A 71,161-nucleotide genomic window follows, 5' to 3' on the forward strand; every position below is an offset into this window, starting at 1 on the left:
TGAGAACCAATAGTGAGTCACCAATAATCAGTTTTTGACTCACAATCAGTTCTCAAAATCCAAAACAAACAGGGACTAACAATTAACAAAGAAAAATGTTATCTGCACTACTATATTTTCTTGATCACACTCCTCACTTTATTAAAGTACGGTATAGCCCGCACAATAGGATTATCCAAACCGTCCATTGTCAACTGTGGAGACTATTTCAATGTTTTTTTTTAAAAGATAAAATAGTTAAAATGAAGCCTCATAGTTAAATTAATTTCCAAACTATTGCATATAAATTTAGGGAACTTTTACAATTTACATGCATGCAAAATTAGGGAAATGATATTTCCACCCCCTTTATTTCTCTTTATTACAAAACTTCTTCAAATGGAACCCAAATTCGGGTTTAGGGTCGGGTTGGGGGTCGGGTCGGGTTGCCCGACACCCCAACCCGACCCAATCCGATTTCCAATTCGGGTTGATTTTTCCCAACCCAACCTAACCCGATTTGCAAAAAAGCTTCACCCGACCCAACCCAAATTCGGGTTGAACCTGACCCTAGTTGCACCCATAATTTGGTCCCTCTTCCAACACACCATTAAGAGAGAGAGAGAGAGAGAGAGAGAGAGAGAGAGAGAGAGAGAGAGAGAGAGAGAGAGAGAGAGATGTTTCCCATAGACCGATTAGTGTGAAGGCAAGAAAAGAATCAAAGGGCATTTCTGAGCCTTTCGCCGTGTTTGGAAAAGCTACGAGAATCATCGGATTACAGGCCTTCAAGGACAAGCCATGACACAAGGTACTTCTAACCCACTTTTCTTGTTTTTGGTTTTTCTTGGATTTTCATTGCCAAAGATTCGAAGGGATCGTTAAGTAATGTTTTACAATAACAATTGTGAGCGAATTATCCATATCCGTGGGGAATTTAGATGCTCTGATTAACGCTCTATTGCTGTGATGGAAGGATGGTTATAATGGTGTGTTATGTTCTCTCACCGGGGCCTTGCGTGCTTGTACGATTTACTTTGCAGGCATGTGGCGCCTATTGCGCCTTTGGGTCAGGGGTGTGACAGATCTAGGTGTCCAATTAGATTGTGGCTATGTCTTGATCACAGTCCGAAATAAGTTTAGAACTTAGGATATGGATCCAACGGACAATGTCAGCTCGAGATGCTATGCCCAAATCCTGTCCGTTGACTTACCGATCATTTAGGATCCATGGACTCGTGCTAGATGTTTGAGAATTATTACAGCAACTAATTACAGGTTAAAAAATGATAAATATGGAGATGATTGCCATTATAAAAACATGAGAGTCTAGTCATCATTTTCCAAAAGAAAATGTAGACAGATGAATATATGATTAACTTCATGAAAGCACCTTATTCCAGGAAACCAATACATGCATCATTTATTCCCACTTCTCAATTCTACATAAAAAGTAGTAGCAGTGCATCTTCCATAGCTCCTTCAACCATTGAATGGGAGAGGCCAAAAAGCGAACTTTTGACCCTTGCTGCAGTGAGTAGGCATTCCACAAGCGAAGAAGTAAGGGTTGGCCTCCTTCAACAGGAACTTGAAGCCTTCCCCGCCTCCTTGTGACTCGTTAGCTAACAACTTCCCTGTCTTCAAGTCACATGCCCTGAAGGTCCAAAAGTCCTTTAGCAAGTAGACGCTATGAGTGAAATTTGTGACGCCCGGCGGTTCATACATGAACACTGCAAAATCCACGTAAAGACCATTTGAATGATTAAATAATATAATTTTTCACTTAAGTGCATATCCCATAGTAAGATTGGAAATTACTTAGATCGGTGTTTAAAAACGTGGATGCGATGCTAATAGTAACGGATTCAGGTCCATAACCATGGGTTCTTGCACGAGATCTTGTAGCAGTTACCAATGACGCCTTATCAATTAGTATTACACAGAAGAAATCAATTATAGAAACTAATATAATTAGATCAGCTCTTCATGGACAGACTTGGGATTTGGCCGGAGAAAATCCTAGTCAACCCGGCATGACACGGTCTGACGGTCGAGTACTTGTTGACGCAGCTGAGTACTCAGTTGACGCCGTCATTTAAAAAAAAAGGGATATTTGCTGATTAGTCCCTCCATTGAAAAATAATTGCTTATTAGTCTCTAAGAAAAGAATATTAGCTGAACAGTCCTACTTTTAGAAAATATTTGCTAAAAGGTCCCTAAAACTCACAAACTTAAATTTTCTCCGTTAAAAATTTTAAAATGGCAGATTTACCCCCTAACCCATTTAATCAGTTTTAGCATTTTTTTATTTCCCTTCTAATATTTTTGGAAAAAAACTAGGAAATAAGCAACAATATTATCTCTTCCAATATTCTCGTCAAAAAACCTTCAACCAAAAAAACATTTTAGGAATTAAATAAATTGAAAATCCCTCTAAAATAAATCTTCTCTCTAGGATTATGATTAGAATTTTAAATTTTCTATTTATTTTTTATTTTTTTTTGAGCTGGGGGGGGGGGGGGTATTTTCTTCTGCACAAGTATCGGATGACGTCGTTTGATTGAATTAGGATTATGAAACTTGTAGCACATTAGTATTTGATTGAATTAGGATTCTGAAACGTGTAGCACATTAGTAGTTGATTTAGATTAAAACTCAAACCGACCTATTCAATTTATTTTAAAGGGATTTTCAATTGATTTAATTTCTAAAATTATTTTTTTGTTGAAGGTTTTTTGACGAGAATATTGGAAGAGATAATATTGTTGCTTATTTCCTAATTTTTTTCCATAAATATTGGAAGGGAAATAAAAAAAATGCTAAAACTGATTAAGGCGGTAAATTTGCCATTTTAAAATTTTTAATGGAGAAAATTGAAGTTCTGTGAGTTTTAGGGACCTTTTAGCAAATATTTTAAAGTAGGACTATTCAGCTGATATGAGTTTCTTATGCACTAATAAGCAATTATTTTTCCATGTAGGGACTAATCAGCAAAAATCCGCCCCCCCCCCCCCCCCCCCCCCCAAAAAAAAAAAAAATGAAGGATTCTCCTCTTGGAAATTATGAAAGGGGAACAATATTGTCATAAGTAAATGATATTTCCATTCTTTATTGTTTCTCCGTAATAGTATTATTTTCATTCTATGGCATACTTACCCAAAGTGTCATTCACGTAGAAGGGACCGGCCTTAGAAACCCAATCTATGTAGTTGAAGCCCAAGCGCCAGTGTTCAGACCCTCCGACGGTAATTTCCCTGGATGTAGTCGTCTTAGAAGCTTGACTAGTCTCAAGAACGGTACCCAGGACAAACAGAACGACTACTAGGGCAACCCCAGCAGTCCTGCATTGCAGAACCATCTTCATGGAAAACTCTATAGAAGAATACTAAAAGAGAAAATAAAGTAGAATGAGAATGCAAGCATAGGCGTGGTGGTTTATATAGGCTGAGGGCCGAAATGGGATCATGCCAAAATCTACCGAATATGTTTCGCCACGCTAAAATCTACAAAATATGTTTCCTATTATGACAGAATATAACATACATAAATGGCCAGGGCAGTGATAAATCGACCCCCCAAAATGATAAATCGACTCCCCATGTGTCTATCTCTCTCCTCTTTCTCTCTCTAACCCAGAGGAGAGAGAAAGACACATGAGGAGTCGATTTATCATATTTGGGAGTCGATTTATCACTCCCCAAATGGCCATGGTTTATATAGAATGAGGGCTGAAATGGGGCCACGCCAAAATCTACAAAATATCTTTTTGATTATGACATAATATCTTTCTGATTATGACATAATATAACATGTGATTTCCTAGCATCCATCGCAGAAGGCAACTTCGCGGATGGGCTATTGCACGAATAAAGACAAACATGCAATAGCCCGTCTGCAAAGTGCCTTCCGCGATGGACACTAGCAAATCCCATATAACATAAATGGCCTGAGAAAAACTATCAAAAGTGTATTATGAAAATTTAAAAAAATTACTCAATTTAACCTAGAAAAATGGAATTATGAAAATTTTGGGAAAAAATACATTCTAGTGGAAATGAATTAGCCAGATCGATTATATTGAAAAGTTTTGAGGTTCTAGTAGGAATACAATTTTCATAGAAGTTTTACTATTTTGGAAAATTTTCAATGAAAATTAATTATCCAAGTGTTGGGAAACACATTTTTCATGAAATAAATGTGTTGGTGCTCAAATTTGTCTGAGCGAACGAACGGTTGTGATTGTATCGATCCTGTAGTTGTCCGATGCTGGTGGCTAGAAGGAAAGTAGCCCTAAGGAGTCAGTTTTCATGCTTATCTGGACATCCTCGAGTTTCCTCGATTTCTATATTTATGCCAAGCTTTTCGCAAGGTTGCTGTGGGAGGTTCTGACTTCCTTCTAGGGCACTTTCCTATTTGCTCGGGGCGCTAATACTGGAGGGTGCGGAAAGACTTTTTTGCTCTTCCTCCACAACTGACAAGTTCAGCTTCCACAAAGGTCGGTGCAAGCCCACTTTCCAACCCGAAGAGGTGCAACTCGAGTCTGGTTGGGTCGGGTTGGGGCCAACCCGACCTGACCCGATTTCCAACCCGAAGAGGTTCAACTTGACCTGAGGAAACCTTTTTCCAACCTGAACCAACCCGACCCAACCCGAGTTTTTAAGCTTAAAAAATAAAAAATTTCATACAAATGCCGGGTTTCCCTCGGGTCAGGTTGCCCAAACCCCTCAACCCGAACCCGAACTCAACCCGGGTTCGGGTTACTCACGGTTCGCTAAAAACGTGGTTAGGGAGATAAGTGAAAGAAGGCAGGCCAATATTTCCTTTCATTTGTTGCATTACTGCCTATGGAAAAAGAACAAAGACATACACTGAAAAATATAAGAGCTGATTTGGTTATGCACCATAGAGGGGAAGGTTTCTCGAATTACCAAGTCATCACAAGTAGAAATAAGAGGCAATCTGAAAAAAAATTTGGAAAAGAAAAAACATAGGAAGAAGAAGAAAAAAACTTACAGAATTCTTTAAAAATAGTCAGAAAACTAGATTCTAGTAAACCATGTAAAGCAAAAATCTCATTCCTCTACTTCTACGTAAACTCAACACAGAACAAAACATATAAACAAAATCAGGCTCTATTTTTCTTTCTCTAGTTCTACTAATGTCTCACACAATGTCATCCCCATTCTCCACAGCATCCATTTTCATCCCCCACTCGTGGACCCGAAGATGTAATTCTGCAGCAGCGATCAGGTAATGAGCGGCCTGGAGTGGCCTAAGTATCACGATCACCCCTCTAAGCGTCCTCAACCGTAGATCATCGGCCCTCTCCAAAACCTCCTCAAGACCCTCCTTCTTGGGCTTCAACTTTGACTCAACCAAATCCTCCACAACATCCTGACCCTCCCTCCTCATCTCCGTCACCACATGAGCCAACTCCACCATTTCTGAATCCGCCACAGTCTCTTGCTGCTTCGCCATCTTCTCCGTTATGTCCCTCTCCTCACTGATCATCCGCCTCTGCAACTCGTCCACCTTGTTGATACATTACACAAAAAGTAATGCTCTTGAGACTTGAACTCATGACCTTTAATATTGAAATCTAACATAATTTTTTTTATTAATAAGCTGGGAACCTGCGACCTCAAGAGTTACAAAGCCTCAACCATTTTAAGCTTAGGGGTGCAACTCGGGTAGGGTGCAACTTGAAAAAAATCGGGTCGGGTGAGTTGAGTTCAGTTGGGCTTGGGTTGAGTTTTCCAACCCAGGTTGAGTTCGGGTCGGTTTTGGTTGAGCGTTTGGGCAACTCGACCCAAACATTTTTTGTGTGAGCTTGAAAACTCAGGTTGGATGCTCAAATGAGAAGAAGTGACTCATGCTAAGTTGATCTATGTAGATGAACCCAACTAGTGTCAAAGCGGGTAGATTCTTTCACCGAAAATTTTCTAAAGAATTCGTCAGCCGACCCGACTACTTTGGGACAGAGGCTTAGTTGAGTTGAAAACTGGGGTTGGGTCTGGTTGAACTCGGGCCAGTTTGGGTTGGAAAAAAGGGTTCCTTGGGTCGGGTTGAACCTCGTCGGATTGGAAATCGGGTCGAGTTCGGGTTGAAAAAAAGGATTCCTCGGGTCGGATCCGGTTGGCCTCAACCCGAACAAACTCGAGTTGGACCTCTAGTGAAGCTACAGACCTAACCAAAATCCAAAATACTTACCAATACACTCAAATACTTTTCAAGAAAAATCAAGCAATATTATTAATTTTAAAATATTTAAAAAAAAATAGCCTAACACACCTGGCTGAGTTGACTCGCTGACAAATCCCCCAAATCCGCAGTAATCATCCCGTTTAGCAGATTTTTGAGTTGGGACTCTAACTGTATCCCAGCTTTGGAGTAAAGAAGATGAAAAGCCAGGCTGGGTCTCCACCCACCAATCCAAAGGAAAGCGTCTTCAAGAGTGCTAGTCCAGTGGGGAGATAACATAGAGACGATGTTGAGATTTGCAGCTCTAGATTTGTTCTCATAGTAAGACTCATAGTGCTTCAAAACCCTGCTTATTAAGGGTTGGAATTGCTCATCTTCGTAGTCTTCTCTTGAAGCAGTTAAGAGTTCTTGGAGATATCGATCTTGCTCTACAATCCACTGCTCAAAGAAGAACTTAAAGTTCACAAGGTGTTGCTCTCCGTTTATGTCTTCGTTTGGGAGGGGAGACATATTGGAAGATGAAATGCTTGAATTGGGTCCACTGAATCTAAATATAATGAAGTATTTGTTGGATAAAGATCGGTGTAGATCAGACCCAGAATTGTTTTTTATCTCTTGTCGGCATAGTAAATGTAAAACAGCTGCGCCACTATTTCGAAATTGGCGAAATGTTTTTTTGGCATTATTGGCAGAAGGCTCTGATTGTCCTTGGTATTATCGGAATCTAACTGTGATTCCTCCTCTTTAGCTTTGTCCGGGGAAAATTCAATGTTACTGTCACTGAATACCAGAAAATAAGATGTTTTGGCAAAGTCTACATTACTTTAATAATATTTATTCAAAAATATCTCACTGAATGCACCAGAGTAAGATGCTACGGCAAAATCTTCAATTCATTAATGCTCTGTTTGGTTGCCGGGTTTTTTTTGTTCCTTGGGAGTTTTGTGGGAGAGTAAGTTAAATTTTGGTCCCATCCCATGTTTGGTTGCCTTTTAGTACTAGGTTTATTTTAATCCCACTCTTGTAATGATTACTTGTGGGGTGAATTTTTTAATCCCACTTTTGTAATGATTGCCTTTTCATCCCATCCCAAGATAACCCCAGGAACAAAAATAAACTCAAGAACCAAAAATATGCTTGAGAAGAATTTTTTTCTACCCAACAGTTCAAGCAACCAAATAAAGGTTTTTTTCTAACCGATTGCCCAGTATGAGCAGACACCGATTTTTGTGACTAATTGAGAAAATCTACTATTCAATTAGAAAAAGTGCAAGATTTGGTATGCGGGTCTATTTGTGTTCTAACCACATCTAGAAAGTGTTTCTGCTCGAATCTGGCCAAGTGTGCTAACAGTTTGTATATGTGGGTGCCGCTAACAATTTGGGGGTGCAACTCGGGTCGAGTTCAACCCCCCCAAAAAAAAATGTCGGGTTGGGTTGAGTTCGGGTTTGGGTCGGGTACGGGTTGAGGGTTTCGGCAACCCGACCTGAGTGAAACCCATCATTTTTTATGAAATAGGTTTTTTTTTTTTTTTTGTTTTGTTTTGGTAAGCATAAAAACTTGTGTCGGGTCGGATTCGGGTTGGAAAAAAGGGTTCCTCGGGTCGGGTCGGGTCAGGTCAGTTTGACCTCAACCCGACCCCACCTGACCCGAGTTGCACCCCTAACTAACATCTCACACTCCATTAATACACCTAGAGAATATCATGAATGGAACTTTAATAATTGATCGATGTGTTCAATACATCAAAGACGTACAAGCTTTTAGGCCACTAATAACACCTATCACCCACGAACTATTTGATCTGTCAACATCAGGGATTGTATAGGGTCCCATCGCCAACCAACTCACCAGTTTGTTGTCATTAGGGTTTGTACCACGTCCTGTCACTCATCATGCCATTGACCAACATAACTTGGCCAACTACATCGCGCCAGTGCAATTGCCCATACCGACAGTTGTCTAGACGCCACGCCGACATCCCATCCATGGCTTGTGTGACATGGAACCCCCTGTATAAAAGGTAACCTTCCACTCCATTTTCAAGGTAATGCCATCTTGCCTAGGTATGCATACCCGACACCCCTCCCGGATTCCTGAGAATAGCTCTTTCCTTTATGATCAGCTCTCATTTTGTTGCCTCGTCTAACTTGAGTGCCATAGGGTTTCCCTAGAGTTCAACTCTTGGCATCTCTAACCTTTGTCTGTGAGTGCAGAACGCACGATGTGCCGACTACGGTTCTGTTCTGACAAGGCAAAGGGTGGGGCCCAGGGTGGGGCCCATTTGAGTCCAAGAGTCGGATTGGAGTTTAAAAAAGGAGAATGACTAAAAACGTTATTATTATCGTACAGAGGCGGGAAGCTTTTTTGTGAATAACCAAGGGAAGCAAATAAGAGTCCTTATGCTGACAAATATGTCCTTGGCTAATGATGGCTTCAAACAAAGGGTGAAAATGGTGAAAAAAGAGGGTGGAGATAATTTCCCTTGTGCTTTGTTTACAGAAATTCAAACAATTGCGTCCTGCATTATTAGACTTGTTCGGCCGTCCTTTTCTTAAAAAGTTTGTAGCTGTTATGATCTTGAGTGGGGTTCTCCCTAGGTATGGGACTAGGTGAGACCCAGCCTCCAATGGGACAGTTCCAGCCTAACGTGCTACATCAGGTTTGGAGATTTTGGCTTATTGGTTAAACACCTAACATTTGGTATCAGAGCAGCCACCATGTCCTGTGTTTGAGTCACAGAATGGGCTACCTGTGAAGAGGACTCCCTAAAAAGGGCTACCTAGTAAAATGCCAGAGTGAAAGTTGCTAGAGTGAATTTACCACAGAGTAAGCTGTTGCAAAAGGGATGAACTTTGGAAAGGGTTACCTTGAAAAAAGATCAGAGTGAAAGTCAGCACATAGTGGGCTGCCAAAAACGATAGATGTAGAATTGTGGTGGAATTTTACATTCCTAGGTAGCGGCCTGCCTAGGTATGGGACTAGGTGGGACCCAGCTTGGTAAGGGACAGGTTTAGAGGCCCAACCTGACATGTTCATAGATTTTGGCATATTGGTTAGATACCTAACATTTGGTGAGATGTGCATGTTAGTAGCGATGATGGGGTACTTACAAACTACAATGTAAATGTTACGTGGTTCTAGTTATATATTTTAGACTTGTGGGAGTTAGTTATAGAGTATGTGTCTTGTAAGTGTATACATGAGTTTAAGACAAAGCATTAGCTTTGTACCTGTAATAGTACTTGTACTTACACAGTTCTATATTATGAAGATTGCTCAAACCAAGGAGATCATCGGCGTTTGAAACGCCAATGATCTTCTACTAATATGCCCAAAGCATGTTTGGTTGCCATTTTGCAATGAAACTCCCTTTGACTCACAGACATCTTCCAGACTTCATAATTACCTTTTTTCCTACTTGGCGCCTACGCAGCGGTAATGTTCCCTCCTCTAATCTTCTCCCCATCTTTCACCCTTTTGGTGAAATTTGGGTGGAAGAAGACGAGAAGATCTTGTCTTATTCTATTTTCTCTCTTTCTTTCTCTCTCTTCCACCCTCTATTTTGTTAATGACACTAAGTACATCTTCCACTAGTCTTCTGGTGGATTGTCGCTCTATCAAACACTATTTACCACCCTTCTGCTATTCATTCCCTTAGGCTTTCCTTCTACTAATCTCTGAGCCACCCTTTGAGTATTGACCAACGAAACAGAATCATGTCCAATTGTGGACCCCGATCCGAGAGAGAGGTGGGGGACGAGCCCCCGGCGGCCTCTGGATCATCCACACGTGAAGGAGAGCTCTACCAAGGAACTCTCGAAAATGGATGCCACCCTCATAGCATAGCACGAGTGGCGATATAAAAGATATACCTCTCGATTCGGGAACAAGTCCGGATTTGAAACGTACCTAAACAAACTCAGAGTCGCCATCCATGGTATACGGCCATGGATCCTTAAACAAAATATGCTCTGTATACCATGGATAACCAGAAATGAATGAGTTCGTGCCTGATTACGAATGGAGAAGGTCTGAAGAGCACCCCCAATTCGTCCGAGTGCAAGCACTTGGTCTTTTATGTCATTTATTATTAACCTCGAAGAGTTTCGGGCGAAAATCATATTAAATAGGAACAATTCTCAGGAATCGTCTACCTAAGCATGCAATTTCCTGAGGATAACCCTGGCTGCGCTACGTATCCCGGCCTCAAGAAGAATCGGAGTCAACGTAGTTCGATGACCTATTCTAAACTAAGATGCCAAACCATCTAGAACCGCTATTCTAGACTCGATCCACTAGACTCGACTGATTTTTAAAGCTTTTTGTACGATTGTTTATATTCAAGTGAATTGTAATTTTTAGGAGTCTCTATATGCCCTAACTAATGCAAGTTGGTTAGCCTTAAGCTAATGCAGGTGGGCCCTACATCCTATGTGTAACTAGGCTGTGCATCCTAAAGAAAACCACAGGCTAACTATATGCTTCCAAGTCTAGCCATCAGTTCGACTAAGTGTCTAACCGACCAACTCGAGGCCTCCTAACTCTAGGGGCACCCACACGACAGGACACACCATATCAAAACAAACAGGACAGACTCCTAACTCTAAAACACCCCAAATATCTAGGACTGACTCCTAACTCTAGGGAAAGATCTTTTTTAAAAGGTTTTGAAGAATTTTTGAAAGGTTTAAAATATTTATTTTAAAGGTTTGGCTAGACCTGGGATGTGGATCCCCAGCTGCACTCGTACCCCGTGGAAAGGGATCAAGCCAACGTAGTTCGAAAACAAATTCTCCTACCTAAAACCTAACACTTCAAATGATTTAACGGTTTTAATGTTTTCAAATATTTTTGATGTTTTTAAAGTTTTCAAATGTTTTTGAGTTTCAAATTTTTGATGTTTTTGGATTTTAAAGCTTTTCCAATGTTTTTGTAAATTCAAATGATCTCAATGTTCTTGTGATTGTAAATGATTTCAAAGTTTATGGATTTTAAAATTTTAAATACTCTCACCCCTTTTGGTCAAAGGTCAAAGGGAACACACAAAGCAACACCCTAGGGTAAAACCCTTAGGGTAAAGGGGAAACCCCAAATTAACAAACTAGTATTCCAGAATAAAATGCAACAATCCACAAACAAGTAGACGAGTGCTGCAAGAACAGAGAAAACATCCTAAAATCCCAAGCGATCACAGCTCTAATAAGACTGAGCTAGTCTTTAACAAAGAAAAAAGACTACAACTCTAAAGGAGAAACTCCCAGCTATCAAAACCAAAGAAGGGGTGCAAGTGAGTCAATGACTCTCTAATAGCGCCACTAAGAATGGGGGTAAAAAAATAGTCAAAGACTCGCTAGAAGAAAGGGGGGATTCTAACATGAGGCTGGGTAAGCCTCCTAAAAGGAAAACTCCCTATATGAGAAAAAGGTTTGTCTCTAAATAGAGACTCTAAAAATGAGGCAAGGCATGCCTCATACGAGAAAACTCCCTACCAAACTAAGGTAACCCTCCTATGGGATAGACTCTAAACAACACGGCTTGTATCTGAAAGAGAACTGCCTTTCGAGACGAAACACGTCTCCTAATAGGGGAATCAAATATCTAAAGGTAACTAAAAGGACCTGGAAAGCTCACCTAAGGAAAGAGGGGAGTGCTATTAAGATTAGGCAAGTCCCCTAATGATGGGCTTGGGCTAGCGCCTTCATCGCCCACGCAATGAATAGGACTAAGGTAACCAAAAGATTAAGTGAATCTTCTAACTTAAAAGGGAAATTACTCTTACAGGAGGTTGGACAAACCTCCTAAGGGAATAAACTCTACGAATAATATAAAGCTTGTCTCCTAAAGGTGAAAAGTAAACTAAGATATTACTAAGAATAAGTAAGCTCCATATAACAGCTACATTATGTATTTATATAACCTTGCTTAAAGAAATAAATTTCATCAAATTCTATATTGCCACTGTCATCCTAAGCCACACAATTTATCATAGATAAAATCATATCATTTCTAAACAAATGCAGGAGAATTGTATCTTAATCAAGACGGAGTACATGACAAAGCAAAATAAAGAAGGGCTAGCTAGAATTTCAGATTTTTAATATATAAAAAAAATGAGATTCCTTAAACCAAGAATAAAAGAAGTGTCCTTATTAGATGAATGAAAAACAAAACTACAACCTAATTATGGTAAAAGGGTTTTTATTGGAATAATACAGATAAATCACATCTATCTTAAATTTATTGTACTAAAAAAAATAATCTCTTATAAATACCCTAATAGAAAGAAACGAATGCAAATATTTGAATATGACAAAATTAACATATAGTCTTTGAAAGAAATAATCTCCACATAACCTTATTTCTATGATTACACAAATGAACCTTACTCTTTTATCATCACAATCATTTACTTGAGTCCTTATAATTTTCAAAAACTAAATATTTAAAACAAAATTTTCAGGTTAGCTTGTTACTTTTCTGTGAAAGTACTTCAGGCAACTATGAAATTTGAATGCTCAGAATCAGAGAAGTTTCTTCTCATACATTGATGGAAGTCAATTATGTTTCAACAGAAATTAAAATATCTCACAGAATCCTCAAAAACCTTTTTAAAAAAAAGAAAAAAAAGAAGAAAAAAAAACTGATTTGTGATCTAAAACTATTCCCCATTCCACAACTGGTTTAAATTTCAAAACCTAAAATTTGATAAACTCGGTTTTAGTACTAAAAAAAAAATGACTTGTGCACTTGTAAAATTCCTAATAGATTATAAGCCTTGCAACTATACTCCATGTTAGATAAAGTAAGCTTCCCTACATCATTATTGATAAAACCCTTAAAACTATCACACTAGTCTACTATATGATCATACATAGCCAGTCACATTCAAGCGATTAGTCAAAATATTAACATATGAGGAGGTAGAGCATATGAGGACAATGAGTCAAAGACAAGGGATATCAATATAAGTCATACACACAACCAAAAGTTATCATTATTTTATTCCAAAAAGAATAAAGAAAGAGATACAATCAATATATACACTACTTCAATTAACTTATAAAACAAGTCAGCTACAATAAGACTTTGAAATCTAAAATCAAGAATGAAGGCTGAACCCTGCCTTACATAATTGTTCTTCATTGATAAGAAATCCTTCCTGAATAAGTTGACTCTATATTACACAAAACATGAACCAAATCATGGACTGAATATCAAAGGAATAAACTGTCTCTGTATTATACCAAACGGGGGGGGTGAACTATTGGCTGAAATATGAGCTGAACTTGTACTGAATAGGGGCTGAAACATAAACTCATACTTGTGTAAAACATGGGCTGAATCTTGGGCAGAATTATCTAAAAAAACTAAGGCTGAATCATGAGCAAAAATGTGTAAAAACTGGGAGTGAATTGTGAGTAGAAATGTACAGTGCCAAAAAATAAGGCAGATTTGCGGGCTAAAACTGTGCTAAAAACTGGGTAGCAACATGGTTGAATCTGTGCTGAACATGGGGCAACAACGGGGCTGAATCTGTGCTAAACACAGGGGCAGCAACATGGATGAATCTGTGTGCGAAACTGGGCAGCAACATGGATTGGTACCGTGCTGAAACAGGGGCAGAAATGTACTTAAAATGGGGCTGAATATGGGCTTAAAAACAGGGAGCATATGCGCTAAAACAGGGACTGAACTGTGCTCAAAACAAGGGGTGAAATGAGCTGAAATAGGGGGGAAATGTGCTTAAGATAGGGGCTGAAATGCTTAGGAATGTGCATAAAACCGGGGCTAAACTATGGACAAATTTGCGCCTCAAACAGGGGCTGAAATGTGCTGTATTTGGCACTAAATAGAGGGCAAATCACGAACATATTATGCTAAAATAGTGAGCTGAACTATGGGTTGAACAGGGGTTTGGGGTAGGTTTTAGTGTAGAAATGATAATGGGAAAAGGAAGGAATAGCAATGGTAATAGATGCACCTGACTAATCTGCGAGTCGCGGCCACCGAAAATTCAACCACGGGAGACAACCTCAGCTCCTTCCCCTTTCCAATCTCTCTATCTCTCTACTCCTCTCAACTGAACTTTCTTCCTCTTGAATTTCTCTGTGTTTAAACATTTTTTTTAAAAGGAACTCTAGACCATCGCTATTGTTGCAGCCATCTCTTCCCTCCCAATCTCTACCATATGTTTAATTTTGATAAAAATTCAATCAAAGAAAGGAGAAGGCTCTGAACCTGCAGGAACAATGAATTTGACCAGGGCTCCTGCAACCTTGCTGGATTTAATGAGATCACTAGACACCGGTTAAAGCGACTATGACAATGAGGTTTAAGAAAAGAAAAATAAAAAATAAAAAAATAAATCCATAGCTAAAAAGAATTTGACTCTTGAAGTGCTGGATTCTGATCGGTTTCCATGGCGATTGCCGGAAGTAATTGCCGAAGGCAACGAAGTTAAAGACCTAAGAAGAAGAATAAATCTAAAGCTTTCATGGCAAAATCTAAAGTACTGGCTTGAAAATCAACTCTCTCTTCTCTTACTCTCTACTCTGCTCTTTTTTTTTCGAATAAAAGGATCCAACTCATAATGCAAATAAAACCTAGTGTACCAGATCATGTTCAGGCTAAAAAAAAATTTAGAATATGCTGAAATCAAAACACTCAAGGTTGAATCATGGATCAAAATCCGAATTATACTGCAAAATAAACTGGCATGAGAGGATCTAATCAAAATTAGGGCATCGAACCAAATTATTATGAAAAATAAACTTAAACTAAAGAACCTATCTCAAAACTTTGAATCAATTCCACATTGTATCATAAAAAATCAATTTTATAAACACAAATTGGATCAGGCAAATGAGGATTTCATACATACCTTTGCTAAGATCTAGAGGCTCTTGAACGCTATTAAGAAGAAGCTGGAAAAGAAACCTGAAAACATGTCCGATCCTCTTTGCTCTTCTTGCTTTAAAGCAAACTTCCAGATCTCCTTTTCCTTTTCAATGAATGCTTATTCCTCTACAAATTTAGATCCGATGATGAAAACCTAACTGATATTGTCCAAGACTTTGATTAAAACAACCAGATTTGAGCTCCTATGACTAAACAGTCATGGATCTAAGGTTTCAAAGCTAAAATGAGGAAGAAATAGTGTAGATCTCAGGTTTGCAGACAATACAAAGGAGAAATAGACATTACAAGGCTTGAAAGAAGAAGAATAAAGTGATCAATCACTTAGCTAGAACTCGGCCGGAATTAATGGAGTTCGCCGAAGTTAGAATCAAGAAACCTAATCGACGAAGAGATAAACTAGGTTAGGGTTTTAAAAGATGTAAGTTTGGGGTTTGTGCAAAGGAAAAGAAGAACAATGAGAAATAAGGAAGAGGATAAGAAGAGTGCAACGTTAGGAGCTTGATCGGAGCTCCGGCGAGCTTGCCGAGGAAGATGATCGGAAAAAAAAATGAGGGATTGGGAACGAGATCTACTTTCTCTGTCCTGGAATTCTCTCTCCTTCTCTCTCTAAAAATATCTCTAGAAAAATCCTCTTCACAAATGAGACCCAGGGTCTCTATTTATAGCTTTCTTCAATAATTTTTCGACCCCCAAATGTGCTCTGAACAGCCCCTCTGAATATTTAACACTGAGTTTTCACGAAACTGGGTGGTCCACAAGAAAAGTTCTAATGGAAAATAATGGAATAAATTCGCTCCTTTAGTTACCCAGGGACAACCCTCTACCGCAAGATACACTAACCTGGCTTACCCCTAAACCGAATAAAATACCCCCCTTTTGCTACACTATTTTACACTGTCTTACGAACTACGCTCATCTCACTGGGCAAAAGTCGACGGATTTCAACGAAATTTTAGAGGGACCCATTTGGATTCCTATCCTACCTTAGGATGAAATTTGGGACTTTAGTTTACCTAATTGATTGGGTTTTGATTAAACGCACCTAATTAGGGTTCGGTCAAAATGGGGTGTTTACACCAATCCTTTTACGTTACTCCAAAGGTTTTAAATTTCGGTTTTGGAATGCATTTCGGTCCTCACCGAAACCGAAATTTCAACAAAATCGATCTAAGTTATAAAAAAAAAAGCAATATTTTGGCTGTTACCAAATTTCGACGAAATCCCTGAGATTTCGGTAATTTCGGCTAAAATTTTGGGATAATATTAAACAATCAATTAAAAACTGATTTTTTTGGATATTCCTTAAATTTTGGATACCGAGAAGATTTAGATTTGGATTTAGTTAATATTTTGAACTGGATCAGATCCTTTGATTTTCCAAATCAGCTACAACAGTGCAAAAAAATCTGATTTTCAAATCTGTTCTGCGAGACATTATTTGGAAATCAATATTTGTGGCAACTTCCTTCACCATCGCTGCTCCTCGACGTTGCTCCGGCAGCAGCGAGACATCTGTCTCTCTCTCTCTCTCTCTATCTCTCAAAATATGATCATGAAGATGATTGATGTGTTTTGTATCCAAAACTCAAATCCAAATCAAAATACAAATGCATAAGGCAAGTGGATAGAGATATCTGAAGATTTCTAAGTTTTTTTGTCATTTGGTTGCAGGTATTAGGAAAGAGAGATATACACAAGGATGGGAGGGATTTGGTTGACAATTGTAGTGTACCATATGTAAAGAGAAGAGTGACCACAGAAGATAGATCATATTAGATTAGATTAGAGATAGAGAGACAGAGGGTTATAGGGTTTTTCTAGTTGTGATGCAAAAGGGATTTGAAAATTTGAATTTGTGGCATATAAAGTGTATGGTCATACTTAGTGTCTTTGTAGAAGGAATGATCAAGCAAATCATGATTTAATGTCGCACCACGTCATATGCAACCTTAAAACAATATCAATTAATAAAAGAAACCATCATGGTTCACCAAGATATGCAAATAATCCAGAAAATGCAAAAGAACATATATACTTCAAAATTATTTCTGGCAAAAGCCAGCCAACAAAGGGTCCATTAGCCCTTAGAACAATGTACAACGGCCCAAGTGGGGTCGTGAATCGTTCGAAATAACCCCAGAACCTCCAGATGGGCCCTGAATCGAAACCACAAGGGAGAAAATTGTCTGAACAAGCCAAACAAATCCGGTTCTTTGCAAACCTTAAAAGTTCCTGGTTGGGGTGGAGATTGGACATCTCCTCCTGTACACAACTAGCACCAGTCTTGCTGACATGCACGTGTCATGGGGTGACTTATATCAGTTACTTGGGTAGTGGACCCTAAGCAAGAAGAGTGAGAGCGACGATTGAAATCGTGCTCTGAACTGGATCTCATTGGAATAGGTTGTGAACAGGAAATAATAAGGCTATTCCACCAAACATGACCCTTTACATGTCCTTTGATCTGAGGGATCTTATTGGTTTGTAGGCCCGTTCCGTTATCTTGGTCCATCTAGCAATGGTTCTCTTAGGAATCATTTGAGGGTGGTACTGGAATCGTTGACAAACCTATGAGACTAATAGTGTACCCGACAAGGAATTCTTTGCCTCATATACATGAGGGTACCATCACAGTTTTGGTCAGAGCAGTAGGCCTATAAAATACCTGGCCAGGTGGATTTGATCAATATTTTATCAAATATTTTTATGAAAATATTTTGAATGGTTTAGCAAATGCATTTGCGGGCCCAAGCTGCTTGACTGAAAAGTATACCTAGAGTGGGCCCAAGGAGTAAGTATGTCCACCCCCCGTAGGATTCAACTCAGTAGATGGAGAACGGAGAAATGACTTGCACATATTGGATGTGATTAGGGGTAAGATGATTTAACGGTCATCTTCAGGGTTACGTCTCGATGGAGGCCACTGACTCAATGCGATTGTGATTTTCGAACTACGGAAAAGATCGCAGTGGGACCCTTTATTGGGTTCTGCAGGATCGATCGTTGAATCCCTGCAACGATCCAACTCATAACTCGAGTGACCAATCGTATCTATTAGATATGGTCCCGCATTTATTTGATTGCACAGATAAACTTGTTTTGATACAAAGGGAATAGATATTATAGTGTATGTGCACTATATGACATATTTGAATACCAAATTGGTTAAGTGTTAACCGAAAGGGGTATTATATGATGTAGCTTTATTCCCATTAGATGGGAATTACTTAAAAGATTTAAATTTTGGATTTAACTATATTGGACAAATTACATGTTGAGGGCAAGTGGGAGATTGTTAGTGATAGTGCCCTAAACATGTAGATTTCGTCCTATATGGCCCACATTAAAGTTATTTAAATAGAAAGTCTATTTAGGAAAGGAAACTATTTACAAGATAAAGAACAAGGGAGAGATTTTTGGAAATTTATTTAAGTCTATCATATTTGGGACTCTACATCCCTCGTTTCCAACAAGGAGGAAACGTCCCACCCTTGTTGGACGTTTAATAATTACTAAAAGTTAGTTTTTGAAAACCTATTCTCTACTTTTAGATAAAGCTTTAAGTGAGAGATTTTAGGATTAAAAATAGTAGAATTGGATTTCTATAAAACCCCTACATGGAGTGGACGTCCAAGATGAGAGAATTAGAAAAGTGAAAATTTCGTCCGTCTCCCCAACATTGAAAAACGTCCAACCATCTGTCTCTCTCTCTCTTGTTTTTCTTCTCAAGTTCAAAAACTAGCTTCTATTGAAAGACATAACTTGAGTTCAAAAGCTCCATCAATATCTTAGTTTCCCAATTCAAAATAAGGGTTGATTTAGATCAGTTCTTGATATAGAATAAATATTATTCTATTCTTTCTGTGAAGATCGAAAGGATCTCATCAGATCAACTTGCGGCGTTCGCGAAGAAGAGTTCGTTCGTGACGATTCGGTGAGTAGATCAAGCAGACGATCTTCTTCGTGGTAACTTCTTCAAATGTATGATTTTATCTATTTATTTTATCACCAAAATATAATCTAGTTCCTAGAAATCCTGAGCTAAGGGCAAAATTGAAGTATAATTTTTATACTATGCAATTTTATTCCGCTGCGCATAGCGATTTTGCCCGGGGGTTATACGACCCTTCTAACACAACAATATACAACTTGATCTAGTATGGAATTCATGACTTGGATACAGTTCGCCTCGAAAACAGAAGTCCTTTCATTGTTCTTAATTCGAAATATACAGGAAAAAAGAAAACGAACTCAATTTGGATTTATAAACTTATTTTAGTACATCTGAGAATCCTCTTTGTTTCTTTTCCCTCCCTTTCTCTGATATGGATACATATATATACACAAACTCACCAATCTATTATAACAAAGAAAATAGTGAACATGTTCATATTGATACAGGGAGCTTAAACCATTGGCCATTTGAGTTACTCTGAAATTAGCTCTTCTACGGCAAAACCCAGAAAATTCCTAAAAAGTCTTTCTCATAAGCGGATAGCTGCCAATTCGTTCAATGCAACCTTTTGCATCTATAAAGCTTGGCATGGTTCTGCATGAAAGTGAGTGGTTTGAATTTCAAACTCATCTCCGTGATCTAAAGCTTCCAAAATTTACAAGAACAGATTTTCACCAGCTTACTAATCCATTATGAGCTCTCATGGAAGTTAAGTGACCACAAAAGTGTCGCAGGGTTGGCAAACAAGACATGGGGTTTTTTGGCTGTGTGATTCTTTTCATCGGTCTTTGATTGGAAGGCCTTGAAAAGCCCTTTGCCACTGATTGTATCCCCATTGTCATTCTTAATCCCAAGTGTCGCGTATATAGAACTCCTCACACTTTCACCATGGTCATCAATCCGTATCGACTTAGGAATCCACAGGCATCTTTCGGAGTTGCTTTGTTTGAGTGTGTGTTCTTTCTCCGAATCACTTTGTTTAAGCATGTCTCATTCCCTTGAATGCTTGCCTAAGGTCGAAGAATTAGAACCGATTGGAGGTGATATCCAAGGGATACCCCAAGTCGGTGGGATGGTACATGTTAGACCAAAAATCGGTAACAGATACGGCAGTGACGTCAGAGCTGAGCTGGAGGACCCGAGAAGCCGAAGTGAAGAAGTCGAGTTCTGCGGAATCGAAGTGAAGGAGCTGAGTCCTGTACAAGGGGCAAATGAGGTCAGAAGACCAACCCGGAGTCGTTACTCCGGACAGGCCCTTCGACACTCAAGTCAGTATGAGCAGGAGTGCAGAGCGAGTTTTTTAAGAGTGATGGGTGAGAAGTTATTACCCTTGATTCTAAGCTCTGAATGCCCTTTTATAGAGGGAAACCTGGGGTGGTTGGATTACCTACCCCAGGACATGTGTCGGCCTGTTATAGGTTCGAGTTTACCTACTCTTCAAGTAATTACCATATTGCCCCTATACAGCAGTTGGGCTTGCGGTGGGCCATCCTGGGGCCACGTGTCGACAGCTAATTGGCTGCTGTTTTTATACCCCATCAGTTGCCCCCCAGTTCTCCAAGTCATTGTAGTGATTTGGGGAAGTGCGAGGAGTTACATTCCTGATCGGGGGGAGTCTGTCCGGCGAGCCGTGGCGAACCAAGCAGCTAGTACCCTAGTTTTAGTGAACTGGGTTTCCAAGTAGTGCGAGGAGATTTGCAAAAGGGTTTCTATCATTCACATTCAATATATTTACAATAGTGACTTTCACGCTGGGTGGCCTACTACTGGTAGTATTTTCGGAGGTTCTTTGAGTTCCAGGCATGGGGTAATAGGTGTTCCTCCAGCGTCTCCAGCTTATAACTTCCAGGGCGAATGACCTCTTTCACTCAGTACGGCCCCTCCCAAGTCGGGGAGAGTTTTCCGACCTTCTTGGGTTGGGAGACAGCAGCTTTCCTTAGGACCAGATCCCCTGCTCGGAATTCTCCGGGGCGTATCTTCAAATCATGATAGTTGGACACTTTCTGCTTGTAGGCGGCGACCCTGATTCGGGACTCTTCCCGGGCTTCTTCCAGTAAGTCGAGATTTACACGGAGCCCATCTCCATTGAGCTGTTCATTGAAGTTGGTGACTCTGGGAGACGGGGAGCCCACATCGACGAGTATTACGACCTCCGTCCCGAAGGACAAGTTGAATGGTGACTCCCCCGTTGATGTGCGTGGGGTGGTACGATACGCCCACAGGACATGATAAAGTTCATCTGCCCATCGGCCAGCCTTCTCGCCCAGCCTCTTTTTAATTCCCTGAAGCAGGATTCTGTTCGTTGCTTCTGTCTGCCCATTCGTCTGAGGGTGCACCACTGAAGTGAATCTCTGCTCGATCTTCAAGTCAGAGCTGAATTTTTGGAAGTTCCGGCAGTCGAATTGTCTACCATTGTCCGTTATCAAGATGCGTGGAAACCCGAATCTGCAAACAACCGACTTCCAAAAGAAGTTCTGCACGTTTTGCTCTGTGATCTGGGCTAGAGGTTCGGCCTCCACCCACTTGGTGAAATAGTCAATGGCCAAAACTACGAACGCGCGCCTTCCGGAGGCTGGTGGAAAGGGGCCCAAGATGTCCATCCCCCGTACTGCGAAGGGGAGTGGGCTGATGATCGGGGCCATAGATACAGCATGCTGGTGGATGCTGGGAGAGAATTTTTGGCATCTCTCGCACCTTCTGACCAGACTCAGTGCGTCTTGCCTTAAGGTTGGCCAATACAGGCCTCTCAGCAGCACTTTGATTGCCAGGGCCTTGCCCCCTAGGTGTTCCCCACAAATCCCTCCGTGCGTCTCATGGAGGGCGTATGCAGCGTTGCTAGGCCGGAGGCACTTTAGGTATGGGAGGGTGTATGACCTTTTGTACAGGTTCTCACCATCGAGGGAGAACCGGGCTGCTCTCTGTGTCACTTTGCGAGCTTTCTTCTTGGCTTCGGGAAGTTTTCCACTCCGCAGGTATTCAATAATTTTGTCCATCCAGCAGGACTCGTGTTCCACCTGCATTACTTCAGCGGCCTCATTTTCGATACTGGATTTCTGTAGGAACTCCATACATATACTCCCGAGAGTGGTGTATCCGGATGCGGCCAGCTTAGACAACACATCTGCTTTTGTATTTTTTGTTCTAGGGATCCGGATGACCTCAAAACTTTTGAACTTACTGGATAACTGGCGAACCTTGGAGAGGTATTTGATCATACGCTCGTCGCGGGCCTCATAGACCCCTTGAATCTGGTTTGCAACCAGTTGGGAGTCACAATATGCTTTCAGCCTTTGGGCGCTGGTCTGGACTGCGAGATTCATTCCGGCGAGGAGGACTTCATACTCAGCCTCATTGTTGGATGCGCGGAATCCGAACCTCAGTGCATAATCTAAAGTGAAGTTGTCCGGCCCGGTGAGAACCAAACCGGCTCCACAGCCACCCTTGTTCGAAGATCCGTCCACGTACACTCCCCAGAGCAGTTCGGTGGTCAACAGATCCTGTTCTGTTGGTACGGGAACGATTTCTGCTTCAGTCCTATCTTCTATTCGTTCCTCAGTTGTGGTTTTCTCCCCCACAGCCGGGGTTTGGACAATTTCAAGTTCAGTGTTCTGCTGGTTGATGGTGCATTCAAATTTGCCAGCACTTGAGCCTTTATTGCTGGTCTAGGCACGTACTGGATATCGACTTCGCTCAGCTCCACGGCCCATTTCACGAGCCGTCCTGAGGTGTCCGGCTTATGGAGAACTTGCCTGAGCGGCTGATCTGTCAGGACCTTTATCGCGTGGGCTTGAAAATACGGTCTCAACTTCCTGGGTGCCATGATCAGGGCGTAGGCCAATTTCTTGACTCGCTGGTACCTGATCTCCGCATCATGCAAGACCTTACTGACATAGTAGACCGGTTTTTGTTAGCTGTGCTCTTCACGAACTAGGACGGCTGCTAGAGCCATGGGGCTCACGGACAGGTACAGGAGCAGCTCTTCCCCCGGTTCCGGCTTTGTCAACAGCGGTGGAGAGGACAAGTACTGCTTCAATTCTTCGAATGCGGTCTGGCATTCAGCTGTCCAGGGTGCAGTCTTGATTCCTTTAACGGCGTTAAAGAAAGTCAGGCATCTCTCTGCGGACTTTGAGATGAAGCGCCCCAGTACGGCCACCATTCCCGTCAGCCGTTGTACTTCTCTGATGGTTTTTGGTGGAGTGAGCTCCACCATGGCCTTGATCTTTTCTGGATTGGCCTCTATCCCCCTCTGGCTTACCATAAACCCCAAGAACTTTTCCGAGCTGACGTCAAAAGTGCACTTGGTGGGGTTGAACTTCATGCTGTGCTCTCTAAGGACCTGGAACGTTTCTCTCAGATCGGACACATGATCTTGTGCACTTCGGCTTTTGACCAGCATATCGTTGACATAGACTTCCATGTTACGGCCGATCTGATTCTGGAAGAGCTTGTTTACGAGCCTCTGATACGTGGCCCCGGCATTTTTTAAGCCGAAGGGCATGACACGGTAACAGTACGTCCCCTGATCCGTTATAAAGGATGTCTTTGGTGTGTCTGACTCATACATTCTGATTTGATTGTATCCGGAGAAGGCGTCCATGAAGCTCAGTAATTCGTGACCTGCGGTGGCATCAATGAGCTGATCGATTTTTGGGAGCGGATAGCTGTCCTTAGGACAGGCTTTGTTCAGATCAGTGAAATCAACGCAGGTCCTCCACTTTCCATTTGTCTTCTTCACCAGCACTACGTTTGCCAACCAGTCCGGGTATTGGATTTCTCGAATGAAGTTAGCCCTTAAGAGCCTCTCCACCTCTTCTTTTATCGCATGTCGCCTTTCGAGGGCGAAGTGTCTTCTTTTCTGTTTTACTGGCCTGCAGGTTGGGTCAACACCAAGTCTGTGCGTGCTGACCTCCGGGTCTATGCCGGGCATGTCAACGGGAGCCCATGCAAAGACGTCTGCATTGTCCTGAAGAAACCGGGTGAGGCTGTGCTGGGTGCTGCTGCTTAGAGAGGAGCCGATCTGAACAGTTTTCTCACTATCATCTTTGCACAAGGGGATGAAGATGAGGTCTTTGGCGGGCTGAGTCCCCTGGGCTTCATCCCTCAGATCAAGTAGCTCAATCGGCAGCGATTCCACCGCATTTTTGCCCTTGAGTGCCATTGCATAGCACTCCCTAGACTGTGGTTGGTCTCCTCGGACTTCTCCCACGCCGTTTGGCGTTATGAATTTCATCTTCTGGTGATACGCTGAAGCGACTGCGCGAATCAAGTTCTGGCCGGGTCATCCCAAGATAGCGTTATAGACCGAAGTGGCACTCACTACCAAGAAGTTGACCATCGCGAAAGCTTGACAGGGCGGCTCTCCGACGAGGACGGGGAGTTCAATCTGTCCCTCCACTTTCACGACCTCTCCTGAGAAACCAAACAAATCCGAGTTCACCGGCCTTAAGCGGTCGTCTCCAATCATCATTCTCTCGAAAGCATGATAGTACAAAATATCGGCCGAACTCCCTGTAGACATCCCATTTTGACTAAGCCCTAAAAACAAAAACAAAAAAAAAACAAAAAAATTGGAAAATCCCTGGGCAGCTGGGCCCGGATAAGTCCTCGAGTGCAAATGTATATATATATATATATATATATATATATATATATAATATATAAATAAAAATAAAAAAATTAGCAACTCAGGGCTCTGGGGTTAAATCTTGGATAGTTCGAGACCGTAAGTGGGCCCCATGAAGTTTCGTCGAGGTTCGACAGAATTTACCTGGGTAATGGGGTTTATTTCGAAAAATAGTGCAGAAGAGGGTCGAATTAGTCAAGTCGAGAGGTGCCCTGGGCAGAGAAAATCCAGTGAAAATAATCCAAAAGAGGGCTGTCCAGATAAGAATGGGCTGGCAAATATGTTGCTTTTTCTATAAAATGGGTAAGAGAGTAAAATACCCCTCTCCAAAAGGGCATTCTTGGAAGAATGGTATTGCTTCCTCTATAAGCAATGAGCAAGGACCCTAAGATCAAAATGGAGACAAGTGTAGGGCCATGAGGGAAAGCACATGATTAGGGTTCCAGATCTTAGCACAAGGAGAAGTGATCTAGGCCATCAAAGGAGATGGAGGGTTAGGATCAGAACTAGGTCCCTAACCCTAGTTGTAAAAGAACAAAAGACAAAGAGAAGGGAGAGGCCTCATTCCAAAGAAGAAAAAAAAACAGAGAGAAGGGAGAAGAAGGAGCCGCCGGCCGTCCGTCCATCTCCGGCCAGCCCAAGCTCGATTCCTTTCAGCTTCATCTCCTCCGGCCATCTCCCTTGCCGTCGGCAAGCACCCCCGGATTCCACCTTCATTTTTTCCATCCCATCTCTATCACAACCCTCCCCCAATCTCCATTAAGTCCGGCAATCCGCCGGAGCTCAAAACCCCATTCCCCCACATCTGTTTCACCCATTTTTTACCTCCTCTGCAAGCAACCCCTTTCTACCGCCGCCCAAACTCCACCACCAAATCTCAGCCACCGAGGGGACCTAATTTTCGTCTGAGAAAATAACACAGAGAGAAGGAGAGAGGAGTGGAGAAAGAGCTTCGAAGAAGAGGAAAATGGAGCTCCGGCCTCCCTCCCCGGCAACCTTGCCAGATTCCGGCCTTCCACAGCCACCGTAACCCATATTCACCTCGCCACCGCCCTTCTCCTCCTCCTCCATGGCCGCCATTACCCCCATCCTCTTAGAACCATTAAAACCCATCTCAACCGTGCTCTTCTTCACAGCCACCTCCATCTCCGATCCCCATCCACCACCTCTGTTATTTTCCCCAAAACCCATTTTCAAAAAACCCAAACTCTCTCCAATGCCTCCACTCCCACCTTGAATCCGACCATCTTCCCACCCCATCTCCGATCCAACCCTCCACCACCATTTTCCATTTTTTTAGAACCCTAAACCTCCATCACCACCAACCACCGTCACCTCCACGAAACCCCATCTTCTTCCTCAGAAAGAAACAGAGAGAGAGAGAGAGACCCTTCTTCTCCGGCAAGCTGTGCTGGAATCCGGCCAACCCGAACCTCTTCTCTCTTCCCTTGAAACCCATCACCATCCATCTCTTGTTTATCTCGGATTTTGGGGTTTTCATTTTTATTAGAAAACAGAGGTAGAGAGAGAGTGAGATGAGGGCTGTAAAAAAAGGGGTGTGAGAGGTTCTTGCTAGGGTTTATTAGAGGGGACCCAAAGGGGGGGAGAAGAGCTCCACCGCAGCCTTTGCAATTTCATCCAAGTCACCATAAGATCCAACAATTTAGAACAATATCCCATGATTTTGTATATTCCAGTGACCCTCTTCTCTATAATTCTGGCAATCCACATCGGTAACCCCATCGCTCTTGGTATATAATCCGAAAGAAGAAGAGGGGGAGATTGGGGCTTGTGCGCCGATGATCTGAGCATCGTCTGAACCTCGCAATCGCCGCCGGTATATCTCGCGCAAACTCCATTCCGCTTTGACACCATCGTTTGACCCTATCCTGAGGAGCAGATACAGGTAACATTTCCATTTATTTCTAATGATGATCACACTAGAATGTTTGTTCTTGCTTCGTTTCTTTTGATTGAATGGTGTCTATTGCATGATTTGGTTTCAATAGGAGAATCTATTTTGGCCCTGAGCATTGGGTAATTTGTGATAGTCGGTCCTCTTTAGTTGTGGCTTTGATATATATATTTGAATGTCCTAAAATTGCAGATAGATTGGGCTATGATGAGGCTACTCGGAGCCCACATTAATCTGCCTCTTTCCTTCCCTTTCGAGGGTTCTCTTAGTTTTTAGGATTTTCCTTAAATCTTAGGGTTCCTATAGATTTTTGAGGGGTTGTTCATCAATTTCAGAGTTTGTCTGTCGGGTCACGGCTATGACGGAATGCTTCTTGATCCAACCCCCTCCCTTCCTGCCTTAGAGTCTTCGCAGGTTAAGGGATTTCTTCCTCTTTAGAGTCAGTCATAGAGAGTTTAAGAGTCTGTCCTACCATCCTAGGGTTTAGGAGTCTGTCCTACCCTTGTAGAGTTTAGGATTTTGTCCTATCCCTTCATAAAGTTTAGGATTCCCTCATTCCATCTATCAGAGTCAGTCTTCAGCATAGGAGTCAGTCCTTCAGCCTTTCAGGAGTCTGTCCTATCATCATAGGGGTTAGGATTTTGTCCCTCCTCTCATCAAGTCATGTGATTTTTATCCGTTCTTGCAGGGTATAGGATGCTGTCCAACCCTTGCAGAGTCGTGATTCTGTCCTACCCCCCCCCCCCCCGCAAAGCATAGGATGCCGTCCAACCTTTGCGGGATATCAGGAATCTGTCCTACCCTTATGATGATAGGATTCTGTCCTCTTGTGTCAAAAATAACAAAAACACTTCAAAAAACCAAAAATCTCAAAAATCTCGAGTCATTAGGAGTAGTCAGGAAAATCTGGTCCGAACTACGGATGGCTTGATCCCTAGCTGAGGGGTACGTAGGCAGCTCAGGCGTGCAGCTGGCATCCTGAGTCCAGTCACCATTTTTACACCCTTTCACCTTTTTTACATCACCATTTTACAAATATTTCTCACCTTTTCGTCCGAACTACGTTGGCTTGATCCCTCTCCGCAGGGTACGTAGGTAGCTTGGGTCCACCCAAGTTCAGTCAAACCTTTTTAATAAATATTTTCAAACATTTCAAAACAAAAGAAAAAATGGGCAAGGATGGTGATTGCCAGGTCACTCGGAGCCCTCTTTTCATTCCATTTCCGGTTTCCATCGGTTTTCTGACGTTTTATCGGGTTTTGGGACAGGCGACGACGTAGCGTGGCCCCTTTACAGGGATTGTCCTCGCTGAGCCCAACGATAGGTCATGACGATCGCGAGACTTGTCCGATCTTCAGCAGATTAGGATCGCTGGGCTTGATTCCTTTTGAATCGCCCTCTGAGCCTATCGTGTGTTCCATCTTCTTTCCCCTGGCATTTTTGGTTCTCACATGCCGTTGATTTTTCGATTTCTTTCCTTTCTTACACCTTTAGCTTGCTGTGTGCTTATCTTAGATTTCCCATGCATTCTAGTTTGTTTGTTCTTCTAGCGTGCGATCGATTGCCATTTTCTTAGTCTTATCTCTTGCATAGGCTCGCATGCCAGTGTGCTTACTTTACTGCTTTGGTTGCTTAGCTATAGCGTTTATCCATTCGTCTTAGCTTGATTATCTGTCTAAACTTAGATATTTGCTCTCCTTATCTTATTTTATCTGTCATTATCTGCTTAGTTGTAACTATACATGCGATTGTTTATTGCTTTCTTAGATGTGATGAGTTAGGATTAGATGCGATAAGTTAGGATTTGGATGTTCACTTTCTTTGCCCATCCCCGGGTCATGCAGGCTTAGATAGACATTTTCTCGGGGTTGATTGTTCCCATTTCACATGATTTTTGCCCAAAACTCTTCAAAGTTAATAATAAATGGCATAAGAGACCAGGTGCTTGCACTTGGGCGAATTGGGGGCGCCTAACCCCTTCCCCATTCGTCATCAGGCACGGACCTTTTGTATCTCTGGTTATCTGTTGCGACAGAGCACAGCATGGGATCCAGGGCCTACTTCCTTGGATGGTGACTCGTTCTTTGTTCAAGGTACGCCTCGAATCCGGGCCAGTCCCCGAGTCGAGAGGTATCTCACTTTACATCGTCACTCATGCTGTGAGGGGCACTCTTTCAAGAGTTCCTTGGTGGAGCTCTCCTTCACGTGGATGATCCTGAGACTCGCGTCTGGGGGATCCGTCCCCCGCCTCTCTCGGATCGGGTCCACACTCCCGTTGTCGACCAGGATTTTCTTCAACTTCCAGTTTGCGACGAGCATGGTTACGACCAGTGCGTCGTCGTGTGGCAGTATCAGGTTGTCAAGATCCACATCTGAAAAGGAGATCTCATTCTCCGTCTTCATCTTTTTGCTGCAGGTGTGCACGGTGTTGACTTGGCGTGCATATGCTTTTCGAGCGGCAGATGATGTGCCCCCAGCGGCTGGTCCGCCCATAATTGTGCCGATGACTCCCCTTGGCTGGGATCGGTGTGCCTCTGGTTGTGGACTGGGTGGCGGAGGAGATTGACCCCGGGCAGAGGGCGGCTGTGACCGTCGAGGGCTCTGGCCCTCGGGGTTCTCCTCTCTGTGCTCTCTCTTGTGGCAGTCACTTCGGACATACTTTTTTAAATAGCCCCGACCAATCAGCAGCTCGATTTCTTCCTTGAGCTGCCAGCACTTGTCTGTGTCGTGACCGTGGTCCCTGTGGAACCGACAGTACTTCGACTTGTCTCTCTTACTTCCCTTGGAGATCGCTCTGGTCGGCCACCTTACGAACTCTTCTCCTCTAATTGCGGCCAGTATGTGTCTCCGGGAGGTGTTGAGAGGAGTAAAGTTTTCTTCCCTCCTCTGGGAGGACTTCTCCCTTCTGGGGGCCTTATCTTCTCTACCTTGCTTGGTAGGGTTCTTGTCCTCGGAGGTTCTCCTCCGATTTGAGTCAAGGGCTGCCAGCGTTTCTTCTACTGCTATGTATTCCTCAGCTCCGGCCATCAGATCTGCTAGTGAGTGTGGATTTTAGCGAGCCACTGGTCGACAGAAATCGTTGGATCTAGCGCCTGCGAGGAGAGCGTTCATAGCGGCTGAGGGATCCAAATTCGGCACTTGGAGTGCCTCCCTGTTGAAACGGCTGACGAACATCTTCAGAGGTTCGTTGTCCTCCTGCCGCAAGGCCATCAAGGATGATGTTGTTTTCCTTGGCCTGCGGCTGCTCATGAAATGGCGGACAAGATCGTCCCCAAAGTTCTCAAAGTTGCTGATGGAGTTCGGTTTGATCCTTGAGTACTAGTCCCGGGCCGCACCAGTCAGTGTGATTGAGAATGCTCTGCAGAGGAAGCCATCGGACGCGCCGTGGAGAAGCATTATCGTTCTGAACGTTTCCAGATGGTCCACAAGGTCAGAGGTCCCGTCATATTGCGGGACGGTTGGCATTTTAAACCCCCTGTGCGCTGGGGCGCTCATAACATCGTCGGTGAACGGCGTTCTGCTTGAGAACGCCCGCGAGCAGGCCGGCTCTGATCTTTTGCCAGGTCTTGTATGCGGTGGTCAATTTCCTCTATCCTCCGTAGCATCAGATCAGTTCTACGGTCTGGTCGGTCCAGCGACCTGTTTCTCTCCACTGACGGGCTCGCTGCGGAGCCAGACTGACTTTCCGGACTCCTTCGACGAGGCCGGGATTTTTCTTGCGGTGCGTGGTCTTCATGGGTTTGGTGCTTTCGCGCAGAGCGGGACCGGGATCTCCGGCGGTGGTGAGGCTCTGTATGGGCATGCCTGGCTCTGGAGTGATGGCCTTGTCTTGAGTGGTGAGTTCGGTCTTCACCGTGGCGCACTGACTCTCCCCTGTGGATATTCGACCTTTCCTGCACAGGTCGTGGAGCTTCTGGAGGATGCTGGGGAGGCGCTTGGAGTAGTTGCCGGTACTGACCGACAAGAGCCGTCATTTGTTGAAAGAGGGCTTAAACTTGATCCGGAGTGGGCGCGGGATCGAGGTGTCCCGAATGAGCTGGGCTCTGCTCTGCTGTGGCAGAGGGAGCAACCACCTGCGAGGCGATTCGCTCGCTCCGGGTCCTGTGAGGTAGCACGGCTTGGGTAGTCCGTGCGGTTGGTACCCGAGCATTCCTCCGTCCTGCCATTTTGTAAGGGGATCTGAACAGCTTTTAGTTCGTCGTCCCACGGATGGCGCCAATCTGTTAGACCAAAAATAGGTAACAGATACGGCAGTGACGTCAGAGCTGAGCTGGAGGACCCGAGAAGCCGAAGTGAAGAAGTCGAGTTCTGCGGAATCGAAGTGAAGGAGCTGAGTCCTACACAAGGGGCAAACGAGGTCAGAAGACCAACCTGGGGTCGTTACTCCGGACAGGCCCTTCGACACTCAAGTCAGTATGAGCAGGAGTGCAGAGCGAGTTTTTTAAGAGTGGTGGGTGAGAAGTTATTACCTTTGATTCTGAGCTCTGAAAGCCCTTTTATAGAGGGAAACCTGGGGTGGTTGGATTACCTACCCCAGGACAGGTGTCGGCCTGTTATAGGTTCGAGTTTACCTACTCTTCAGATAATTACCATATTGCCCCTATACAGCAGTTGGGCTTGCGATGGGCCATTCTGGGGCCACGTGTCGACAGCTAATTGGCTCCTGTTTTTATACCCCATCAGTACAACCCCAATAAGCTTGCGCGGGGTAAAATGGTATTGGAAAGCTCGAAGGACAAAATGTATTTGGTTGTGCTAGCTGAGGGCTCCATTGATAAGTCCATGGAGCCCCGGGAAAATACAGCACCTGAGGAGGAACCCTTGACAGTTCTGTATTGATGGCTCTTGCAAGTTTGCCCAATTACCTTCTTGAGTCAAATTCGAAGACCCACTTGAGTTCTCATCGCCATTTTCTCCTCCACTTGACAACATAATTCTCTGTTATTTTGGTCTTTTCTCAGGAAGGTTCAACACTGATGACATCAACTCATAGAGTGGTGCGTCTGAGCTGAAATTTAGAACTGTGCCATTGGGTTTCAACGTAGCATGGTGAATTGTTTCGTGTGTATCTGATCCGGCTGTTTGGAGGGCTTCTGACACGGTTAAGTGCCGATAATGTGAGGCGGAGCTCTTATTGTTTCGACGTCCGGCCCCTATTGGAACATTCCTCATTGTTCCACCAGCTGTCCAGTATCTCTGGCAGTTCTTACAGAAATGCCGTGGTTGGTTGACATTGTAATTGTTGTAGTAACAGAACTTTGTGTCGAGACTGTTACAACGAGGACATGGTAGTATCTTGTCTGGCTTTTTTAGTGTTTTCTCCTTTGAGATACTAGTCTCATTCTCTTCTTCTTCTGGTTTCAAAGCATATTCAGCTGCCGTTTCTTTTTCCCCCAAAGGTTGTTTCGGGTTCTCATTTATCATTGAGGTCTTAGTTTTCGCACGTAACTCTTCTGAAATTTGGGGGGACTGATCTTTTTCTTTTGCTTCAGCATAATTTTGGTTTGATGAATCCTGAAAATTAAATCCAATGGTCATTGGGAAATGTTACACCAATCAAATTATTTGCCTACGAACACAACCTATAGTCGGTTGTAGTTTTGCATTAATTTTTTTTACTTCACACCAGATATAATCAGATACCGAAGGGAGTAGAAAATGGTCTACACCTCAGTTTGTGTATAATTTTGACAAGGGGGTTCATATTAGAGAAGACCAAAGCGAGTGTAATTTGTGCATAACTTTTAATTTTCAACAACAGAAATGGTCTGATTTCATGATCATAACAAAGGAGGATGAAAACCCAACTATAGAAAGGTAATATAAACAAATCATTTTAATATCCAAAATATTAAATAGAAGTTTTACTATTTTGGAAATTTTTCAATGAAAATTAATTATCCAAGTGTTGGGAAACACATTTTTCATGAAATAAATGTGTTGGTGCTCAAATCTGTCTGATCGAACGAACGGTTGTGATTGTATCGATCCCGTATGTTGTCCGATGCCGGTGGCTAGAAGCCTAGAAGGAAAGTAGCTCTAAGGAGTCAGTTTTCATGCCTTATCTGGAGATCCTCGAGTTTCCTCGATTTCTATATTTATGCCAAGCTTTTAGCAAGGTCGCGGTGGGAGGTTCTGACTTCCTTCTAGGGCACTTTCCTATTTGCTCGGGGTGCTAATACTGGAGGGTGCGGAAAGACTTTTTTGCTCTTCCTCCGCAACTGACAAGTTCAGCTTCCACAAAGGCCGGTGCAAGCCCACTTTCATGCGCTGATTGGAGGTGGGCGTGCAACTCGAGTCTGGTTGGGTCGGGTTGGACCCGACCCGAGGAACCCTTTTTTCCAACCCGAACCAACCCGATTTCCAACCCGAAGAGGTTCAACTAGACCCGAGGAAACCTTTTTCCAACCTGAACCAACCCGACCCAACCTGAATTTTTAAGCTTAAAAAATAAAAAAAATCATAAAAATGTCAGGTTTCCCTCGGGTCGGGTTGCCCAAACCATCAACCCGAACCCGAACTCGAACCTGACCCGAACTTAACCTGACTTGACTTTTTCCGCGTTGAACCTGACCCGACCTTTTTTCGGGTTCAGCCCGACCCGAGTTGCACCCCTAATTGGAGGACGGATTATACCCCTAACAATGCCTATAAGAGTTGATGATTTCCAATGTGGAGAGAGAGAGAGAGAGAGAGAGAGTTCCACTTTGGAGATTAGCCTCTACCCGTGATTTTTCGGACTTCCACCATTCGAATGTATGGAAGGGAGATAAGTGAAAGAAGATAGGCCACTATTTCCTTTGATTTGTTGCATCACTGGCTATGGAAAAAGAACATACACTGAAAAATATAAGAGCTGATTTGGTTATGCACCATAGAGGGAAAGGTTTCTGGAATTACCAAGTCATCACAAGTAGGGGTGGCAATCCAACCGAAACGGAACCGATACCGAACCGAAAATTCGGTTTCGGTTTGGTTCTACCAAACCGATTCAAATTTCAAACCGAACTGAAAATGGACCGTTGCCCCCGATTTCCAATGATTATGAGTAAGGGGAGGCGAAATTTGCCGAACCAAACCGTTGCCGGGCCAAATCACAAGTAGAAATAAGAGGCAATCTTTAAAAAAATTGGAAAAGAAAAAACATAGGAAGAAGAAAAAAACTTACAAAATTCTTTAAAAATAGTAAGAAAACTAGATTCTAGTAAAACCATGTAAAACAAAAATACTAGGGTCGGATCATCTTAGCTGGTAAAGCTAACCTCTCATTCCTCTTCTTCTGCCTAAACTCAACATAGAACAAAACATATAAACAAAATCAGGCTCTATTTTTCTTTCTCTAGTTCTACTAATGTCTCACACAATGGCATCCCCATTCTCCACAGCATCCATTTTCATCCCCCACTCGTGGACCCGAAGATGCAATTCTGCAGCAGCGATCAGGAAATGAGCGGCCTGGAGCGGCCTAAGTATCACGATCACCTCTCTAAGCGTCCTCAACCGTAGATCATCGGCCCTCTCCAAAACCTCCTCAAGACCCTCCTTCTTGGGCTTCAACTTTGACTCAACCAAATCCTCCACAACATCCTCACCCCCCCCTCCTCATCTCAGTCACCACATGAGCCAACTCCACCATTTCTGAATTCGCCACAGTCTCTTGCTGCTTCGCCATCTTCTCCGTTATGTCCCTCTCCTCATTGATCATCCGCCTCTGCAACTCGTCCACCTTGTTCATAAATTACACAAAAAGCAATGCTCTTGAGACTTGAACTCATGACCTTTAATATTGAAATCTAACATAATTTGTTTTATTAATAAGCTGGGATCGAACCTGCGACCTCAAGGTTGAGTTACAAAGCCTCAACCATTGTAAGCTTAGGGGGTGCAACTCGGGTAGGGTGCAACTTGAAAAAAATCGGGTCGGGTGAGTTGAGTTCAGTTGGGTTTGGGTTGAGTATTCCAACCCAGGTTGAGTTCGGGTCGGTTTTGGTTGAGCGTTTGGGCAACTCGACCAACCCCCCGGTTGGCCTCAACCCGAACAAACCCGAGTTGGACCTCTAGTGAAGCTACAGGCCTAACCAAAATCCAAAATACTTACCAATACACTCAAATATTTTTCAAGAAAAATCAAGCAATATTATTAATTTTAAAATATTTTTTAAAAAATAGCCTAACACACCTGGCTGAGTTGACTCGTTGACAAATCCCCCAAATCCCCAGTAATCATCCCGTTTAGCAGATTTTCAAGCTGGGACTCTAACTGTATCCCAGCTTTGGAGTAAAGAAGATGAAAAGCCAGGCTGGGTCTCCACCCACCAATCCAAAGGAAAGCGTCTTCAAGAGTGCTAGTCCAGTGGGGAGATAACATAGAGACGATGTTGAGATTTGCAGCTCTAGATTTGTTCTCATAGTAAGACTCATAGTGCTTCAAAACCCTGCTTATTAAGGGTTGGAATTGCTCATCTTCGTAGTCTTCTCTTGAAGCAGTTAAGAGTTCTTGGAGATATCGATCTTGCTCTACAATCCACCGCTCAAAGAAGAACTTAAAGTTCACAAGGTGTTGCTCTCCATCTATGTGTTTGTTTGGGTGGGGAGGCATATTGGAAGATGAAATGCTTGAATTGGGTCCACTAAATCTAAATAAAGTGCTGTAAAAATCAGTTCACATCAGACCTTGAATTGGTTTCTCTGTTTCTTCTCTTTGTCAGTGTAATAAATGTCAAACAGCTAAGCTACTATCTTGAAACTAGCGAAATGTTTCTTGTCGGTATTGGAAGAAGGTGCTGGGAGTACAAGTTAAATCTCAAACAGAGTATTATCATCAGAAACTAATAGGGTCCGGACTCAGCGCTGAGGGGATCCGGACTCAGCAATCCGGACTCAGCACTGAGGGGTCCGAACTCAGCATCCAATTAGCTTCTGGCACGTGGCCCTCGCAAGGACCGTTGGAAGGCCAACACCTGTCTCCACTAGGTGCGACACCTGGACCAATCAGGGACCTCCACCTGCCCTCCTTAGGTATGAAACCTGGTCCATACAGAGGCCACCACCTGGCTCAGAACTACCACCTGTCCTAGACAGGTGGCCCAGAATCACTATAAATAGCCTTCACTTGTGCTAAGGTGAGGGTCCTGGAAATCTGAGAACCAAAACTCTAAGCTTTTTGCTCTGACATTGCTCTACACTCCTGCTCATACTGACTTGAGTGTCGAAGCGCCCGTCCGGAGTATCACTCCGGGTTGGTCCTCTGACCCTTTTCTTTCTTGTCTGTACTCTGTGCAGCGCAGGACTCAACCAGCCATTCAGCCGTGGCTCGTTAGCCCGGACCACCCAGCCCTACCATAACCTGTTACCGATTTTAGGCCTAACAGATTTGGCGCCATCCGTGGGACGACGCAACAAAAAGCTGTTCGAAATCTCACCCAGATAAAAATGGTAGGACAGACCGGCAAGCGAGCACCTCCGACTTCTCGGGCTACCCGGGCTACGGCCCCCCGTGAAGGACGAAGTGAGCGTCTGGCCTCACAGGTGGAGGTCGGGGCGGCCGTGGAGCGGACTTCGCCCCACTCGGACCGTTCAGACCCCACCCCGACCCCGAGGGAGATGAGGGCCCTTTTTCAGGAAATGACCGCTGTAGTTGCGCAGTTCAGGAATGCGGCTCCCGCACTCCAGCAACACCCCGTCGAGGTTTCTCGACCTGTTCAGAGGGGAGAAAGCTCCCGCAGAAAACGCGCGTCTCCACCCCGCGACCAAACTCGTCACTCCACTCGAAGAGACCACCAGTCGCGGGACAGGAGCGTGCGCCCTGAGCCTCGTCGACAGCATCACCGGTCACGATCTCCCTCCGTGCAGAAACGGGGCAGCAAGAGAGACCCTATGCACGGAGAGGGATCGCGGCACCGGCGAAGGAGTCCCCTCAGCCAGTCCGGATCCGCAAGGAGCCCATCAGCCGTAAGGAGTAGACCTGCCCGTCTGGCCGAACAGAGGGATGATCCGATGTTACTGAGAATCCAGAAGATCGATAACAGAATCGAGGAGCTGGCTAGAGATCATGGCCGCCCTGCTTCAAGGATCTTTAGTAGCAATCCCCCTTTCACAGACAGGGTACTCGGTGCGGCAGTCCCCTTGGGCTTCAAGATGCCGCAGATCCCGCAGTATGATGGGACCACCGATCCCGTGGATCATCTGCAGACCTTCAGGACCACGATGCTCCTCCACGGGGCGTCGGACGGGTTCCTTTGCAGGGCACTCCCCACCACATTAACCGGAGCCGCGAGAGATTGGTACTCACGGCTGAAGCCCAAGTCCGTTGACAATTTCGACGACTTCGGGGACGACCTGGCCCGGCATTTCATGAGCAGCAGAAGGCCTCGAAAGACGACGGCTTCACTGATGGCCCTGAGGCAGGAAGACGGTGAGGCCTTAAAAGCGTTCGTTGGCCGGTTCAACAGGGAGGCCCTTCAGGTACCCAACCTGGATCCCTCCGCGGCAACGAATGCTCTTCTGGCCGGAGCCCGGTCCACCGACTTCCGAAGAGCAGTCGCCCGGCGAAATCCGCAGTCCTTGGCAGATCTGATGACCGGGGCGGAAGAGTACATCTCCGTCGAGGAGACTCTCGCTGCCCTGGATTCCGTCAGCAAGAGAAGACCAGAGGAGAAGAACCCCGCCAAGCAGCGTAGGGATGACAGACCCCAGAGGAAGGAGAGCAGTCCGTCCCGGAAGGAAAGGAGCTCCCCCCGGCCTCGAAAGGAGAGGAGCCCCCCGACGAGGGAGCGCTACACGCCCCTCACCGCATCTAGGGCTCAAATTTTGGCAGCCATCCGGAAAGAAGACTTCATCCGGTGGCCGAAGAAGCAGACGCCGGAGGCAGGCACCCAAGACATGTCCAGGTATTGCCGGTTCCATAAGAGCCACGGCCACGACACCAACGCCTGCATTCATCTCAAGGAGGAGATCGAGCAGCTGATAAGCAGAGGGTACCTCGGGAGGTACTTAAAAAATAACGACAACAGAAGGGAGCGCCAGGACAACCCGAGACCCAGAGACAGAAGTCCTCAAGACGCCCAACCCCTGGGCGACCGCATCCAGGCTCCTGCCCCGGCCGTTCTCCCTCCTCAGGTACCTCAACCTCAACTCCAACCTCATGGTGTTATTGGTACCATTTCAGGAGGGCCGACCGCGGGAGGGACCTCTTCATCGGCCCGCAGGACCTATGCCCGGCAGGTCAACGCCGTCCATGCCTGCAGCAAGAGGGCCGAGCCAGAGAATGAGATATCCTTTTCGGAGGCAGATCTTGACGGTCTGATCCTCCCGCACGATGATGCCCTGGTCGTCACAATGCTAGTGGCGAACTGGGAAATGAAGAAGATCCTGGTCGACAACGGGAGCTCCGCCGACATCCTCTACTATCACGCCTTCGAACAGATGATGATCGGAGCTGACCGTCTGAAGCCGGCCAACTCAGATCTGTTCGGGTTCTCAGGAGAAGTTGTCAAGGTCGAAGGGCAGATTGAGCTTCCAGTTCTTATCGGGGAGCCGCCCCGCCAGTCCTTCGCAATGGTGACCTTCCTGGTGGTTAAGGCCAAGTCGGCCTATAACGCCATTCTAGGACGCCCCGGCCAGAACCTCCTCCGAGCGATTCCCTCCGCTTATCATCAGAAGATGAAGTTCATTACGCCAGGCGGCGTAGGTGAAGTCAGAGGGGATCAGCCCCAATCAAGACAATGCTATGCGGCAGCACTGAGAGGGAAGAATGCGTCTGAGTCCCTCCCAATCGAGCTGTACGATCTGAGAGACGAAGCGCAGGTCACAGTCAACGAGCCCGTAGAGGACCTCATCTCTATTCAATTGAACATCGATGATGAACAGAGGGTTGTCCAGATCGGCTCTGCCCTGCCAGAGGCCGCGCAGCAGGATCTCGCTCAGTTCCTCAGGGCCAATGCAGATGTCTTTGCCTGGACTCCTTCAGACATGCCCGGCATTGACCCGTCGATTAGCACCCACGAGCTCGGTGTCGATCAGACCTGCAAGCCCGTGAAGCAGAAGCGTAGACACTTTGCACCGGAGAGGCGGAAAGCCATCAGAGAAGAGGTGGAGAGGCTTTTGAAGGCCGATTTCATTCGTGAGATCCAGTATCCAGATTGGCTCGCGAATGTGGTGATGGTAAAAAAGTCCAACGGAAAGTGGAGGACCTGTATAGACTTCACAGACCTGAACAAGGCCTGCCCAAAGGACAGCTACCCACTCCCAAAAATAGACCAGCTCATTGACGCCACAGCGGGTCACGAGCTGCTCAGTTTCATGGATGCTTTCTCAGGATACAATCAAATCAGAATGTACGAGTCTGACATCCCGAAGACATCATTCGTTACCGACCAAGGGACTTATTGCTATCGGGTGATGCCTTTCGGACTGAAGAATGCAGGAGCCACTTACCAGCGTCTCGTCAACAAGCTGTTCAGAAATCAGATCGGTCGGAACATGGAGGTCTACGTTGACGATATGCTAGTGAAGAGCAGAAGTGCTTCCAACCACATCTCCGACCTCGAAGAAGCCTTCCAAGTCTTGAGGGAACACAACATGAAGCTTAATCCGACCAAATGTACGTTTGGCGTCGGAGCAGGCAAATTCCTGGGCTTCATGGTGAGCCAGAGAGGAATAGAGGCGAATCCGGAGAAGATCAAGGCGGTAATGGAGCTGACTCCTCCCAGCACTATCAGAGAAGTACAGCGGCTGACCGGGCTGGTGGCAGCTCTGGGGCGGTTTATTTCAAAATCCGCCGAGAGATGCCTCCCGTTCTTCAATGCGATCAAAGGTATAAAAACCGCGCCCTGGACTCCGGAATGTCAAGCAGCGTTCGAGGAGCTGAAGCAGTACTTGTCCTCCCCTCCCTTGTTGTCCACGCCGGAGCCAGGAGAAGAGCTGATTCTGTACCTCTCAGCGGGACCCTTGGCAGTTGCAGCAGTACTGATCAAAGAGGAGTCTAACCAGCAAAAGCCGATCTATTATGTTAGCAAGGTCCTCCACGATGCAGAGACCAGATATCAGCGAGTAGAGAAGCTCGTTTGCGCCCTCATTATGGCGGCCCGGAAGCTAAGGCCGTACTTCCAGGCGCACACAATCAAGGTCTTGACAGGGCAGCCTCTCAGACAGATCCTCCACCGGCCAGACACTTCGGGCCGACTTGTCAAGTGGGCCGTGGAGCTCAGTGAGTTTGATATCAAGTACCTACCCAGGCCGGCGATCAAAGCTCAGATTCTCGCTGACTTCATAGCCGAGTGCACAGTTCCGGACCCAGACCCCGGGCTGGTAGCAGTCCCATCTCCAGAAGCAGAGCTGACCGTACCAGAGCCTCGAGTCGTTTCCAGAGCATCACCGCCTCCCGGGACTGAGTCCGTCATCGCGCACCCAGTTTTTGATGAAGAGCCGCTCTGGGAAGTTTATGTGGACGGGTCATCGAACAAGACAGGGTGTGGTGCAGGACTAGTTCTCACCGGACCAGAGGACTTCGTCCTGAACTACGCCCTGAGGTTTGGTTTCCGTGCGTCCAACAATGAAGCAGAATATGAAGCGCTCATAGCCGGGATGAATCTTGCTGTGCAGACCCGTGCTCAGAGGCTAAAGGCGTACTGCGATTCACAGCTGGTCGTCTGTCAGATCCAGGGAGTATATGAAGCCCGTGAAGAGCGAATGATCAAGTACCTGGGGAGGGTTCGCGGTCTGGCCGTTCATTTCAAGAGCTTTGAGGTCGTCAGAATCCCCCGAGCAGAGAATGTAAAGGCAGATGTGCTATCAAAGCTTGCAGCCTCAGGTTACACCGCCCTCAGAGAAATTCGCATGGAGTTTCTGAAGAGGTCCAGTATCGATGCCCAGTCCGTCGTGGTGATGCAGATTGACGATGAGCCGTGCTGGATGGATGAGATAATCAGGTACCTGCGCAGCGGAGAGCTCCCTGAAGAGAGGAAGGAGGCCCGTAAGGTCACGCAAAGGGCAGCGAGGTTTTCACTGGATGGCGAGACTCTGTACAAGAGGTCGTATACCCTCCCGTATCTGAAGTGTCTTCGCCCCAGTGATGCCTTGTTAGCCATGCGGGAAACCCATGAAGGAATCTACGGAGAGCACCTCGGGGGCAAGGCCCTCGCCATTAAAATCCTCCTGAGAGGTCTGTACTGGCCTACATTGAGGAAGGACGCGCTGAGCCTTGTAAAAAAGTGTGAGAAGTGCCGGAAGTTCTCTCCGACCGTCCACCAGCCACCCGTTCCGATGGCCCCGATCATCAGTCCCCTTCCCTTCGCGGTATGGGGAATGGATATCCTAGGCCCCTTCCCGCCGGCCTCCGGAGGCCGCGAGTTCGTCGTTGTCGCTATTGATTATTTCACCAAGTGGGTAGAGGCAGAGCCTCTGGCCAAGATCACTGAGCAGAATGTGCAGAACTTCTTCTGGAAATCAGTGGTGTGCAGGTTCGGAATCCCCCGGGTCCTCATAACGGACAATGGCAAGCAGTTCGACTCGAGGAACTTCCGAAAGTTTTGTTCTGAACTGCACGTAGAGCAGAGATTCACATCTGTGGCACATCCTCAGACGAATGGGCAAACAGAGGTGACGAACAGGACCCTCTTGCAGGGGATAAAGAAGAGACTGGATGGCAAGGCCGGGCGTTGGGCAGACGAGCTGTATCATGTGCTCTGGGCGTATCGGACTACTCCGCGTACGGCCACAGGCGAGTCGCCTTTTAATCTCTCCTTCGGAACAGAAGCAGTGATCCCGGTTGACATCGGCGTCCCCTCCCCAAGGATCGTCCATTTCAGTGAGCAGCTCAACGGGGACGGACTCCGTGCCAACCTTGACTTGCTTGAAGAAGTCCGTGAGGAATCTCAGATCAGGTCGGCGGCCTATAAGCAGAAAGTATCCAGATATCATGACGTTAAGATCCGACCAAGAGAATTCCGTGCAGGCCACCTAGTCCTGAGGAGAGCCTCCGTTTCCCAGCCAAGAAGCGTGGGCAAGCTCTCTCCGACCTGGGAAGGACCGTACCGAGTCAAGGAAGTCATCCGCCCAGGAAGCTATCGGTTAGAGTCCCTCGACGAACAGATGTTACCACATGCCTGGAATTCTAGAAATCTTCGGATCTACTATCAGTAATTTTGTTTGCCTTCATAGGCTTGTAAAGAACTGCTGTAATCATCCAAATTCTGGAATGAATAAAATAAGTTTCCCAAATAATTGTCCCTCTTTGAGTAACTCATTTAGACATCAGTATATAGCAGCAGTGGTGCACTCCGGCTCATCCTAGTGGCTTGGAGATCAGTTCCAGCCAGGACGCCCGCAGTGGAAACCACCTTCAAATATTTCCTAAGTGTTTGAGTACCAAGCTTCCAGCTCGGTTCTCGTAGACTTAGGACGAGCAGCAGTGGTGCACTCCGGCTCATCCTAGTGGCTTGGAGATCAGTTCCAGCCAGGACGCCCGCAGTGGAAACCACCTTCAAATATTTCCTAAGTGTTTGAGTACCAAGCTTCCAGCTCGGTTCTCGTAGACTTAGGACGAGCAGCAGTGGTGCACTCCGGCTCATCCTAGTGGCTTGGAGATCAGTTCCAGCCAGGACGCCCGCAGTGGAAACCACCTTCAAATATTTCCTAAGTGTTTGAGTACCAAGCTTCCAGCTCGGTTCTCGTAGACTTAGGACGAGCAGCAGTGGTGCACTCCGGCTCATCCTAGTGGCTTGGAGATCAGTTCCAGCCAGGACGCCCGCAGTGGAAACCACCTTCAAATATTTCCTAAGTGTTTGAGTACCAAGCTTCCAGCTCGGTTCTCGTAGACTTAGGACGAGCAGCAGTGGTGCACTCCGGCTCATCCTAGTGGCTTGGAGATCAGTTCCAGCCAGGACGCCCGCAGTGGAAACCACCTTCAAATATTTCCTAAGTGTTTGAGTACCAAGCTTCCAGCTCGGTTCTCGTAGACTTAGGACGAGCAGCAGTGGTGCACTCCGGCTCATCCTAGTGGCTTGGAGATCAGTTCCAGCCAGGACGCCCGCAGTGGAAACCACCTTCAAATATTTCCTAAGTGTTTGAGTACCAAGCTTCCAGCTCGGTTCTCGCAGACTTAGGACGAGCAGCAGTGGTGCACTCCGGCTCATCCTAGTGGCTTGGAGATCAGTTCCAGCCAGGACGCCCGCAGTGGAAACCACCTTCAAATATTTCCTAAGTGTTTGAGTACCAAGCTTCCAGCTCGGTTCTCGTAGACTTAGGACGAGCAGCAGTGGTGCACTCCGGCTCATCCTAGTGGCTTGGAGATCAGTTCCAGCCAGGACGCCCGCAGTGGAAACCACCTTCAAATATTTCCTAAGTGTTTGAGTACCAAGCTTCCAGCTCGGTTCTCGCAGACTTAGGACGAGCAGCAGTGGTGCACTCCGGCTCATCCTGGTGGCTTGGAGATCAGTTCCAGCTAGGAAGCCCGCAGTGGAAACCAACTTCAAATATTCCCAGCTCGGTTCTCGATGCAGCACAGAAATAATACGTACAAAAATAAGAATGCTGTACAGACAGTTGAACAAAAAAAATGTATTTGTATTCAGTATTCGTATTCGTATTACAAAATTGCTCTCCTCGCCGAGCTGGCTTACAAAGAATAGGCGTTACCAACTGTGCAAACAAAAAACGTATCATCAAAAAAGAAAGAAGGCTGCTGCTCAGGCCTCCTCGTCGGCCACCACCTCGGTGACGACCTCTGCGGGAGTGAGGGCTGCAAGCTCGCCACCCTCTGCCGAGGAGACGGCGGCCACAGTCACCTCCGCATCTACCTCAATAGGCCGGGAGGAGTCCGGTTCGTCTTCCTCCTCATCTTCCTCATCCTCTGGAGGTGCATACGGGACGGTTAGCCCGTCCAAGGAGATGTCGGGGTGAATCTTCTTCACCTGCTCGGAGCAGAGAAGGAAACCCGCCCTGTAGGCCTGGAGGCCTAAGTCGAAGTGCTGGGCCTCCTTCCTCTCCTCAGTTTCCTTCACGGCCTTCCCCACGGCCGCCTTCTCCTTCCTTCCGGCCCTCTCAGCCGCACTTAGGAGATCCTGCACGGCCTGGTTTTTGACCCTCTGCAGTTCGTCCTGTAAGCTGTTGAGCTCGGCCTCTTTGATCTGGACGGCTTCATTGAGCTCGCCGTTCTCTTTCTGGAGCTGAGCCTTTTCGGACTCGATCCTTGTGATCGTCTCAGAGAAGAGATATCGCTTCTTGGCCATATCCCTTGAGTAGACCTGGAGTTGATAGAGGGCGGAGCTGATTGCCGCTTCGCAGGTCTCCGGCACCTCTTTTTCGACTGCTAACCGGTCGCGTGCGAGGACGCCCTTGTACATCAACTCTGTGGCCACACGGGTATCCCCCAGGCCGATGTCCGTTTTCTGCACGACCCAGTTCGGGCGGAAGACGTTGTCGCCTCCAACCGATGCAGTAGCCGGCATACCCAGTACTGCCCCGCCGTGCTTTGACCCTGTCGCCGCTCCGGACTTGGAGCTCTGACCCGTGGTGTCTGCCCGGCTCGATAGGGCAAGCTTATGCGTCGCCCGGCTGCTTTTAAGAGGCTTAGCCAGCGCGACCATCGGCGGGGTCGACTCCGGCACCTTCCTCTTCTTGCCCTTTGTTTGGGGCTGCTCCTGCGCTGGGGACGCGCCCGAAGACTGCTTGATTCTGTCCAAAAGGGACATCTGCTTCACCATTTCGGCAAAAGAGAACGGAGCGCAGTCAGCAATATGAAAGTTGAAAAATACTTCAGAAAAATAAATGTTATCCTATAGTATCTACGTACGTGCCGGCGTCGCACGACTGACCCCGAGTGCGACCAGCTCGGCCTCTTCTTCGAACTCTGAGCAGTGTACTGGACCTCGCTTGAGCTCTTCTTTGATCAGAGCGAAGGTCATATGGTCATAGTCCTCGAGAGCTGGTTTTTTACTAAGGCGGCGAGTGTCCGGCGTTCTCCATTGTAATGAGAACGGCCACTGCGAGCCCGGCGCGGTGTCCTTTACATAGAAGAACCTGTTCTTCCATGTGTGAATGGAAGAAGGTATCCCAGTGATCATTTTCATTTCAGGCCTCTGGCTAATGTAGATCCAGCCGCCGTCCTTATGCCTCTTCAGGTGCGCACACATCCTGAAGACGGGCACGGTGGGGTTCCTACGGAGCCGGACTTCAAGAAGGTACAAGAAGCCGATCAGTGTTCTCCAAGAGTTCGGGACGACCTGTGTAACTGCCAGCCCGTAGTAATTCAGTGCATCCGCAAAGAAGGGGTGGAAGGGGAGCCTAAGCCCGGCCCGGAAGGCCTCCTCATACACGCAGAGGTCTGCGCTATCGTTGCTGGCCCGATCCCCTTCGACAGCCGCCCTCAGAATGTACCGGCTAGGAATACAGTATTTGTCCCTGACGATCTGAAGCCTGTTCGGCCACAGATGGTTCACCTCGTATAGGGCCCCGATGTTATACTGCGGGTTGGCTTCCATCTGTGCCTCCGCTATCACCTCGACTGGCATGCGCGACGATTGAGGGACTGCCGCTTCGACGTCCTCATCATCGTCGCTGGTTTCTACCCGGTCCGGTCCATCCCCACAGGCCGGGATTGTGTCTAAGTCCACACTCATTTCCTCACCGCTCTCCTCGTCTATTATGATCACTAGCTCTTCGCCCTCAACACCGGCCTCCTCTATAGGTGAGGCCGGAACCGCCCTCTCCGACGCCTCGGACCCCGATACGGTACTGGTCGAACCGGACTCCTTTGAACTGGAGTCTGTCTCCGAACTAGTGCTAGACATAAAAAGGAAAAAAAAGGAAAGAAAGGCTAAAAGCTAAAAAAGATTACCGAACTGGAGTGTTGGACGAGGACCTCCGGGCTCACTGATCCGAAGCGGGCAGAAAACTTGAGTGTTTATAGAGAAGCTGGGAAGAGCGGGAAAAATCCCGCCCATTTCCGCCAGCCGGAGTGCGCCACGTCGCCTTCCGCATTAAATGCGCCGCTCGCATTAAATGCGCCGCCTGCATTAAATACAAGGCACAGGTCCCAAAGCGCTAGAGGACAAAAGGCCTGTCCGGCTGTCCGGACAGGATAATTCAGGAGACAAAAGACCTGTCCGGCTGTCCGGACAGGATATGGCGCGTTCGCTAGACGACAAAAGCGCTAGCCGACAAAAGACCTGTCCGGCTGTCCGGACAGGATATGGCGCGTTCGCTAGACGACAAAAGACCTGTCCGGCTGTCCGGACAGGATATGGCGCATTCGCTAGACGACAAAAGCGCTAGACGACAAAAGACCTGTCCGGCTGTCCGGACAGGATATGGCGCATTCAAAAGACAAAGGACCTGTCCGGCAGTCCGGACAGGATAATTTAGAGGATAAAGACCTGTCCGGCTGTCCGGACAGGATAATTCAAGACGACAAAAGACCTGTCCGGCTGTCCGGACAGGATATGGCGCATTCAAAAGACAAAGGACCTGTCCGGCAGTCCGGACAGGATAATTTAGAGGATAAAGACCTGTCCGGCTGTCCGGACAGGATAATTCAAGACGACAAAAGACCTGTCCGGCTGTCCGGACAGGATATGGCGCGTTCGCTAGACGACAAAAGCGCTAGACGACAAAAGACCTGTCCGGCTGTCCGGACAGGATATGGCGCGTTCGCTAGACGACAAAAGCGCTAGACGACAAACGACCTGTCCGGCTGTCCGGACAGGATATGGCGCGTTCGCTAGACGACAAAAGCGCTAGACGACAAAAGACCTGTCCGGCTGTCCGGACAGGATATGGCGCGTTCGCTAGACGACAAAAGCGCTAGACGACAAAAGACCTGTCCGGCTGTCCGGACAGGATATGGCGCGTTCGCTAGACGACAAAAGCGCTAGACGACAAAAGACCTGTCCGGCTGTCCGGACAGGATATGGCGCGTACGCTAGATGACAAAAGCGCTAGGCGACAAAAAGTTTCACCAGCAAAGACCTGCCCGGCTGGCCGTTCACAGCCTTAGCCGAGCAGGACCACATGACTTCCTGAACCAAGGACGTCCAGGACCCCTGGCCGCCCAGGCCCCTGGTCAAAAATTCAGCCGTACTGGATAGTCGAATGCATTCTGCCCGGCCGTGCTCCTTCAGGCTAAACGCCAAGGCCAGGCCAGGGCGCCAGGAGTCTCCTGTCCAGCCACTATTTCTCCTGGCTGAGTCTGAGCCCGGCCTCAGCTGCCTGGAGGTCTTAAGGCCGGCCCGACGCTGTCTTTACCTTCTCTTTGCTTCTTCTAGCCACTTTCATGGCTTGAAGAACCAGGGGGCAACTGATAGGGTCCGGACTCAGCGCTGAGGGAATCCGGACTCAGCAATCCGGACTCAGCACTGAGGGGTCCGAACTCAGCATCCAATTAGCTTCTGGCACGTGGCCCTCGCAAGGACCGTTGGAAGGCCAACACCTGTCTCCACTAGGTGCGACACCTGGACCAATCAGGGACCTCCACCTGCCCTCCTTAGGTATGAAACTTGGTCCATACAGAGGCCACCACCTGGCTCAGAACTACCACCTGTCCTAGACAGGTGGCCCAGAATCACTATAAATAGCCTTCACTTGTGCTAAGGTGAGGGTCCTGGAAATCTGAGAACCAAAACTCTAAGCTTTTTGCTCTGACATTGCTCTACACTCCTGCTCATACTGACTTGAGTGTCGAAGCGCCCGTCCGGAGTATCACTCCGGGTTGGTCCTCTGACCCTTTTCTTTCTTGTCTGTACTCTGTGCAGCGCAGGACTCAACCAGCCATTCAGCCGTGGCTCGTTAGCCCGGACCACCCAGCCCTACCATAACCTGTTACCGATTTTAGGCCTAACAGAAGCCAACTGTGATCCATCCCCTTTGGCTTTCTCTTTGTCCGGGGAAAACTGAATGTTATTGAAACTAAATGCCAAGTAAAGATATTTTGGAAATACCTTCAATAGTTTAATATTTATTCAAAAATATCTAACCGAACGACATAAAGTAATTTTGGGAATATCTTCAATTTATTTAGGGGGTGAGGTTTCTTAGCTATAGCTCAGGCCGAGCCACCCACCATCTCCGTATTGTTTGACTCATCCTACCCATTCATTCTATAGGACCTCAAACAGAAAGGGTATTCCTAACAAATGATCTTCATATCATAATCATAACCATTCGATCTATAAGAGCTTAATTTCTAGCCATCCATTTTAAACCTCCACAAATCATAACCACAAACCCAACCCATAACGCTAACCATCAGCGTAATCCTAACTATAACCTATAACCTATAGAATGAATGGATTGGATGAGTCAAACAATTATGGAAGATGATGTATTTAGAGGGCTCCACAGGCTGCGTGATACCTCATAAACCTTTTCCCTATTTATTATATGCTTGTACCTTTTTTATACCAGCAGACACTTCCATTTGTAACTTTTTGATAAATTCTACTACTGAATTATAAAACCGTGGTTATAAATTCACCCTCTTCCTTTGGTGGGCCTAATGAGTGTAAGTGTTTAGATTTTTGAACATATTAGGCCTGGCCTGTACTTATTCTCACAACTAGTACTCTCTCTCCTCTATGAACATAAACCTTTGGGGGTCATACAATGAATGGTCTAGATCTTTGAAGAAGGTTGACATCATTAAAAAGTGTATTAAAAAAAAAAAAAAAACTCACTTTGGTACACCTGATTCGAAGATCCAAACCGCTCTTTTGTTGGCCTCAACATAAATAGGCCATCCCATAAAATCATCTTCAAATTATGATCCAAACCCTCCAATCAGCCTATACAGATCCGAGAGTTAGGATCATCACATGGAGATGATTTTGGGGAAAAGACCTATTTACGTTGGGCCCATCAAATGAATTTGGATATTGGAACATGGGCAAGCTGCAATGAATTTTCTAATAAAATGTGTTATATGGTGCATGTAAGACGCTAGAGCGGGGCCTACCTTATTCAAAGATCTAGACCATTCAGTTGGTATGCCCAACATAAATACGTTGTACCACAGAAATCATCTAATCCTAACTCTTCCATCTATAAAGATTTCTATATGGTTAAAATTATCTATAGATTAGAGGCTTAGGATCATACAATGTATCTAATTTCCAGGACAGTCTAGTAACAATAGAGCCCAACAACTGAATGGTTTTGATCTTCGGGCTTCATCGTATTTTATCACTGTAGAATCTAAATCCTTACAAACAACGAGACAAGTTTCAAAGGTACTAATTGCATGTGTCAAGTGATGTGACATTAATGTCCTCCCTTTTACTTTCCAAGCCAAATTTCTCGAAAAAAAATGAGGAATTCGGCACGGGAAATTTAGCAGTCTAATAACAATAAATGAAAGGGCGATGATATTGTCACCCCCCCTACGTACGCATTCGCCCCCCTTATTAATGCTTTTTGACGTCAAATCAAGCCAAAAGGGGAGCGAATGCGTAATTTAGGGGGGGTGACAATATCATCGCCCTAAATGAAAAGCCGTGCTCGGCCGCCACCCACCGATCTAGAGGGAAGCGTCTTTGAGAGTGCTCGTCCGGTGGGGATACAACATAGAGAGGATGTTGAGATTTGCAGCTCTCGATTTGTTCTCATAATAATACTCGAAGTGCTTATAAAGGGTTGGAATTGCTCATCGAAACAGTGAGGAGTTCTTGGAGATAGTGATCTAGCTCTACAACTCACTGCTCAAAGAAGAACTTAAAGCGCACAGGGTGTTGCTCTCCGTTTATGTCTTCGTTTGGGAGGGGAGACATTGGAAGATGAAATGCTTGAATTGGGGCCACTGAATCTAAATATAATGAAGTATTTGTTGGATAAAGATCGGTGTAGATCAGACCCAGAATTGTTTTTTATCTCTTGTCGGCATAGTAAATGTAAAGATAGTCCTTGGTATTATTGGAATCTAACTGTGATTCCTCCTCTTTAGCTTTCTCTTTGTCCGGGGAAAAGTCAATGTTACTGTCACTGACTACCAGAAAATAAGATATTTTGGCAAAGTCAACATTACTTTAATAATATTTATTCGAAAAGAGAAATTATATGACGCCCGACCGTGAAAATGAAGGGCGGAGAGAAAAAACCTCTATCCTTAATTTTTAATCCAAGGGGCCCATTTTTTACTTTTCCTTGGTTCAAAAACCAAGGTAGCAGGTTTTGTCTCCTTCCGCCCTTTACATTTTCACGGTCGGGCATCATATAATTTCTCATTCAAAAATATCTCACTAAATCCGTCGGAGTAAGATGCTATGGTAAAATCTTCAATTCCGCCCTTCACATTTTCACGGTCGGGCATCATATAATTTCTCATTAAAAAATATCTCACTGAAAGCGCCGGATTAAGATGCTATGAAATTTCTAACCGAATGCCCACTATTCATACTGACACCGATTTTTGTGACTAATTGAGAAAATCTACTATTCAATTAGAAAAAGTGCAAGATTTGGTATGCGGGTCTATTTGTGTTCTAACCACATCTAGAAAGTGTTTCTGCTCGAATCTGGCCAAGTGTGCTAACAGTTTGTATATATTGGTGCCGCTAACAATTTAGGGGTGCAACTCAGGTTCAACCCTCCCCCCCCCCAAAAAAGAAAAAAAAAGTCGGGTCGGGTTGGGTTGAGTTCGGGTAGGGGTCGAGGGTTGAGGGTTTCGGCAACTCGACCTGAGTGAAACCCGTCATTTTTTATGAAATTTGTTTTGTTTTTATTTTTTTGTAAGCATAAAAACTTGGGTTCGGTCGGGTCAGGTCGGTTCGGATTCGGGTTGGAAAAAAGGGTTCCTCGGATCGGGTCGAACCTCGTCGGGTTGGAAATCGGGTCGGGTCGGGTTGACCTCAACCCGACCCCACCTGACCCAGTTGCACCCATAGCTAACATCACACACTCCATTAATACACCTAGAGAATATCATGAATGGAACTTTAATAATTGATTGATGTGTTCAATACATCAAAGACATACAAGCTTTTAGGGCACTAATAACACCTATCACCCACGAACTATTCGATCCATCAACATCAGGGATTGTCCCATCGCCAACCAACTCACCAGTTTGTCGTCATTAGGGTTTGTACCACGTCCCGTCACTCATCATGCCGTTCACCAACATAACTTGGCCAACTATATCGTACCAGTGCTATTGCCCATACTAACAGTTGTCTAGACGCCATGCCGCTATCCCGTCCATGACCTGTGTGACACGGAACCCCCTGTATAAAAGGTAACCTTCCACTCCATTTTCAACGTAATGCCACCTTGCCTAGGTACACATACCCGACACCCCTCCCGGATTCCAGAGAATAGTTATTTCCTTTATGACCACCTCTCATTTTGTCGTCTCGTCTAACTTGAGTGTCACAGGGTTTCCCTAGAGTTCCAACTCTTGGCATCTCAAACCTTTGTCTGTGAGTGCAGAACGCAGGATGAGCCGACTACGGTTTTGTTCTAACAAGGCAAAGGGTGGGCCCCATTCGAGTCCAAGAGTCGGATTGGAGTTTTAAAAAGGAGAATGACTAAAAAAGCAATTATTATCGTGCATAGGTGAGAAGCTTTTTTGTGAATAACCAAGGGAAGCAAATAAGAGTCCCTATGATGACAACTATGTCCTTGGCTAATGATGGCTTCAAGCAAAGAGTGAAAATGGTGAAAAAAAGAGGGTGAAAATAATTTCCCTTGTGCTTTGTTTAAAGAAATTCAAACAATTGCTTCCTACAATATTATTAGACTTGTTCAGCTATCCTTTTCATAAAAAGTTTGTAGCTGTTATGATCTTGAGTGGGGTTCTCCCTAGGTATGGGACTAGGTGAGACCCAGCTTGGTATGAGAGAGTTCCAGCCTAACATGCTGCATCAGGTTTGGAGATTTTGGCTTATTGGTTAGACCCTTATCATTTGGTATTAGAGCAGCCACCACGTCCTATGTTCAAGTCACAGAATGAGCTACTTGTGAAGAGGACTCCCTAAAAAGGGCTACCTAGTAAAATGCCAAAGTGAAAGTTGCTCGAGTGAATTTACCACAAAGTAGGCTGTTGCAAAAGGGATGAACTTTGGAAAGGGTTACCTTGAAAAAAGATTAGAGTGAAAGCCAGCACATAGTGGGCTGCCAAAAACGATAGATATAGAATTGTGGTGGAATTTTACATTCCTAAGTAGCGGCCTGCCTAGGTATGGGACTAGGTGGGACCCAGCTTGGTAAGGGACAAGTTTAAATTCCCAACCTGAAATGTTCATAGATTTTGACGTATTGGTTAGATACCTAACATTTGGTGAGATGTGAATGTTAGTAGTGATGATGGGGTAGTTACAAACTACAATGTAATTATTATGTGGTTCTGCTTATATATTTTAGACTTGTGGGTGTTAGTTATAGAGTATGTGTCTTGTAAGTGGATACATGAGTTTAAGACACGGCATTAGCTTTGTACCTGTAATAGTACTTATACTTACACAATTGTATTTTAATGAAGATTGCTCAAACTAAGGAGATCATTGGCGTTTGAAACGCCAATGATCTTCTACTAATTTGCCCAACGCATGTTTGGTTGTCATTTTGTATTGAAACTCCCTTTGACTCACATACATCTTCCAGACTTCATAATTGCCTTTTTCCTACTTGGCGCCTACGCAACGGTAATGTTCCCTCCTCCAATCTTCTCCCCATCTTTCACCATTTTGGCGAAATTTGGGTGGAAGAAGATGAGAAGATCTTGTCTTATTCTATTTACTCTCTTTCTTTCTCTCCCATTTCTTTCTCTTCCACCCTCTATTTTGTTAAAGACCCTCAGTACATTTTCCACTAATCTTCTGGTGGATTGTTACACTACCAAACACTATTTACCATCCTTATGCTAGTCATTCCCTTTGACTTTTCCTTCTACTAATCTCCGAGCCACCTTTGAGATTGACCAACGAAACATAATCATGTTCAATCAACCTTAAACCTTTTTTTCTCGTTTTACGTTACTCCCAAAGTTTTAAATTTCAGTTTTGGAATGCGTTTGGGTCCTCACCGAAGCTGAAATTTCGGCAAAATCGATCGAAATTAAAAAAAAGCAATATTTTGTCTGTTACCAAATTTCGACGAAATCCCTGAGATTTCGGTAATTTCGGCTAAAATTTTGGGATAATATTAAACAATCAATTAAAAACTGATTTTTTGGAGATATTCCTTAAATTTTGGCCTTGTCGAAATTTCGTAACGTTTCGACTTTTCCCAATTTTGGTTTCGGTGGAAATTTTGGTCCGAAATTTAAAACCTTGGTTACTCCCAATCATGGTTTTAAATTTCGGTTTTGGCTTAAATTTCAGACTTATCCGAAACTGAAATTTTAGCTGAAATCCCAAAATTTCGGGCGAAATTTGGTTTTAACGCGTGAAATCCCGATTTTTTTGGACGAAATTTCTGTAATTTCAATCGAAATTCTTTACGGGAATAAAAAAATTAATATTTTATTATAAATTTCGATGAAATTCCTGAAATTTACTATTCTAAATTTCGTAAATTTCGTAAATTTCAGGAATTTCGATTTGGGTACGTTTCGGTTTCGCTCCTCCCCGAAATCCGAAATTTCGGTAGAAATTTAAAACCGTGCTCCCAATTAGGCACATAAGAGTGGCTAGTGGGCCCAACCAAGTATAGAAACAAAGAGCGGCAAAAAGGAAATGGAAAATCCATTTGAAAATTCTCACGACTAACGGCAGTAAGCAAGCAGTAGGAGAGCCCCCAACCATTTCTCCTTTCTCCCCTCCCAAATCCGTCTCAAGACGGAATTAGAGATGCCTCTGAGATCCACCAATGGAGAGGGAGGTTAACCTTCCCCCATCAAAGAAACCTCTCAAAAACCCCATCTCAGACCCAGACAAAGACCCCTCTAGACTAGATTCGCTTCGTCATGTTCAAGCTGCTTTCAAGCGCCACAAACCTCTCGGTAAGCCCTTCTTTTTCTTCATTTCCTTATGTTTCTATCTCTTTGCTGGATTTCTATTCTGGGTTTTTCATTTTGTGCTGAAAATTTAGGGCAATTTAACTTTTAGGGTTTCTGTTTGGATCTCTTTTGTCTTTTTTGTGTCACGAGAAGTTTCAAGCCATTCTCTTGCTTCGGTTGCTTATTTTCCTCTCTCTTGCTGGGTTTCTATTTTGGGTTTTTCATTTTGTGCTGAAAATTTAGGGCAATTTGACATTTAGGGTTTCGTTTGGATCTCTTGTGTTATTTTTTTGTCACGAAAACTTTCAAACCTCTCGGTAAGCCATTCTCTTGCTTCAGTTGCTTATTTTCATCTCTCTTACTGGATTTCTATTTTGGGTTTTTCATTTTGTGCTGAAAATTTAGGGCAATTCAATATTTAGGGTTTCTGTTTGGATTTCTTTTGTCACTTATTTTCATTTCTCTCGCTGGTTATCAATTTTGGTCTTCTATTTTGTACTGAAATTTTAGGGCAATTTAACATTTAGGTTTCTGTTTTTCTCTCTTTTGTTTTTTTTTTTTTGTGTGGAGAACTTTCCTGTTGTTTAGGGTTTCTATTTGGATTTCTTTTGTCATTTATTTTGCCTTTACTGAAAATTTAGGGCAATCTAACTTTTAGGGTTTCTGTTTAGCTCTCTTTTGTCATTTTTTTTTTGTCTGGAGAACTTCAAATCTCTCGGTGAGCCATTCTCTTGCTTCAGTTGTGTATTTTCGTCTTTCTTTCTGGGTTTCTATTTTGGGTTTTCCATTTTGTACTGAAAATTTAGGCTAATTTAACACTTAGGATTTCTATCTGGCTCTCTTTTGTCATTTGTTCGTGTGGATAGCTTTCCTGTTGTTTAAGGCTTCTATTTGGTTCTTATTTTCGTCTCTCTCGCTGTTTATCAATTTTGGTTTTCCATTTTGCTCTGAAATTGTAGGGAAATTTAACATTTAGGGTTTCTCTTTGGCTCCCTTTTGTCTGTTTTTTTTTTTTTTTTTTTTTTTTCGGGAGAACTTTCAAATGTCTCACTAAGCCGTTCTCTTGCTTCAATTGCTTATTGTCGTCTCTCTCGCTGGCTTTCCATTTTGTACAGAAAATTTAGGGCAATTTAACATTTAGGGTTTCTGTTTGGCTCTCTTTTGTCATTTTTTGTCACGACAACTTTCAAACCTCTCGGCTAGCCATTCTCTTGCTTCAGTTGCTTATTTTCGCTTCTCTCTTGCTGAGTTTCTATTTAGGGTTTTCCATTTTGTACTGAAATTTTAGGTCAATTTAACATTTAGGGTTTCTTTTTGCCTCTCTTTTGTCAGTTTTTGGTCTAGAGAACTTTCCTGTTGTTTAGGGTTTCAATTTGGTTCTTTAGTCTTCTTTTTTTTTTTGTATAGAGAACTTTTCTGTTATTAGGCCCTGTTTGGATTGCAAGAATTTTCAGGAAAAAGTTTGAAAAGGAAAAACATTTCTAAAATTTCCTACTTTTTATACACACGAAGAACTATAATTTGAACCAATCCGAATCAATTTTTATTTGGAAGAACCTTCAATTTATGATGATATCCCTCTAAATTAGCCATAATCATATCATTTCCTTCTAAATTGTGGAAACAAAAATATTTCCAAAGAATTTTTTTTCAGTCATAAATATTTTTCTTGCAATCCAAACAGGGCCAGGGTTTCTATTTGGTTCTCTCTTGTCATTTTTTTCATCTGGAAAATTTTCCAGGTATGGTTCCATCTAGTCAACTCCGAGCGAGGCGAGTTTTGGTTCCACAAACATCAAAGAGTGCAAATGAATTCCAAGAATCTGAGAAATCGCAAAATGTGGTATGTAGGCAGGGTGATATGGCAAAAGAGATGGTTGATCAGAGGAAGAGCTTTGCTTATGCGGAGGGGAAGCCTGATGATTTTTCACTCACTCGGCCTACTGTTACGGGGACTATGACGGGGACTATAACAAGTAACCGTGATGAGAATGTGGCAAATTTGGGTTTGCAGAGAGATGAAAGCAAACCCGCCACTGATTGTAAAAATGATGTCCTATATTCTTTGTCTCATGGAGCGTTTCAACACGACTCTATTGATGCTCCAATAAAGTTTCAGTTTACTATGGCTGGCAATTTGAGCTCAGCTTTTCCTGGGGGCCTTTCTCAGAGTAAGGAGATATTCTGATTTTGATTTTGTGGATCTACATTGGCTATAATATATAGATTCATATGGGTTCTATCTATCTGTCTATATTTCTATCTATTCTCTGTTTGTGCAGGGCCCAATGACCAAATGGCCACTGATACTAGAATAGACAACTTGTCATCTCATATGGATTCTCTTGCATTGACAGAAAGTGAATGCAGTATGAGTGAGCGAATAGGGCTGCAAACTGCAAATGATTTGGACCTTAAGCAGCGGGACTTTCACCATACGGAGATGTCTAACACAAGTACAAGGACTGGTGGTGGTACCGGTCTGTCGGGTAAGACAGGTGTACAAGTTCATGATCAACACTTAATGGATTTTCTTGGGAAGGACTCACTTAATCACACGACTCAATCCTCCCTTGCGGGTTCTTCATGTGCAACTACGACATCTGTCCATTCAATGACTGCACCCATGCTTAATTCAACAACTTACAATCCCCGTTCGCATAGAGATAGTTGTTCGTATATGGAAATTGAACCTTTAGACCCTCAACCCATAACTCAGGGAGACTTAGGAGTTCCGTCTAGTCTTGCATTTCATAGCACAAGTGTAGACTGTGCAGTACTGACCAGACAGACAGCTGTGTCGACCCAAGTTTCTTCATCTGCTCCGGAGACCTCCTTTGGAGTTCAAGATCATAGCCTATCAAAGGGGCAAGGTTCCTCCATAAAGGAAAGAGAGAGGTTGGAAGGTGGGCTTGTAGATCATGGAAAGGCTGTTCGTTTTGATGAAAAGCCAACTAAAGGGAATGGGCTTTCAGGTGATGCTATGAAAAAGTCATCATCAAATGTGAGCCTAGGGCCTTCTCAAGAAAGCAAATTGGAGAAGGCTATTAGTGGCAGAGGTTCATCTGCCACTCGTAAAAAGATATATGATCCTGATTTATTTTTCAAAGTTAATGGTAAGCTCTATCAGAAGCTTGGCAAGATTGGAAGTGGAGGTAGTAGTGAGGTTCATAAAGTCATCTCATCTGATTGTACCATCTATGCCCTTAAAAAGATCAATCTTAAAGGGCGTGATTATTCTACTGCTCATGGCTTTTGTCAGGAGATTGTCTATCTAAACAGACTGAAGGGAAAGAATAATATTATACAACTTATTGACTACGAGGTACATACTACAAATACTAGCTGATCTGTAATTGGATTATTGGCGCGTTTATTGCTTTATGTTTATTTTTCTATTGATATGGTGAAAATAAATGCTAGGTTAACTTTGTCCAATTCAGTTATTAGGGAGGACTTTCCTGATCTTAGTAGAGTTGCTTCTGATCGTCTAGTGAGTATGAGTGATTCTTCCATATGGGTCTATGAGAAGTTAAAATGGGATGCTAGGTTCAGATTGGCCATTTTTTTATAGGAATGTGGACTCATTTGTCAAGTTTTTGGGGAGATTGAAATCTGTGTATATTCGGTAGTTAGGCCAGGCCGCCAAGGTAGGGGAATCTAGATGGCATGTCCGGCAAGACGTTCTCTCTGAAATCATTCTCTAACATGCTTGAGGTGAAATTCAATGTCAACTCTCCGTCTTTGAGAATGTGGAAGATCCCCATGCCTCATCAAGTCATTGCGTTGTGTTGGAAACTTGTCTAGATAAGATTCTCATGATTGACCATCTTCGGAATCACAATCAGGTTATTATTAATAGGTGCTGATTGTGTGCTTGTGCTGAGGAGATGGTGGACCATCTTTTCATTCATTCCCCATGCCTCATCAAGTCATTGCGTTGTGTTGGAAACTTGTCTAGATAAGATTCTCATGATTGACCATCTTCGGAATCACAATCAGGTTATTATTAATAGGTGCTGATTGTGTGCTTGTGCTGAGGAGATGGTGCACAATCTTTTCATTTACTACAGATTTGTCAGTGAAATTTGGTGGTTCACCTCTCAATTTGGAGTCCACTATGTTCTCTTTGATCATATCTGTGAAACAAGCAGTTACTCCAAAAGCTTAAGCTGAGGAGATGGCGTTATTTAATCTTTTGTACTTTAACAATATCGATGACTTGATTGGTGCTTGGGCCTTTGCGTATGGATCTAAGGTTATGTGCATCCATGCATGTGGCCAACGCTACTTTGGTTAAATATTTATATATTCGTCACGTATAATTATATTACATCACATATAATTTGGAACCTATCAGATGGATGCCATGAGTTGTTTGCACGGGGGATTTATGTTACAAGTTTGCATGGCACTTTCACTAACTGTTAACTGTTTCTATGACCAATGTACTATTTTTATCCCAAGCTGGGTTGGCTTGGTTTAGTGGAGCAAAAACACAAGCTAGTTTCATTAATAGAAGAATTATGTGGCACTTCCAACAATTGCCAAAGGGCCTCATGATCTACCACATGTTTTCAACAACATCATATATCTTATTTTGGTATAAAAATGCTTGTCTCCTATTTTCCTTTAAATTATTTGTTTCCACTATTTTTAATACATACCCTTTCAAATCCTTCTAGGTGTCAGATAAAACTTTGCTTGAGGAAGTCATGTGTGGCTCCACGTCAAACAAGGATTGCAGAATCAGGGATGATGGATTTATTTACATGGTACTTGAATATGGTGAAATTGATTTGGCTCATATGCTATCACACAAGTGGAAGGAAATGGATAGCTCCAGTTGGGAGATAGATGAAAATTGGCTCCGGTTCTATTGGCAGGTCTTTCTACCTCTGCTTTAATTCATGGTTCTGATTTGTACTATGTGAACTGTCTAGTGAATTATGGCTCTGATAGTGCTGATTACCCTAACATTTTGTTATGTCTGTGCGAATTTTTTAGTTAAGGCTTTGATAGTGTTGATTACCGGAACAACTTGCTATGTGTGGCAGTAGCCTTCTTCTTCCAAAACTTTGTACCTCTGCTTTAATTCATGCTTCTGAGTTGTAATGTGTGCAACTGTCTAGTGAATTAAGGCTCTGATAGTGTTGATTACCCTAACAATTTCGCTTTGTACTGTGTGAACTGGTGAATTAAGGATCTGATAGTGGTGATTACCCTAACAATTTTTCTATGCATGTCCTTCTTCCAAAACTTTCCAGTTCTTACGCAATTTAAGCCATATTTACTAGAAACCATGTTGGATAGTAAAAAAACTCAATGCATTACAATTTCTCATTTGTTCTGTAGCTTCAGAAAAAAAAAATCAAAAGAAATTTTGTAAAAGCTAAACTCGGCCTTTTTTATTTGAAATACCATTGGGCAGATTTTTGTGGACTTGGCAAAATAAATTAGTTGAGTGGGGTGCCAAATCTCATCAGGAGCGTGAAGCTAGACATCAGAGAGAGAAGGCTATGCTAGACTTCCTCATTGATCAGTTGGCTACGCTGCAGGCACCTAATCGTGCATCATCTCCTTCACTAATCACCACCCAAGGCTAGTAGTGAGGAGGAGGTGAAGGCCAAGGAGAAACCCTTGACAAAAGTACCAGAGGAGGAATTGCTAGGAGCTGATTTGCAGGTTGTTCTAGTCAAGGACGACCTAGAGGAACCTAAAGCACAGACCGAGGTCACAGTGGTGAATCAGCGTGATCCGACAGAGATGACAGAAGAGGATCTAGACTTTGATTTGGCAGGGGCAGATGTTGATTTTATCGAGATGGAGTTCTTACTTGTGGATGCTCACAATAGGATTATATGGCAGAGATTTTTGGGTGACGGGATAGACTTTTTGGCTGAAAGCTTGTATGGATTTCAGGAGAGAAACAAGAACAAAAGACTGTTGGTAGTAAACTGGTGGCTGGGAACACTGAGGAGAGAACATGGCAACAGTATGGAGGACGGGCCCCGAGTAAAAGGGCTTGCATTGGAAAGTTACGTATTTGATATGGGCCGAGTAGAAGGGACGACATCCCTGACAACCCTAGAACCTGTGTCGACCCCTTCTGAAGAATAATGAGAGCTTGAGGACAAGCTCATTTTAAGAGAGGGAGTGGGGTGGGGAGTATATATATATATATATATATATATTTTTTTTGAATGGTGGGGTGGGGAGTATAATGTAGACATGGGGAAGGCCAAAGCGTTTGGGCCTCACTTAGTGTAGAGGAGATAGGCTTTTCTTCATAGAATAAAGGACTTGAAAGAGTGTGTGTGTGTGTGTGTGTGTGTGTGAGAGAGAGAGAGAGAGAGAGAGAGAGAGAGAGAGAGAGAGAGAGGGGTGGGGTGTATGTGTAGTGTGTGTAGGGATGAGGTGCAAGAGAAAGGGCAAGGGAGATGCAGACACCTGGTCCATGGGATGAGGCAAGTGGACTACCAAATCAACCGATGACAGCTGGTTCTTTGCTGCCCATTCTTGCCAAGTCATCTCCCATGCAGCTGTCACCAACTTGACAAGGAGTTGGCACCATCGGGACCCCTCCAGAAACTTCTCTTGCTGCCAATAAATAGGACCAAGGTGCAGAGATTTAGGGGCCATTTGGATACGCGGATTTTAGAATCTTGGATTTCCTCCAAATCGTAGTTTGGAGACGAGAGGAGGAGAACAGCCGTCGTTTTCTGTTTTCTCGCCCTTTTTCCGTCAGCAAGAGAACAGGAGATCATCCCATCTTTCCAGGTTTTAGAAATCTCAGGATGTGGGAGAGATTTCTAAAACCCGGATTTCTTACTTAAAATCCAAGATTCTGAAGAGAAGTGAAGCAGTCGGTCTCCTTCTTCTCTCGTCTCCCAACTAAGATTTTGAGGAAATCCAAGATTCTAAAATACGTGTATCCAAACGAACCCTTAGAGTTAGTCTAGATTTTATGAAGTTTGTGAGAGAGTGTTTGGTGTTTTGTAGAGTGCCTTGAGCTCAAGAAGGCGAATTCTCCCTCCAAGGAAGAGACATCATAGGATCTACTTTCTCCCTCCTTGCTATCTTTGTTTGTAATCAGTATTTTCTTTTAGTTTAATCCAGAAAGAAATTTTCAGTTCATGTTCGAAAATTCTGTTGCAATTTTCTGTCACATGTGTGATGCTTTTATACTTTAGAGATCTTGCTATTATTTGCCAAAATCTTTTGTTCTTTTTTCTTATTTTGATAAAACGAGCTTTAATGTTAATTCCTAAACATTACAGCCCTATCTTCAATGGATTTGAGTTTGCGAGCAACATATAACAAGCAGAATTCGATTTCTGATTTGTCTGTTAACTACATAAATTGAATCTGCATCTGGAACGATAATTAGCCTCTGTTAGATCTGGAAATGCATTTCAGAACTGGACCTATTTCCAAACCTATAGAACCTCTAGTCAAACACAAAACCTGTTATTCTTGACTACAACTCACCCAAGAGTTTGTTCCGTCCACATCACAGTTGAGGAATTTCCACTTGTTACCAAACGTCCTTGGATCTGATCTGTTCCAAACAGATATCTATCGTTCTGTCCACCAATATAGTGTCGTGTCTCATTTTTGTTATCAGATAATTGTGCCTGTAATTAATTTTAATGGAGTAAAAATGAACATGCATGCAGTAGGATCGTAAATTGCAGAGTTATCACAGATTGCCGCAGAATCAAATACCAAAATAAAAAATGTAAATAGTACTTCAATGAAAATAATGTACGTCAAGAAGAAAGATATTGTGTATTTGAACTGTATGATGTCTAAACTGATAATGTAGGTAAAATTTTCATTTTTCATTATCTGTGATACAAATCGACGTTTCTCCTGTTACTCATTTTTTTCTTCCATCAAACTTCCAGTTTTCTTATCCAATTTTATGTTAATATTGCTATGACATGAATGGGCAAAAGTCAAATCCCCTTGACTTGGTCTAATTACTTGCAAAACCCCAGGTAATTAGTTCATTGGCCTATGTGGGTCATTACATGCTTTTGCTAGATGTATTTTTCATGTCAATTTGATGTGACATACGCCCATATATTTTCATGTTGAATCATTCATGACATATGCCCATATAAACTTGTCTATCCTTTGCCAAAAATGAAAGAATTTTTTGATTTTTTTTGCAAAAGAAAAGAAAAGAATGTGACACTGTGTTTCTGCAGCAAATACTTCAAGCTGTAAATACGATACATGAGGAGCGTATCATGCATTCGGACTTGAAGCCTGCTAACTTTCTCCTTGTCAAAGGCTCATTGAAGCTGATTGATTTTGGGATTGCCAGAGCTATAATGAGTGATACAACAAATATCCAACGAGATGCCCAGGTTGTCATTCACTCTAAGCCAGTCACAAATATTTGTCTCAGGAATTTCTTGGGGAGGTTATATCTCATGATATTTTAATATTTTTTGTTTATACCAGGAAAAACTAAAATATGGAGATATCTTGATGGTTGCTTAGAATCTCAGGAAAATTTCAGAATTTTTTCATTTTATTAAAAGATTGCAAATTATCGTGATGGTTTTTTTATGACATGGGGTATCCCCATCCCAATTTTTAGGGCAGGACTATTCCCTGCGGATGGGTGCAATCACCCGTAAACCACGCGTACTGTTTACTTTTCCTAGAGGTGGGAATGGAACAAGCAACTGAACCTTATATTGCTGCAGGTGGGTACCCTCAACTACATGTCTCCAGAAGCATTTATGTGGAATGAGCAAGATGAAACTGGAAACATTATCAAGTATGGACGGCCATCCGATATCTGGTCCCTTGGTTGCATTCTTTACCAAATGGTCTATGGGAGGACACCATTTTCTGAATACAAGACATTCTGGGCCAAGTTCAAGGTCATAACAGATCGAAACCATGAGATAAAATATGAACCAGTTTCAAACCCATGGCTAATTGATCTTATGAAGAATTGTCTTGCTTGGGACCGCCAAGAAAGATGGCGGATACCCGAGCTTCTTCAACATCCATTCCTTGTTCCTCAGATACCTTCTCAGTTGACTCCTTTGAGAGATCAACACTGTAATTTGCTTATGCAAATGGCCAAAGTTTATGGGAGTTCCCCTGAAGTCTCTAAGCTTTGTTCTCAACTCCAAGAACTCCTAGCAAAGATACAAGATCCAAGCATGTAAGTTAATGACCAAACTGTAACTGTTCAAGCCCTGAATGTCTTGCTTGGGACTGCCAAGAAAGATGGCAGATACCCGTGCTTCTTCAACATCCATTCCTTGTTCCTCAGATACCTTCTCAGTTGACTCCCTTGAGAGATCAACACTGTAATTTGCTTATGCAAATGGCCAAAGTTTATGGGAGTTCCCCTGAAGTCTCTAGGCTTTGTTCTCAACTCCAAGAACTCCTAGCAAAGATACAAGATCCAAGCATGTAAGTTAATGACCAAACTGTAACTGTTCTAGCCCTGAATGTCTTGCTTGGGACCGCCATGAAAGATGGCGGATACCCGTGCTTCTTCAACATCCATTCCTTGTTCCTCAGCTATCTTCTCAGTTGACTCCTTTGGGAGATCAACAATGTAATTTGCTTATGCAAATGGCCAAAGTTTCTGGGAGTTCCCCTGAAGTCTCTAGGCTGTGTTCTCAACTCCAAGAACTCCTAGCAAAGATACAAGATCCAAGCATGTAAGTTAATGACCAAACTGTAACTGTTCAAGCCCTGAAATGTATATTTCATATAATGCAGGGAGAATTGGTGATTACTAGTCATTATCCTCTTGATATTTTTTATTGTCATTTTAATTCCTTCTAATCAATGCTATAATTCTACATTCTATCAGAGAAATAGTAGTACCTACTAAAATGCTATGCGCTGTGATATTTAAGTACAGATATTTAATTGTACATGTTAATATCTTCTTGGTTTTCTGGTAATTTGCAAATGGCTACTGATATTGGCACTATCATGTTTTGATAATGGAGCGAACTCAACTTGTCTTTTCTTATTTAACCAGAGTCAATTAAAAAGAAATGACAAGGTGAGTTTGCCTCATTATCAAAATGGTAGCGCGAATATCAATAGCCAAACAACCTTCTGTAAGATTCATGCTTGGTATAAGAAAGACAAGCCACAATAAATCTGTGAATTATTATTTCGAATATTCAAATATTGTAAGTGACTTTTTTTATAGTTTTTCCTTGGTAGTTAAAGGTGGGGTTGAACCTCCGACCTCACGGTTGAAAGGCAGAGCCTTAATCAATTGAGCTAGAGGCTCAACCCCACTTTTTTATAGTTGAAATAAACTGAAATATATTTGGATTTGCTTCATGAATTCCTTCTTTACTTATTCCATTCCTCTAAATAAATTTAGGCTACTGATATTGGAAATGTCATGTTTTGATAATTGCCTTACCGCACCTTGCCTTTCCTTTTTTTTAATTGGCTTTTGATAGCTTTTTGGGAATTGTAATAAACTGCGAAAGCCGTTAGATAATCAAAGACAAGGTGAGTTAGTGCAATTATTAAAACTTGGCAGTGCCAATATACTAAAGGGGAATGATATTCTCCCCCCCCCCCCTTTAACGTTATCCGTCAAGTTTTAAATGCAAGGAAAAATGTTAAATGGCGTGAATTTATCCTCAATCAGTAAACCATTCTCACAGAAACCGTTAGGGGGGGGGGGGGGGGGTGGAATATCAGTTCGCTCTGGGTGTGCTTCTTTGGTTTGTTTCTCCTGGCTTGTTACTTATGTTTTTGTACCATCTATATTTGGAAAACCATTCAAATCCTGTTGGGGTTCCACACAAAAGCAAATAGTCCCTCATCGGATAAGTGAAATGTACCGGGATGGGTAATAAGGGAATGAGCACCCTCCCTCTGACGGCTAGCTTTTAGGGGTAAGTTCTACCCAGTTAAATTTCCAACAAATGGTATGAGAGCTCGGTTTGCCCCTCGAAAGCAAATAGTTCCACATCAGATAAGTGAAATGGATGGGGATGGGTTATAAGGGAATGGGCACCCTCCCTCTAACGGCTAGCTTTTAGGGGTGAGTTACTTCTACCCAGTTAAATTCCCAACAAATTCTTCTCAATTTCCTAAATTCTTAAAGAGGCGAGAAGTAGATACTAAAAAATGAAACTAAAATCATATTTGATCTTAAAAATTTTGAAGCCGGAAATCAAAATTTTGCTTCTTAATTTGCTAGTTTTGGCTTACTACTATGAACTGTATTGCATACAGCTTTGCAGTACGATATGGTGTTGAGCAAACCAGGTAGCATAGGTCTTACCAAGTCGTTGGCCCTGTTTGGATTGAAGGAATTTTCCGGAAATTTTTGGACAGGAAAAATATGTCAGAATTTCCTACTTTTTTTAAACACACAATACTGATAACTTGAACCTACCCTAATCAATTTTTATTTAGAGGGACCTTCAGTGTATGATGATATCCCTCTGAATTAACCTTAATTATATTATTTCCATGTAAATTGTGGACAGAAATTTTTCCAGAGAATCGCCGCATCTTGCAACCAATATCTGCTGTTAACCACTTCTAGTGATTACTTATGGTAAAAGGTTAAAGTAAATTAATGGCATCTTTCCATACCCTCTGAAACTTATTAGCACAGAAGGTTATTAACCATTATTTACTCATCACATTATTTCTTAAACCAAAGGGCTAGCTTACATCACTTGTGATATTATGGAAGGAACCCATTTGAAAAATCATCAATTTGGGAAATTCTAGCAAGTTATAAAGGTTCTGCTCATCAATGTTAGTGTGTATGATGTTGTGGAATTGGTGAGTTCTATGGAGTTTTGATATGAAAGTTCATTCACAAATTGTTCAGTAAGTGTTCTTACCTTGCTGTTGTTTTTTATCAAAACTTTGGGATTTTTTATGAAGATATTGCAAATAAACCAGATGTATGCATATGCACAACCTCGATCACAGATCTGTGCAGTCATTATAACTCGTGACTTACATCTGAAATTTTGATGTGAAATTCCTATTCACTTGTTTTTCCCAGTTACAACTGATCTTGCATTGGGGAAACTTGGCTAACACAAAAGTCTGCTCGGTCTGTCACATGCCTAAGCATTGGCAAATTTAGAACATTAGTGACTACTTTTGATTTGGACTCCATGGGACAGTTCTTGTCTGACTTTTGGAAAGTTTCTTCAATCTCCTCTACAACCACAAAAGATTAGAGAATCACAGTTACTTGGGCTACGGAATTTCCAAAAAGCCAGACTTTCTAAGACTGAATTTTTATCTCCCTGGTCACTTGACCAGTTCCTGAAATCATGCACTAAAAGGCTGCTTAGACACTTGAATCTGGATAGAATTTTCTATGGATCTCCTAGTTGAAGACTGAGTTTTAAGTAAGGTAACAACTACATCCGCTGGAAGAAGATTTTGGCCGCAATTGGGACAGAAACTCTCATAATCGTTAGTTTAAGATTTACTAGTTCAAGTTTATGAACCAAATGATGCATTTTCAACCTGCTTATGCATCTACTTTCGACTACCATTCCCTTACAACCATATGCTACATCAAATTGGTATCAGAATTTCCCGTGCAACATTCAACTGCATCAGTGTCATTACCAAATTATAGAAGGACGAGAGAGAAAGAGAGAAGTCATAAATCCAAAGGACTATTCTAGCAAAAAAGTCTTCTTTTTTAGATAGTTTGGTGGGGAAAAAGTCATGCCAAATGGGCTTGAGGCTGTTTCACCTACATCATGACAAATCCGTCCCCGAAAAATCAACATTTCACTTTCTTGTGAATGGTTGTTGTTGATGCTAAAATCCGGACTAGCTATCAGAAGAGGTCCCTACACTGAGCTCAGCTGAAGAGGTCCCACGCTGAGCTCGGCTGATGAGGTCCCACTTTGGGCTGATTCCTGCGGACAACCTGCACTCAGAGAAGACAAGTCGGAAAGGACCAGAGTTGGACTCCGTTGGAGCCTCTCCGATGCTTAAGTCAGACAGGGCAAGACAGTTGTACGAACTGAGCTAGAGAGGAAGGTCCCCGTTTTACAAACTAAAGTCCTTTGGCAGTTATTTAAACCTTACTTTTGGGGTGTCTTTTGTGATTGAGCTGGTTTCCTGAATTTCCAACTTTCAAGTTTATCCATGCAGGGGCAGCCAGGTTTTTAGGGTTTCTAAGTTTCTAGAAATGTGATGAAATTACCCATTTACCCCAAACAATTAAAAAAAAACATGGCTTTTTGTGGGATTAATCTCAGTCCATCACAAAAAAGTCAAAGGAGGTGCAACGTACTCCTAACAAATAATATAACTAGGGCAATGATAAATTCGCACCCTCTTCAGGATAATTCGCACTCCTTTAATGTGAATTGATTTTAAAAAGAGTTAAAAGTCTGCCACATAGCCTCCTTTAAAAGGGTACGAATTTATCATCGCCTTATAATTATTTGGGCATGTTATTCAACACTTCTCCTTGTTTATTTTCTTCTTAATCTGGGCAACCAGGTTGAACAAAACCTAAAACCTAGAATTCTTTACAAATCATTGCAAAATTTCCGGTTTTCCACTTGAGAGTCAGGAAATAAAGGAAATTGGAGAACTTGGTGAGTGTTGAAGAACACCACCATTCATCATTATTTTCGTCCCCGCAATGAAAAGGCGTTGATTTGCCGTTCGGCATGGGCCAACTCACGTTGTTCCGTAAGATCAACAATCTTAATTGCATACTGATGCGGACAGGACCCTTTCTTGTTTTATTTTATCTTTTTGTCTACGCCGAGGAACCTTAGAGTTTTGGGACTGCATCACAAACACTTGTTTCCCATGGAACCCTAGAACTAATGGTCCCTATTAGGAAGTGGGCGTGGTCACGGCCCCCCCAATGACTTGCAAAATCCCTTTTATAGTACTGATATGTGTAGAAATTATTACAGAAAGTTAGTAAGCGGCCCCAATGACCAATGCTGGCAAAGTGTAAGTTAGTCTGGCCCCCCAAGTGTTACTTCCCCGGGACTACCTCTATGCCTCTATGGTAGTTATCCTTCTACTCTTCTTTATTTTTCGCCATTCCCATTCCCATTCCCATTCCGGTGACAGTCTCCGGCAACCTCGTACAAAAGACACCCAAAAAAGTGCCAAATAAAAAAGTGGTCGAGGAATCTGAATCGGCCACGTGTGAGAGCTCAAGCCAGACTTGTAAGTACCGCGGATGACGTGGCGGAGACTAGTCAAAGGCTGGGTGTTCTACTACGCGCCGTGGGTGCGCAGGAAAAGGACGGTCTGTCTTATCCTACGCCCGGGGCCCATCTCATCTTCCATTTCGACAGCGACCCCTCTAACACAACTGCACGTGTAGGATAGAATCATTTCTATCCATACTCTTCTCTTTGCTGATATAAACACAGGAGTGCTATTATTAAAATAAGGGAGTGTGGTCTCCATTTCCCATGTATTAATTTTACGAGTTTTTAACGTTTTTAACATGGTGTAAGCCTTTATAGTCATCCTTTTTTCTTTTTCTTTTTTCAAAAAGTAATGTACGGCCCACACTATAGGATGATCTAAACCGTCCATGTGATGGGATGATCCCAGCCGTCCGATCTATAGAGGAACTGCTTATTATGGAAACCTATATAGATCGGAGGGTTAGGATCATCCTATTGAAATGATTTTTTGGGGAACAGCCTACTTACGTTATGTTCCATCACATGAACGGTTTGGATCATCCTATAGTGTGGTTCATACAGTACTTTTTGAAAAATACGGGACCATAAGGGCTTACACCATATAAAATCTCAAATTTTACATTCATCTTCTCCTAGGCTCTATTCACTTGCCTTCTTGAAAAGGAAAGGAGAAGAAAGTAAGTCAAATTTTCCCGTGATTGGACATGATTTAACATTTTCCGCCGTTCACTTGTTTTCTCGGGAAAGCGGAATTACATAGGTGGAAAATATAAATAATGACGTGGAAAACCAACTTTCTTGCACTTTCCCTCTAAATTTTCTCACCAAAAGAATGGGAAAATCACTTTCCTGAGAAAACCACTTTTGCCTGCATACTTTCTTTTCCTTTCTCGGCCAAGTGAACAACGGAATTTTCTCACAGAAGGAATTTTCTCACAGTTTCTTTTCCTTTCTTTTCCAGTTTTCCACGTCAGATTCTTTTCCTTTCTTTTCTTTTCCTGCAACTAGAAAACAAGTGAACAGAGCCTTAGGAATTTGCTAGGGACTATCGAAGAAAGCATTTCGTGGGCCGGCTGTGGCATGAGAGAGCAACCACATAGGTCCACTTTTCAACAGATTTTGTCTTATTCATTTAATTCTTCTGAGGTGGTTGCTCTCTCAAGCTAACGCGAAATGCCTTAGGGGATTGTCCCTAGCAATGCCCTTACAATTGGGTCCACTTCATAGGTTGGTCCAAACTGTACGTCTCTACATTTTTTTGGTCGAATAGTAAATAGATTGTACCTAGTAAATCCTCACAATAGGATGATCGTAACCCTCCATCTATAGTAGCTCATCTTATGAAGTTGGCCCCACTGTATAAAATCTCTAATTTATTAAGAGCACTTTCTCTTTCACTCTTATTACCTGTTCTTTTAAGATTATGACACCCGATTATGAGTGCTAAACTGATTATTGGACTCAAATTTAATAATAATTTTGAGTCCAATAATCAGTTTCCCACTCATAATCAGTGGTCATAATCTTAAACCAACATGGCTTATGGGAAGAAATGGAATAATTAGAAACTGAGGAATGCTAGACACACAGGAGCCCTTGCGAAAAAAGGGTAAAAGGGCTCCCCTATTGGTTAGATTCCATTTAAGGTAGTTATGATCTCAATTTTCTATGCCATCTTAAATGGGATTTGACCAATGGGGGAGCCCTTTGTCCCCTTTTTCGCAAGGGTTCCTGTGAGTCTAGCATTCCTCTTAGAAACTTCGTAAGCTATTCCCATTGTTTTTAGGCGCACAATAGGTGGAAAAACCAATAAACAAGGTTTGCGGGTTGGGGTTGCAGACATACATTTTATGCTTAATTTTTGGCGTTTTCACATTGGAGATTTGGAGGGCACCTAAAAAGGGGGGAACCCTTTTTAAGTGTATGTTTTTATTATGTGGTCCCTTGTTGCAAAATGACAAAACTTGACTTTGTAACCAATAGGAGTGTATTTGTGTGTTAGAAGTTAGCTAAACATGTGTGCATGTCTTGTATTTCTCAAGATTAGTAAATATGCAAGTAAAAGTAGTTGTAAAGAAATATTTTATTTTTCATTATGCGCATGTTTAGCGACTATTAAAAAAATATTCCATGGAGCAAGGTTTTAAATTTCGACCTAAATCAACACTGAAACCGAAATTGCCTAAACCCAAAACCGTACCGGATTTCGGCCGAAATTTTGGTTTTTTGTAACTACATCCGAAATTTTGAGAAATTCAACCCAGAAAACTCAAAATTTTTAATTATATAGCATTTTTTTTCCAATATTTCGACCGAAATTATCGAAAGTTCGGTAATTACGTCCGAAATTTGTTATGAAATAATATATTATTTTTAATGGTTTACCCGATTTCAGCTGAAATTTTGAAACTTTGGCCAAAATTTCGAGTTTCGGTAAGGGCCGAAACGGTTACTGAAACCGAAATTTAAAACCTTGCTTGTGAGAGATAGGCATAAAAGACAAACTTGAGGGTGAAATGAATATAACATGAAATGCACCCGAAAATAATGAGAAAAAAAACAATTTTAATTAGCCTATTTTTTTCACAGTTTTTAGGGATTTCTCATGCTCTGTCTACTTCCACCTCCCTCCTTTGAAGCTCCTCTCTCACAATTGCGCCCATGAATATTCCATGGAATAACTTTTTAGGGTTGCCAAACATGTCCTTTATATAGTTAAGGTTATTTCTTTCAAGGGATTTTGTTGTTATTTGTAGAATATTCGCATATACTTAAAGACCGCGATATAATATAGTATATATTATTATATAAAATTCATTCAATGTAGTTGTTTGTAGGGGTGTAAACGAGCTGAGCCGAGCTTGGCCAGGCTCGGCTCGGCTCGTTAAGCTCAAAAGCTCGGCTCGGCCAAGCTCGCGAGCCTTGTCGAGCTGGGGTTATATTAAGTTCACACCCCTCATCTTCCCTGGATAGCCCTATCTAGTGTAATTTGACTACTCTTTTTACACTACGGGGGGTGGTCAAAGTAACAAATGGGGTTCCAAAAAAGAAGTGACAAATTTTGCCTCCCCCTTTCACTCCCTGGACAACCCTTTTAGTGTATATATTAATATATAATATATATATAAATATATTAAATTCTTAACGAGCCTGGCCAGCCTTCTCGGCTCGACTCGTTAAGGATTCGAGCCGAGTTCGAGCCAAGCTCGAGCGAGCTTCCTAGCCCGAGCCAAAATTGACACCCTTAGTTGTTTGTTGTGAAAGTCATTTATAACATTTTTAATAGCTCAACTCAATTCAACTCAACTCAACTAAGACTTTGTTCCAAACTAGTTGGTGCCGGCAAATTGTTTGCTGTGAAAGTCATTTATAACATGTTTAATAGCTCAACGCAATTCAACTCAACTCAACTAAGACTTTGTCCCAAAGTAGTTGGTGCCGGCAACAT

At 43.7% G+C, this 71,161-nt stretch overlaps 3 protein-coding genes and 2 pseudogenes across 5 annotated transcripts; 1 reads left to right on the forward strand and 4 right to left on the reverse strand.

The window, feature by feature from the left end:
- Positions 1 to 1,458: 1,458 nt before the first annotated feature.
- LOC143857661 (mavicyanin-like) lies at positions 1,459 to 3,334 on the reverse strand. The gene is made up of 2 exons (XM_077368101.1): positions 3,133 to 3,334; positions 1,459 to 1,706 (listed from the first exon to the last, which is right to left on the reverse strand). Exons 1-2 carry the CDS (start codon positions 3,332 to 3,334, stop codon positions 1,459 to 1,461), a joined length of 450 nt encoding a protein of 149 aa, XP_077224216.1.
- A 1,602-nt stretch (positions 3,335 to 4,936) lies between these two features.
- LOC143857985 (protein DOG1-like 3) lies at positions 4,937 to 15,702 on the reverse strand. The gene is made up of 3 exons (XM_077368558.1): positions 15,062 to 15,702; positions 6,268 to 6,957; positions 4,937 to 5,508 (listed from the first exon to the last, which is right to left on the reverse strand). Exons 2-3 carry the CDS (start codon positions 6,685 to 6,687, stop codon positions 5,140 to 5,142), a joined length of 789 nt encoding a protein of 262 aa, XP_077224673.1. The 5' UTR covers positions 6,688 to 6,957; positions 15,062 to 15,702; the 3' UTR covers positions 4,937 to 5,139.
- A 4,042-nt stretch (positions 15,703 to 19,744) lies between these two features.
- LOC143857662 (cyclic dof factor 1 pseudogene) lies at positions 19,745 to 32,130 on the reverse strand (annotated as a pseudogene).
- Positions 32,131 to 33,710: 1,580 nt separating this feature from the next.
- On the reverse strand, positions 33,711 to 35,418 carry LOC143857984 (protein DOG1-like 3; annotated as a pseudogene). Its single transcript, XR_013238825.1, has 2 exons — positions 34,772 to 35,418; positions 33,711 to 34,318 (listed from the first exon to the last, which is right to left on the reverse strand). The product of XR_013238825.1 is annotated as a protein DOG1-like 3 (transcript).
- A 17,854-nt stretch (positions 35,419 to 53,272) lies between these two features.
- On the forward strand, positions 53,273 to 63,327 carry LOC143857825 (serine/threonine-protein kinase MPS1-like). Of its 2 annotated transcripts, none has more exons than XM_077368343.1 (6): positions 53,273 to 53,518; positions 55,258 to 55,686; positions 55,798 to 56,840; positions 58,201 to 58,401; positions 61,732 to 61,893; positions 62,239 to 63,327. In XM_077368343.1, exons 1-6 carry the CDS (start codon positions 53,386 to 53,388, stop codon positions 62,710 to 62,712), a joined length of 2,442 nt encoding a protein of 813 aa, XP_077224458.1. In that variant the 5' UTR covers positions 53,273 to 53,385; the 3' UTR covers positions 62,713 to 63,327. The 2 variants fall into 2 exon arrangements, with proteins under 2 accessions (XP_077224458.1, XP_077224459.1); XM_077368344.1 differs by having other exon boundaries at positions 55,873 to 56,840.
- The last annotated feature ends 7,834 nt before the right edge of the window (positions 63,328 to 71,161 follow it).

This window comes from Tasmannia lanceolata, unplaced genomic scaffold (assembly GCF_043159265.1).
Source record: "Tasmannia lanceolata isolate RefF3 unplaced genomic scaffold, GAP_Taslan_0.1 ptg000025l, whole genome shotgun sequence".
In the NCBI taxonomy this organism is placed as follows: domain Eukaryota; kingdom Viridiplantae; phylum Streptophyta; class Magnoliopsida; order Canellales; family Winteraceae; genus Tasmannia; species Tasmannia lanceolata.

Bases quoted from the DNA above. Each gene is read 5' to 3' on its own strand.
- LOC143857661 (XM_077368101.1), bottom strand. From the start codon at position 3,334: ATGGTTCTGCAATGCAGGACTGCTGGGGTTGCCCTAGTAGTCGTTCTG. The intron at 1,707-3,132 runs GTAAGTATGCCA...TGGATTTTGCAG, and splicing joins CTACGTGAATGACACTTTGG to TGTTCATGTATGAACCGCCG.
- LOC143857985 (XM_077368558.1), bottom strand. From the start codon at position 6,687: ATGTCTCCCCTCCCAAACGAAGACATAAACGGAGAGCAACACCTTGTG. The intron at 5,509-6,267 runs GTGTGTTAGGCT...TGTATCAACAAG, and splicing joins CAGCGAGTCAACTCAGCCAG to GTGGACGAGTTGCAGAGGCG.
- LOC143857825 (XM_077368343.1), top strand. From the start codon at position 53,386: ATGGAGAGGGAGGTTAACCTTCCCCCATCAAAGAAACCTCTCAAAAAC. The intron at 56,841-58,200 runs GTACATACTACA...AAATCCTTCTAG, and splicing joins TACAACTTATTGACTACGAG to GTGTCAGATAAAACTTTGCT. The intron at 61,894-62,238 runs GTTGTCATTCAC...ATATTGCTGCAG, and splicing joins ATATCCAACGAGATGCCCAG to GTGGGTACCCTCAACTACAT.